General features: G+C 38.2%; 1 protein-coding gene and 1 long non-coding RNA gene across 2 annotated transcripts; one reads left to right on the forward strand and one right to left on the reverse strand.

Annotated features, from left to right (window-relative positions):
• Positions 1–14,771: 14,771 nt before the first annotated feature.
• Positions 14,772–36,565, reverse strand: LOC114925123 (uncharacterized). The gene is made up of 4 exons (XM_072215796.1): positions 36,269–36,565; positions 16,264–16,643; positions 15,018–15,121; positions 14,772–14,901 (listed from the first exon to the last, which is right to left on the reverse strand). Exons 1-3 carry the CDS (start codon positions 36,563–36,565, stop codon positions 15,037–15,039), a joined length of 762 nt encoding a protein of 253 aa, XP_072071897.1. The 3' UTR covers positions 14,772–14,901; positions 15,018–15,036.
• Positions 36,566–57,947: 21,382 nt separating this feature from the next.
• Positions 57,948–58,878, forward strand: LOC112740398 (uncharacterized). Its single transcript, XR_011871801.1, has 2 exons — positions 57,948–57,991; positions 58,408–58,878. It is a non-coding gene; the product is annotated as an uncharacterized lncRNA (long non-coding RNA).
• Positions 58,879–72,089: the final 13,211 nt, after the last annotated feature.

The following is a 72,089-nucleotide window of genomic DNA, read 5'->3' on the forward strand; positions in this document are numbered from 1 at the left end:
AATAATTTGAGTCTTGAGTTGAACAGCAGAACCTTTTGGCCTGGTTCAAAGACTCTGGAAGCTATCTTCCTGTCATGCCACCTTTTTGCTTTTTCTTTATAGATCTTTGCATTTTCAAATGCAGCTAAGTGGAATTCGTCAAACTTATTCAATTGGAGTAGCCATTTTTCTCCTGCTGCTTTAGCATCAAGGTTGAGGAATCTGGTTGCCCAATAGGTCGTGTGTTCCAGTTCCACTGGCAGATGACAGGATTTTCCATATACCAATTGATATGGAGATGTTCCTATAGGGGTCTTGAAGGCTGTTCTGTATGCCCATAGAGCATCATCAAGTTTTCTAGCTCAATCCTTTCTATAGGTGCTTACTGTCCTCTCTAGGATTCGTTTTAGTTCTCTATTTGAGACTTTAGCCTGCCTATTTGTCTGAGGATGGTATGGTGTTGCCACTTTATGGTGAACTCTGTAACGGCTCAGAACAGAGTCAAGCTATTTGTTGCAGAAATAAGTACCTCCATCACTAATCAATGTGTAAGGGACACCAAACCTGCTGAAGATATTTTTCTGGAGGAACTTCATTACTTCTCTAGTGTCATTAGTGGGTGATGTTATTGCTTCAACCCATTTAGACACATAATCTACTACCACCACGATGTAGGTGTTTGAGTACGAAGGTGGGAAGGGTCCCATGAAGTCTATACCCCATACATCAAACAACTCAATCTCTAGGATTCCTTGCTGAGGTATGTCGTGACCATGAGGGAGATTGCCAGCCCTTTGGCAACTGTCACAGTTACGGATAAACTCTCTAGAGTCCTTAAAAAGTGTGGGCCAGTAGAACCTACTTTGGAGAACCTTTGTGGCTGTTCGCTCACCTCCAAAGTGTCCTTCACAGTCTGAGCCATGGCAATGCCTATAGTATTTTTTGTGCTTCTTCTTCAGACACACAGCGTCGGATGATCCCATCCGAGTATCTCTTAAAGAGATATGGTTCATCCCACAAGTAGTACTTTGCATCATGCATGAGTTTTCGAGCTTGCCGCCTATTGTACTCTTTAGGAATGAATCTTATAGCTTTGTAATTTGCAATGTCTGCAAACCATGGTGCTATCTGAATGGCAAAATGTTGCTCATCTGGAAAAGTTTCGGATATGTCAGTGGAGGGAAGAAAATCCCCTACTACTGGTTCAATCCGAGATAAGTAGTTAGCCACTTGATTTTCTATCCCCTTTCTGTCTCTAATCTCTATATCAAACTCTTGCAGGAGTAACACCCATCTTATAAGTCTGGGTTTAGAATCCTGCTTGGTGAGAAGATATTTTAGACCAGCATGGTCAGTATAGATAATCACTTTAGATCCTACTAAATAGGATCTGAACTTGTCAATGGCATAAATCACTGCATGTAATTCCTTTTCTGTGGTGGTATAGTTCTTCTACGCATTATTTAGAACACGACTGGCATAATAAATGACATGCAGAAGCTTGTCATGCCTTTGCCCTAGAACTGCGCCAATGGCGTGGTCACTAGCGTCACACATTAGCTTGAATGGCAAGTCCTAGTTGGGTGTAGAGATTACAAGCACAGTGATAAGCTTAGCTTTTAGAGTCTCAAAGGTCTGCAGACACTCTTGGTCAAAGACAAATGGAGTGTCAGTGGTGAGTAAGTTACACAAGGGTTTTGAGATTTTAGAAAAATCCTTTATAAACCTCCTGTAGAATCCTGCATGTCCCATGAAGCTTCTGATTCCTTTGACATTAGTGGGTGGTGGTAATCGCTCAATTACCTCCACTTTAGCTTGATCCACTTCTATCCCTTTATTTGAAATTCGATGTCCAAGAACAATTCCTTCAGTTACCATAAAATGACATTTTTTCCAGTTTAAAACCAAATTTGTCTCTTGGCATCGTTTGAGAACTAAGGCTAGATGGTTAAGGCAGGATTCAAATGAATCTCCAAAGACAAAGAAGTCATCCATGAATACTTCAAGGAACTTCTCTACCATATTAGAGAATATGGAGAGCATACACCTCTGAAAGGTGGCAGGTGCATTGCATAGACCAAAGGCATACACCTATAAGCAAACACGCCATATAGGCATGTAAATGTTGTCTTTTCTTGATCCTGTGGATCTACTGCGATTTGATTGTATCCGGAATAGCCATCTAGGAAACAATAAAAAGTATGTCCTGCTAGTCTCTCTAGCATTTGATCTATGAATGGTAAACAAAAATGATCCTTCTTGGTTTCGTTGTTGAGCCTTCAATAGTCAACGCACATGTGCCACCCTATAACTGTCCTTATAAGAATCAGTTCATTACTTTCATTATGAACTACTGTCATGCCTCCCTTTTTGGGGATAACTTGAACAGGGCTCACCCAAGGGCAGTCAAAAATGGGATAAACAATCCCAGCCTCCCATAATTTAGTGACTTCCTTCTGCACCACTTCCTTCATGGCTGGATTCAGTCACTTTTGTGGTTGTACCACTAGTTTTCCGTCATCTTCCAACAAGATTTTGTGCATGCAACGGTTTGGGGTAATGCCCTTAAGGTCACTTATAGTCCACTCAAGAGCTGTCTTGTGTGTTCCTAATACTTGAATTAGTGCTTCCTATTCCTGTGGCTCTAAGGTAGAGCTTATAATCACAGGATAGGTGTCCTCATGATAAACCACAATTTTGTGGTTTATCTTGTGATTAATTTGTGGGATTTTATCAACTTTTCTTACATTTATTCAATGAAATAGCATGGTTTTGTAATTCTCCCTAAATTTGAGCTTAAGAGTGAAAACATAGTTTTTAGGCCTTAAAAAAGCTAAATTTAATTCACTTTAATTCCATTCGATGCCTTGATATGTTTGTTGAGTGATTTCAGATTCAAAAGGCAAAGATTGGATGGAAGAAGTGAAGAGAAAAGCATGCAAAGTGGAGAAAATGAGAAAACATCAGACGACGCGTATGTGTGATCTATGCGTACGCATCACATCAGGCACGTGACCTCATTAAAGTGAATTTACTGAGGGCATTTTCTAAGCTTCCCAGGCCCAAATCCAACTCGTTTCTGGGACTATTTCATGCAGAATTGAAGATTGGACAATGGGGAGCAATTAGATTAGCTTAGGACCATGCTTTAGTTAGTTTCCAGAGAGAGAATCTCCCTCTTCTCTCTAGAATTAGGTTAGGATTAGGTTAAATTCTCTTGGATCTAGGTTTAATTTCTTGTTTCCAACTTGTTTCCTTTACAATTTCTTGTTTCTATACTTTTGTCCTCTTAGTTATGTTGTTAATTTTCCCTTTATGCTTCTTTTTATGTTGATAAACTCTTGTTGGATTTAGATTTCCTTTTTATGCAATTGATGTTTTATATTCCTTTATTATTTAATTGAGTTGTTGTTATTGTTTCCTTGTAATTGGGTAGAAGTAGATTTTATTATTCTTGCAAATTTAACATGCTTTCCTTTTATGCCCACCAAGTGTTTGACAAAATGCTTGGTTGGATGTTAGAGTAGCTTTTTGAGCATTCTCCGCTTGGAAAGAGAAATTGGGCAATTTTGAGTCATTAATACCCAATTTAGATTGGTGATCTAGAGTTGTTAGTTAATATTGTTTCCATTGACTCTGATCTCTTGCTAATTCAATTAGTAAGTTGATTAGGACTTTTGGATTGAGATTAACTAGTCTTATTTGACTTTCTCTCATGTGAAGATAACATTGCACCTTTTTCCATTGTTGGAGATAACTAAATAGGATTAGCTCTTGTTAATTATTGTATTATGATTGATGACTAGGATAGAAAGCCTATATTCTCAACCCTTGCCATGAATGTCTCTCTTTATTACTTACTTTATTTAGTTGTTTGTTCTATTTCCTTGCCATTTATTTTCTTGCACCTTTACCAACCGACCCCTTGGATACCATAACCAATAGCACGCATACCTCAATGCAATTCCTTTGAGGGACAACCCGAGGTTTAAATACTTTGGTTACTTTTATTGGATTGGACTTGTGACAACAAAAAAAATCTAAACTTTGATTTGAAGATCGATTACCGGTTTGGGCTATGCTCACAACGAAATTAATTGGTTAAATTCCGAACCGGAATAAGTCTTTCCATCATCAAGTTTTTGGTGCCGTTGCCGGGGATTTGCAATGTGTGCTTGTTATTGGTTATTGTACATATGTTAATATTGTAAATAGTTTGCTCTTTTGTTGGTTTGCTTGTTTGAGTTAGTAGTTAGATTTTATCTTTTTGTTTTTGTGCTTTTGGTTTTTGTTTCTCTACTATGAATTCTCACCCCTTTGGCTATGAGTTTGGTTCAAATTAATGTTGTAGGAAATGGGAACCACATTGACAACATGCATCAAGGATGGAACAATCAAAGATGGGAGGAGCCTCAAGGAATTGATCACTCTTCTTGGCAACAACCTCCTCTGGTTTCTTCTTGTAACATCCCTTCCAGGAAAATACCTTGCTTAAGTCATGGTATTTCTACTAGAATGAACATTACGTAACCTTTTCTAATATTAACTACTTAATTACTGAGCCTTTGTGTTGATTTTGCATTTCTATTTTAAAAAAATACCAGAAACTTTTGTTTTTATTCATTAAAGTCATGTTTCAAAGATTTCCAACAAATAATAATCACACAAATATTATTAATAATAATTCTTATACAAAAGAAATCAAATGAAACTCCAATACAGTATACCAAACCTACCCCTCTATGTAAAATAAAATCTCAAGGGACAACAATGAGGGGACTCTATGAAAGCAATTAAAACCATAAAGAAAACCTACTAATCACTCGCAGCTTCAAATTGCATCTTCAAACTTGTGTCATTGAAAGGGTGAAAAATTTGGGGTGAGAACCAAACCACACGTTCTCAGTAGAGGTAGAGAATGCCGTGAAAGTAGAGAATTAAGCGCAAATAGTTAATTTCATTCAGAGATATTTAAAAGAAAATTGTTTTCATTTGCAGTAATCATCACTCGCCTTGTGAATCCTTTTGAAAAGCAACGGTTTAACATTTAAAATCCAAAACCTTCTTTAAAAGCATTAGTTAATTATCCAGAATACTAAAGTCATATTTTGCTTTATAAAACCCTTAAAAGTTTTTCTAGACAGTATGAATGACTAATTTGTTCCGAGCATAGGTTCATTAAGTCTATGCCGAACCAGCTTAATCTTTCATAATTTACTAAACCTCAAACATAAACCAGTCACGGCCTCAGGCCCAAGCAATTCAATCAACATCCAAACAATCAATTACAAACACAAGTAATGAGATTCAAACACAATCAAGAGCAATTATATCAAGTATAGCAATTAGTAGTTAAACAGAATTATTTACATAAGCAAACTAATTACAATATACACACCCAAACAATGTCACATAGATGCATATGATGAATGTTTAGTCCTAGTACAGGCCATGAGCTCATGTGTTGGTTGACTGCCCGCAATCCCGACATTTATCCGGTCACAAGTAATCCACGATTTTCCGGATACAATTTTTCGTTTCCTAATTAAATGCGCATATAATAATAGTCGCTCATTTGAGACAGCCTCTGCTTTCTTCAGGAAAATATATATACTCTGCTCTGCTCTGGGAAAACGAAAAATGGTTGTAGGTAACTTAGTTTTCCTAAAGAAACTCTAGCTTCGGGAATAGAAGCAAAACCGTGACTACTCTGCAGTGTCTTAAAAACCAGAAAACAGCAGCAGCGTACAACATTCAAAATTTCATATAAAATTCAAATTAAATCCAACCACCTTCAAAATTAATACAGTTAAACTTAATTATCTAAATTTCTTTCTCAATTGGTTTCAGGTCAATATCATTTTTAATAAAGAAGTTACATAATTTGAAAGTTAGGTAAAAATGAGTCAAAATCTGTTTTAGAAACCAACAAGCTTAGTATCTTTCAACTTGTATAACTTTTACTACAAAACTTCAAATAGGCTAAAGTTTGGTTTGTCGACTCCTAACTTATCTAGAAACAAGTGTGTTTTGGTTGCAACCCAATTGCTATTCAATTCTAAGAGTTACAAACATTGGAAGTTGATGCATAACTTGCTGAAAACTGATTCTCTCCAACTTTAACCATTAACATTCAAAAATTTACAACTTCCAATCCTTAACTCCTAAAATTCTGAAGTTTTAGAAAAATGAACTAAGTTAATAAAAGTTTAAAACAAAATTGGTTTCTCCCCAAAGCTCAGCTCGTAGAAGTTGCAGCAAAACAAACAATTTGCTGCCCTGTTTGTACTTTTCTGCTGCAGGACAGATTTATCGACCTAAGTTTAAAAATTCTCCATAAATTGTATATTTAACAAAAAGGCTTCAAAATTTTCAGTCCAGCTATATACATTCCCAAGTTTAATCCAGACTTTGTCCCACCCAATTCTGATCATCACAGAATTAGTTATAACTTTTTAAAGTTTTTTGCTTCGTTTAAAAGTAATGCAGAAAATCAAATTTTACAATTTAACTTCGAAAAATCATAACTAATTCTCTAGTTAATTCAAACTTCTCAACATTGAATCCCAACAACAACTTTTATCATAGTTTACTCAGCCTTTGCTCTCATATCATTTCGATTATTGTTGAATAACTGATTCACTTCCAAAGTTATCTTTTAATTTCAAAAATCAACCTTTCAGCAATTGGTTCAACATTTCAAGATTCAGTCTTCCAATTATTCCTTAAAACCCCTACCTCGATTTAGTCCAACCCGTATAGATTAAACATGATAACTCCCTTCCATTTTTAATTCATGGCAGTAGCGGAATCACCGTGACCGAGACAGCGGCAGTAGCACCAATTTTAATTTTCAAACATAGCTTGGCAAAACTAAGCAGAGACATATGCTATCCTAATTAAAAGAAGATCATAGCAGAAAAATAAAATGGCAGCAGAGCAAGGATGGAGGAATTACATATTCAGAAATGCAGAATTGGAATTGAAACTGGAACAAGGGAAATGTCGACTCAAAGACAAGAACAGAGGAGGCTGTAGTAGGTGAATGGGACCGAAGTAGTGACTATGGTGGTTCAGTAGCAGCGGTGTTCATAACACTTCTCCAGCGGCAACCACGGTGACTCTGGCGGCAGTGATAGCTAGGGTTCGGCGGCGGTGGATCCTTCAATGGCGACGGTCTTTTCTAACACCTGAAATGATGATGGAAGCGGCCTCCCTCTGCTCCCCGGTTCGTGATTCCAGCGACGATGCGGGCTTAGACAGAATCAAAATCAGCAATGTCATCTCCTCCTCTTATGTGCAACAACGACGATGGAGCTTCTGTGATGGTGATAAGGCGCAACCTGCAACAGCAACAGGATGGAACCATGGCTCCCTCCCTTGATTCTTGCGACGCTCGTTCTGTGTGTGTCTCTCTCTCACTCTCACGGCGGCATAACGGCGGCGGCGGTGAGGTCCCGGCTGCGTCGCTCCTTTTCCCCTTTTCTCTTCTGTTTTCCTTTCTTTTCATTTTAGAGGATGTGGTATACGTTTGTTTTGTAAACAAGTGGTAAGGAATAAAGGAACATGGATCATTAGGGATAGGATGAGTGGCAGTATGCGTATGTGTGTGTGTGATTGGTTAGGGAGTACACGTATTAAATAATAACAGTACGTATAAAATAAGAAACATAAGACTAGTAAAAATATATACGAGTAATATAACAATTTTACAAAATATTCATGATAGAATAACAATTTAGAATTCAAATATAATGCTATAAAAATTACTTTTAAAACGCATAAGATTTTATCTATCAATCTATTAACGAGCTCAAACAATTATTTCTAATTTAAATTATAAAGTAAATATACTAATCACATTTTATAAAATACAGTGAAACTCGAAATATCAATTACCTAAATTAAATTATATGATCTTTCATTATTTTTCCATTATAACTTTAATTTCAATTTATATAAAATAACTAATTAAAATAAAAGTTGTACATAAATATTAGTTGACTTAAACCTAAAGTATTTACAAAAAATCCATTTAATCATTCTTAATAAATTAATCTCTAAGAACTCAATTTAATAAAATAAATCATAATTTATTCATAATAAAAATTACTTAAATTAAATTATATAATGCTTCCATTACTAAATTTTTACTTTCAAATCATATGAAATAACCAATTATAAAAATTACATAAGAGTATTAATTAACCTAACTCTAAATATTAATAAAACTAATTTAATTACTCTTAATTGATTAAGTTATAAAATAAAGAGTTCAAATTAATAATAAATCATAGCTTATTCATAATAGAAATCACTTAAATTAAACTATACAATTCTTTCTTATTTTTCAATTACTAAAATTATGCAAAATATTCCATTATGATAAAATTACTTAAGAATTTTATTTAATTTAAAATGAAGTTATCTCCGAATCTATTTAATTTTTTCTAATAAAATAATTTCTAAAAGTATAAAGTTTAAACTTAATAAAATAAAATCACAATCTATTCATATTTAGATTTTCAAAAATGCGGGATGTTACACTTATTGGTATAATCCAACCCCTAATGCATATCAATGCAATGGATGTGGTGATCCTCATTGTGGTAGTCAACAACTACCACCATACACCTATGAACCACCTCCTCAATATAATTTTGAACTACCATGCTCACAAGTCCCATACCACCAAACACCTCCATATAACCCTAATCCTTATCCGCCATACCAACCACCTTATGAGCACTATGAACCATACTTAGAATCATCACACTCCCAACACCAATACTCCCAAGAACCACTAATTTCATATACCCCACCTCAAGATTCTCACCAATATAAACCACCTTCCAATTATAAACCCTTTCTCCCAAACAATGAACCCTTTCTTCCACCACCGCCTCCAACGGATGAAGCTCTCCAAACCTTATTGCAAGAACAACAAAGATATATTAGCTCTTACATCCAAAGGCAAGAGGAGACGAAAAAGGAGTTTAAGAATCTAGAATTCATAATTGCTACCATGGCGGAAGCCGTCAACCACATGGTCTCCCACCGAAGCTCATGCATTCCAAGTACTCCCATTGACGAATGTGGAAAATTAACCAAAGAGCATAGTAAGGGAGTGAATTTGAAGCTTCAAGGTGAAGAAGAGGAGCTAAAGCAGGATTTGAATCAAGAGGAGGAAGTTGAGGTCATTGATGTTAAGGAAGTGGATAGAGTGTTGAGGGAAATTGATCAAGAAATAGATTCCATCATTAGTGATTTTTTGTCCACATTGATCAATCCTCTTGATGATCTTGTTGAGCCTTCTTCCATTGGACTAGAAAGCGATCTTAAGGAGGATGTGCAACCTCCAAGGCATATGCTAAGAAATGGAAGATTGGAGGAAGTTGAGCAAGTGACAAGTCTTGTTATCGAAGATAATTCTGCACCAACCAATGTGTTATTGGAGATTGTTGAATCGCCCTTATTGTGTTGTGAATTTGATGTCGCCGTTGTTGCTTAAGGCAAAGATTGGGTTGAAGGAATGAAGAAAAATCATGCAAAAATGGAGAATTCGTGAAGAAATGAGGATTTGCTGAACTCAAGGCCACGCGCACGCGTCACCCACGCGTACGCGTTAGAAGGAGATTCGCCAGCGACACACATGCGTCACCCACGCACACGCATGGAAGGAAAAGTTGCTAGCGACACGTACGCATGACCCATACGTACGTGTGACAAGCGGCACGTGACCTCACTAAAGGCAAAACGCTGGGGGCAATTTCTGAGCTCAAGGAGGCCCAAATCCAACTAATTTCTGATGCTTTTGAACCCAAGGATTGCAAGGGAATGGGGGGAGGAGTCATAGTATAGTTTGACATCATGTTTTAAGTTAGAATTCTAGAAAGAGAAGCTCTCCCTTCTCTCTAGAATTTAGGGTAGTTTAGGCTAAATTTTCTTAGATCCAACTTTTAATTCTTGTTTTTATTTCAATTCTCTTTATATTTTATTGTTCTATTGTCTCAATCTTTGTAGCTTGCCTTGTTAATTTCCTTAATTTGCCATTTTTACTTTCATGAACCCTTGTTGGATTTTATTCTCTTTTAATGCAATTTTATGTTTTCATGTCCTTTTTATGTTTATCTCAATTGCTATTGATGATTTCTTGTTTGTATTAGTTATGGGTTCTATTAATTCTTGCATTTTATGATGTTTACTTTTATTGCACTCTAGGTGTTTGATGAAATGTTTTCAATTGTTTTAGAGTAGTTTTCTTTACTCTTGGCCTAAGTTAAGGGAATTAACTAACCTTGAGTCATTGGGTCTCATTGAATTGGTGATTTAAGAATCCTTAATGGTCAATTTGATAACCATTAATGCTATCCTACTACTAAGTTAATTAGTAGGTAGGTTAGGACTTATGAATTGATGTTGATCAAGCCTATTTGACGTACCTAATGCATAGAAGTAAACTATTGATGTACTTCAAGCATAGAGGTAGACTTGATGGGTTGGTCCCTCATAATTGTCAATACATGGTTTGTAGACAAGGATAGCGATCTCAATTTCCAAGTCTTAGCCAAGAGTTATTTTCCTTTCTTTTTATTAGTTAATTTCTCGTTTACTTTCTTGTTATTTACTTTTCTTGCCAATTATCAAATCAAACGCCCTTGTTCCTTCATAGCCAATAATTGAGCACTTCATTGCAATTTCTTGTGAGACGACCCGAGGTTTAAATACTTCGATTTATTTTCATTGGTGTTTGTACTTGTGACAACTAATTATTAAAATTTAATGTGAGAATTATTAGTTAGTTTGGAACTATGCTTAAAATGAAATTCTTTTTCTATTTGTGTGATATTCTAGACCAACGATAATTCTCACCATTAGATTTTTGGCGCCGTTGCCTGGGAATTGCAATGACATTATATTATTGCCTATTGTTCATATGTGAATATTGTGAATATGTTTGCCTTTTTGCTTGTTTGTTAGTTTTTGTTAGGTTTAGAACTTTGTTGCTTATTTTTGTTAGCTTTTGTTTTTATTTGCCACTACAAATTCTCACCTTTTGGCTATGAGTGTGGTTACAACTATGTTGTAGGAGATGGAAACTACAATCAAAGATGGGAGGAGCCTCAAGGAATTGATCAACCTTCTTGGCAACAACCTTCCCAAATGTGCTATGAGCAAGAGCCATTCCATGATGCATACCAATCCAATGGCTATGGTGGACCTCCTTGTGATTATCAACAACCACCACCATATGCCTATGAACCCCCTCTTCAATATAGCCCTCACCCATCATACTCACAAGCCCCATACCACCAAACACCTCTATATGACCCTAACTCATATCCACTATACCAACCACCTTATGAGCCATATGAACCATACTTAGAACCACCACAATTCCAACCCCAATACCCTCAAGAACTACCACCTCTATACTATTACCAAAATGAACCACCTCCCATGTATGAGAACTTTCAACCACAAGATGAATTTTCCTTTCCACCATAACCCTCCATGGAAGAATATCCACATCTATTGATCCAAGAGCAACATGATACTACTTATGTCAGTCAAGTGGAACAAGAGCCAATGGATCACTTTAAGAAAATAATGGATTGGCTTCAAGCAATCATCCATCAAAAGGAGTAAGAGAAAGTCCAAAAGATGTACGAAGCTATCGAGGATAACCTTGCCAAAATTAAAGCCAACTTGGACTCATGGGATTCATACCGTAGACAAAGTATCTCCACTTATGAATGTGAGAAATCAACCGAAGAGTGGAGCATGAAGAAGATTTTAGAATCCCAACATGAGGACAAGGAGATGGGGTATGTCTTGTAACAAGTGGAAAGGGTAGATATTGTTGAAGAAGAAGAAGTGGTTGAAGACTTAGGCGAAGTTGAATAATAGGTGGAAGAAGTTGAGCAAGCAAGCTCCATCATTGAAGATGATACCACACCAACCAATATGTCTTTTGGAATTGATAATCCTCCCTCATTGTGTTATGGAATTGATGACAAAGAGGACCGTGCACAACCTCTGACACATGGCTTGAGCAATGAGGGATGTATAGAAGAAGTTGGTGAACAAGAAATTGACATTGAAGATGCTTGCTAAGAGGTGGAGGTAGTTGAAGAAGAGCACAAGGGAGTGGAACTTGCAAGATCATTGGGACCATCCCTTCCTAAGACACCATCCAACACAACATTCAAGTAGGTAAAATTCTTATCCCTAAGCTTTACTTTCCCACTTGAATATGGTTTGCTTGAGACAGATGGGCAACTTAGAGCTCTTTGTGGAGTTAAGAGCAAAAGAGAATTGGTTAATGGGTGGAAATGCCAATCAAGGATCCTTATGGTTGGAAACTCAAAGTCTAAGCGCAATAGTTGGTATAGTTCTCAATTGAATGGGTCTAGGAAGATGCTTTGGTGCTCACTTGAGAATTCGGATCACTTGCCACTCAAATGGAATTGTCTTGATCAACTTGAAGATGGGTGTAGAAACAAGATTTGGGATCCAGGGATATGTGAAGATCAACTTTGGGAGCCCTTAGCTTGTGTGGAACTTCATCAAAGCTTGGTGCCATTGATTTTGAAATTTGGAGCTTACTTGAAGTTCAAGCATTGGTGGAAGTTTCGAGATGAGTTCAAGCATAAGCCGCCATGATAAGGAGCCTCCCAATTGTCTAACTTAAGGACTTAAACTAAAAGTGCTAGGTGGGAGACACCCTACCATGGTAAACTCTTTCCATTCTCTTGTAGATATAATCAATGAATGAATTGAGTTGCCATTGTTAGGTAGTTTTCTTCCTTGTATATTCTTGTTTTAGTATTTTGGTTGCTAGTCTGTTTAATTAGATTTATGCCTTAAGTTGTAGGTTAGTTTTTTTTTTAATTGCATTTTGCTTGAAGTACAAGTTTTGTTTGTTTTATCTTTGAAAATTTTTCAAAAACCAAAAGATTTGTTGTTAAATTTGAATTTTGGTTGCTTTAGAATGCTTATAGATTAGGAGAGTGCCTTGTTCCTGTTTTCATGTTCTAAAAAAAAGGGGCATTCCATGCATAAGCGTGGACGAGGCGTATGCGCCATTGGCCTTTTTCGCACACCCACGCGTGAGCGTGGGAAACGTGTATGCGTCGAAAGCTGAACTTGGAACTCCTGGTACAAAAACCAGAGAGTTGCGCTGGTACTGTGCTACCTTTGTGCCAGGAGCATGATAAAACCCAATTTTGTGGTTTATCTTGTGCTTATTTTAGGGGTTTTTATCACCCTTTTCCCACATTTATTCAATGAAATAGCATGGTTTTGTAATTCTTCCTCAATTTGTGATTAAATATGAAAACATGCTTTTTAAGCCCTTAAATTGGTGATTTTAACTCACCTTAATTCCATTTGATGCCTTAATGTGTTTGTTAGTGATTTCAGGTTCATAAGGCAAGTATTAGATGGAAGAAGTGAAAAGAAAAGCATACAAAGTGGAGAATGCATAAGGAAACAAGGATTTGGAATACATTAATGGACGCGCACGCGTAGCAGGCGTGCGCGCGTGGATAGGAAAGTTGCCAAGTGACGTGTACGCGTGACCCACGCGTACGCGTCGATGCTCGCACGTGACTCATTTAAAGGCAAAACGCTAGGGGCGATTTCTGAGCTACCCAGGCCCAAATCCAACTGATTCCTGAAGCTATTTCATGCAGAATTCAAGCTTGAGCAAAGGGGAAGCACTTAGTTAGTCATGATGAACCTTTAGTTAGTTTTTCTAGAGTTGTTGGATCTTGATTTCTTTTAATGTAATTTCATGTTTCCATGTCTCTTTTATGTTTATTTTCATTGCTATTGTTGATTTCTTGCTTATGTTAGTTATGGGTTTCATTAATTCTTGCATTTTGTGATGTTTGATTTTCTTGCACTCTACACTACAAGAAAACACGTCTTTTGCCACGCTTTTAAAGCGTGGCGAAAAGCTGAAAAAAGCGTGGCGATAGCTTTTTGCCACGCTTTTTGAGCTATCGCCACGCTTTCGAAAGGGTGACCTATCAAAGGGTGGCGGTTGCTCTATCGCCACGCTTTTTGCAATCTATTGCCACGCTTTTTGTTTGCCACGCTTTTTTACAAACAGCCACTTGGAAAAGCGTGGCTGTAGGTGGGAAATACGGCCACGCTTTAAAAGCGTGGTGATAGATAGAGATATGGCCACGCTTTTGAAGCGTGGCAATAGGGAGAGATACGGCCACGCTTTAAAAGCGTGGCGATAGGGAGACATACAGCCACGCTTTAAAAGCGTGGCGAAAGGCTTGTTAAATTAAAAAAAAAATTTCTTTTCCTTACTTGATCTTAATTACTACAATATAAATTTTCAATCTTTTTTTATTACCAAACCTATAAATATAGTATGCAATTTTTATTGCAAGACAAATCAAACAGTAATTAGTGACAATTTTTGCTTTAATTATTTTATACATTAATAAACTAATATTCAAATACAAAAATAAATTTCGAGTTCAAATTCCAAAACTAAAAACGGTAGAAAAATACAGAAACAATATAATTTAAACACTAAGTCCTTTGTTGTTCTTTGTTGTTCTTTCTTCCTCTAGCCCTCTCAAACTTCCTTCCCTTAGATCGTACATAAGGCTTGGTATGGTTGTGAGGAACACTAGGACCAGGACCAAAATGTTTCACAGCTTCTCTGAAATAGCAAAATCAACAAGGGAACAAAAAACATGTTTAAGTTACAAAAGATAAAGTAAGACATAAGACAAGAAGAAGCAAGAGTGTAATACTCCAAAATCCCCAATTTTCGGCTGAATTAGGACATAGCAAAGCCGAACTTACAATCTGACTGGGCAGAACAAGTCTTTTTCCATCAACACATCATTTCTGATTATAGTAATCCATTGACTCCTCAGCAATTGGAGAGAACTGCAGCACATTTAACTTACCAAATATAAATAAAACTGAGCAGCATAAAAAGAAAGATGGAGTAAATGTAAAGCAGGTTCATTAAATTTAGAAGAAAACGTTTAGATACTACTCACCTTCAAGAATAATAGAAGACTAGAAATCATCAACCTTGTTCGTTCCAGCCTTACAGTGGACAACCACAACATTCTCAATATCTAACTTCAACCACGAGTATGCACTATGACAGAAAGAGATAACCAGTTGAAGTGGTGGGCAATTATGATCATCAAATGGAAAGCTAGCCACCTGAAGAGGGAATTTGATATTGCAGATGAAAGCAGCAGTTGGTTTGTAAAACAAATCTAAGTGCTGAAAAAACCTAAAACTCAAGTGAAACAGAAAGCTGAGAAACCACGTTAACAATATGGGCTATGATATGTAACAATAGACAATATAATAATAGTGCATGATTGAGAAATGCAAATACAAATTCAAATGGCTGTTCAGAATTTCAGATTATATTAGATAATGGCAGCACAATGCAAGCATCAGAAACCACATCAAAGTAGGGACACAATGTTTTCTATCACAAACAAATGAATAACCTCAATCTCTCAGAATTAGCAGAAATCCTTCTCATTGAAAACATCAATTTAATTTCTATTTACTTTCAGATATCCAATGTTTTAGGCCACAGTCCCATGTGCTTTTGTACAATGTGAAATTAATTTAATTATTTACTTAATAGTGAAAAGAAAATGAAAAATAAGATCCATGAATAATTGTTGCAAAAGAATCCAAGTGCAATTGCATGATCACACAACAATTTCCCAATGCCAAGCAAATTTAGGCAAACACCCCCCCAAAAGAATCCAAGAATGAACATCATATATGCATGCATAGAAAGTGAGCAGAAGAGGAAATGCAAATTGAGAAATCAACAGCAGCCAATGATTAAGGATGTAATGAGCATGAATGCATAATAAGCACAAAGAATCGCAACAAGAAAACGAGTTGCTAACACATGGCACGAAGCAGCAACACTTATTAAATAGCAGCAGTAAATAGCATGTTTCCCAGGTTCAAGCAAGCAGCAAACATAATTCATATGACTTAACCAGTTCCACAAACTGAAATCATTGCAGTTCATATAATATGGACCAAGCAACAAGCAGAGCAGAACTCAGCAACAACCAACCAAGAAAAATTAATGAAACAGTAACACTTCCACAGCATCTATTTTGGACAATGAAAAAAAATACAACAAACAGCAATCACAAGTCCAGAATTCAACACCAAAACAGCACAATAAACAAGTTCATCCAGGGCAACTTTCAGAGGAAAGACAAATTCATTCCAGAGTAAGGACTGAGGAGTTACATATTCAGAAATAGCAGAATTGGGATTGAAACTGGAAAAGGGCAGTACTGATTCGAAGACAAGAACAGAGGAGGCTGTGGTGGATCCTTCTGATGGCAGCTTGGACGGCGGCAAAGAGACTCACGGTGACCGTATAACCTGGCACAGACAACCTCAGCGACAACTCTCACGATAAAGGTGAACTTAACGGATAAAGAAGCTGGAGCAGGGTTAGGGCTTACCAACAGACACAGGCTTGAAAGGCGGTTTCCGGGGCCAGCAGCGGCGGCGAGGAGCTCCGGCAACGCAGCAACTGCGCGGGCAGAACGACGGCGAGCCCAGCACGCGGCGACGACGGAAGCTCCGCGACGATTTCCCTTGCGAGCGATCTCTGTTCGCGACTCCAACGGCGGCGATTTGAAGACGATAACACGCGGTGGTTGCAGCGGCGTTCAAGCTTCAGCTACGGCGTGGATGGACCCTCGACGGCCATGGTTTCCCCTGCGCGAAACTGACAGTGCGAACGGCTGTGATGCATGGCACAGTGGCGACGCGAGACAGGGCTGAGCGCGGTGGCGCGGTTGGACGAGTTCGACGGTGACGCGGCTTAACGGCGGGGTCTCCCTCCAAGGCTCGGCAAGGTTGCGACGGCGGCGGCAACACCCAGCAACGCCGGCGCGTCTCCTTCACCTCTTCTCTTCTCCCCCGTCGCGGCCCTCTCTCCCCCTCCTTTCTCCCTTCTGTTCCTTCGTTCCCCCTCTCTTTTCTTTTCTTTTCTTTCCTTCTTTCTTTAGTTTTTGCCAAAGCTGATAGGTGTTAGTGCTGTTAGGAAGGGAATGGCGGTGGAAAAAAGGGTGAGTGACGGTGAGGTGGTGGAAATTAGGGTTTGTGGGGTTTAATTTAGAAATTAGGGTTTAATTTGGGATAAAAATAAAATTAGGAATTTTGAGTAAATTGAAATTTAATAAATTTTAATAAAATTAGAGTATATTATATAAAATTCTTATTATTTTACATTTGCTAAACTTTATAATTTGAAATATAGAAAATAATTCGATAATTATAAAATCAGATAAAATCTTAAATTACTTTAAACTCAATTAGTCAAAATTTGTTTTAAGTATCTTCAATAAAATAATTTCAAAGATTAAAATACTTAGTGATAAATAAATCTAAATTAGCTATTAATAAAATCTTCTAAAATTTCTAAGTTTTACAGGGGGCCTCTCGCCACGCTTTTAAAACGTTATTGTTGCTCTCTACGGCCACGCTTTTGAAGCGTGGCAGAAAAGAAACTTTTGGCCACGCTTTTAAAGCGTGGCAAAAGTGTACCAGCATATAGCCACGTTTTGTAAGCGTGGCCGCAATGAAACCCTGTCGCCACGCTTTTAAAACGTCCTTGTTTCTCTCTATGGCCACGCTTTTGAAGCGTGGCAGAAAAAAAATGTGGCCTTTTCTCTAATCAATTGCCACCCTTACAAAAGCGTGGCCGTTGATCTTTTTTGCCACGCTTTTGAAGCGTGGCAAAAAAAAAAGTGGCCAAATCTCTAATCTATCGCCACCCTCATAAAAGCGTGGCCATTGACCATTTTTGGCCACGCTTTTGAAGCGTGGCAAGAAAAAAGCGTGGCCATAGGCCTTTTTTCTTGTAGTGCTAGTTGTTTGATAGAATGTTTCCTTTAGTTTTTGAGTAGTTTTCCTTACTCTTGGCCTAGGCTAAGGAAATTGAGTGACCTTGAGTCATTGGGTCTCAATGAATTGGTGATTTGAGAACCCTTGGTGATCAATTTGATACCCATTGATACTAACCCACTACTAATCTAATTAGTAGATAGGTTGGGACTTATGGGTTGATGTTGATCAAGCCATTTGACGTACCTCAAGCTTAAGAGTAGATATTACGTACTTAAAGCTCTTGGAGGTAGACTTAATGAGCTTGGTTCCTCATAATTGTCAATATATGGTTTGTAGACAAGGATGGTGATCTCAATTACCTATGTCTAGTCAAGAGTATTTTTCCTTTCTTTTTTTTGTTAATTGTTCATTTACTTTCCTTGCCCTTACCAATCAAACCCCCTTGCATCTTCATAGCCAATAATCATTCACTTCATTGCAATTCCTCATGAGATGACCCGGAGTTTAAATACTTCGGTTAATTCTTATTTGGGGTTTGTTACTTGTGACAACCAAATTTTTTATTGGGAGGATTGTTTGTTGGTTTAGAACTATACTTGCAATGAGAACTCATTCATTTGAGGAAATTCTAGACCATCAAAGAATTCACAAATCAGAGCACAATGCAACCCACGCGTGCGCGTGGGCGATGCGTACGCGCCCTATCCATTTCTTGCTTTCAACGCGCAGGCATAGATGACGTGCACGCGTCACATGCCGTTCCCTGCTTTCACACGTACGCGTGGATAAAGCGAGCGCATCGCCTCCGCACCCTGTTTCTCCTGTTTCTGCCTTGTTTTCTTTTCCCTTCTTCTCTTCTTTTCTTTTTTCTGTCTTCTTTCCTTTTTCTTTCTTTCCACCTCTCTTCTTCTCTCTTCTTCCTTCCTTACTTTTTCCTTCTACCTCTCTTCAAAATTTCACTTCACATTTTTCTTATTTTTCATTTTCTTGTGTATGTTGCATTTGCTTATTTTCATTCATTACATTTTAATTTTGTTTTTATAGCTTTCTCTTATTGTCTTTTCTAAGTTCTTATTTTAATAATGGTGTTAAATTTTCTTACTCAATTGTTGAGAGATTCTCTTGGATCATTTTGATGTTGTGTGACTTGTTTAGTATTAATTGTAATATTTATTCCACACACAAGATTAGTGCTTTAGTCCTTCCTAACTCATTATTCTTTGTTTTTGTGCCTCATTATCATTGAGTTAGGATGGAACCAATTGCTCTCATGCTTATCACTAATCTTTGTTGTGTCAATTCTTGTTTGAACTTGATGCTCTCGAGTATTCTTTTCATTTACTTATGCTTTAACTTAGTTCTTGCATCAAGTGTTAATTGATATGCCATTTACTTACATTATTTTTTTACTTACATGTTGTAGCTACCATGTAGTTGAGAATCCTACACTTATTTGGCATTAGCCCTTGCCTATGATCTATTTGCTTTGATATCTTTGTTATGGGCTTAATTTTCTTTCTTTTTCACTCCATTTAGGTTGGCCACCTAGAAGGAAAAGGAAAAAGCTTTTGAACAGGGCTTCTAAACAAGTCCATCCGTACAACCTTTCGAAGGAGCTCAACAGTTGTAGCAACCCATCCACGTTGCTCATCTTTGGATGCACCGAGGACGGTGCAATCTTTAAGTGTGGGGAGGATTGGTCGGGGACCGACCTCCGTGGGTAATCACTTTCTTTTCCAACACCAATTCTTAATTTTATTTGTTAGATAGTTGTTGCATTCCATGATAGGTGTAGTTAGTTAGAATTTGTATATATTCCGATACTTCTTTTTATGTTAGGACTACTTGGTTAGAGTGATGATTTCTTTTCTAAGAAACTGTTTTTAGGGCACCCTACCAATTTGAAAAAAAAAATTTGTTGAACTTGCTTGAAGGAATTAATTTTGGAAAATGGTTTTTGAGCTAAGAATACATAAGCATGTGAGTTTTGAGCCCAATTGCATGGTTACATTATATAACCCTTATTTCCATTTTTGTGTGTATTATTCTCTTTCTATGATTGTAATATTTGATTTGTTTGATTCTATATGTCCATTATTCCATGTATACATGTATTTATATGATTGAGGCCATCATTTCATTTAGCTCACTTACCCAAATAGACTACCTTTCATCAAACATTGTTAGCCAATTTTGAGCCTATTTAATCCCTTTTGTTCTTAATTTTAGCACATCACTACCCCTAAGTGAAAAACAATAAATGTCCCTTAATTTGGATCTTTGATTAGTTTAGGCTAGTGAGGGTGTGTATCATTTGGGTATGGGAAACTTGGGACATTGGTTAAGGTAAAAGTGTATTTTGTATTTTTGTTGAAAATCATCGGATTGGGTACATATTCATGCACTAAATATGTCAAAACCATATGCATTGAGACGTTTGTATATACTTAAAAAAAATATGATAAAGAAAAAGAAAAATAAAAATAAAAAAATAGAAAAAGAAAAAAAAGAGAAAAAGAAAAGCAATAGAAAGGAGACAAAAATGCCCCAAAGCAAAGTAATAATAACAATGCATATGGAATGTGAAGTAAAGAGAATGCATGAGTATGTGAGAAAAAAAGGTGGGAATCATGGGTAGCTAGGTATTGTATTAGAATTTTATAGGTGTCATATGTGTTTGGTGAGAGCTTAGGTTAATCAAAGATGTAAATTTCAAGCTCACTTAACCATATGCATCCTTACCTTTACTCTAGACCCATTACAAACTATGAATAAGTCTTCATGATAAATGTATGCATGCATTGAATAATTGTTGATTGTTAGATAGAAAATAATTCTTGAAAAGCATGATTAGAAGAGAATTGAGTGAATCAACCCTATACACTAGAGCGACTAGAGCGGATACACTTCGGGTGAGGGTTCAATGCTCAATTCCTTGTTCCCTGCTTTCACGAGCTTTCTTCTTTTTGAATTTCATTTTGATATTTGAATTGGTGGAATTCATGAATCATCATATGATGTTAGCCCTACATGTTCATATACGTTCTTAGGGATTGATTTACTTTCAACCAAGTAGGTAGAATCATCTTGCATTTAGTTACATGCATGTAGATAGGTTTATATAGTTTATTTTCATTGAATAAATGTTCATACCCCATTTCTAGTCTTTCTTGGTTTAGCGTGAGGACATGCTTAATTTAAGTGTGGGGAGGTTTGATAAACCCCAATTTTGCGGTTTATCTTGTGTAGAATTTGGGGGGTTTTATCAATATCTTCCGCACTTATTCATATAAATTGCATGGTTTTGTGTTCCCTTCCTAATTTTGCTTCATGGTTTAAAACATGCTTCTTTGACCTTAAAAATGCTATATTTTAATCCTCTTCTATCATTCGATGTCATGATGTGTTTGTTAAGTGGATTTAGGATCTATAGGGCAAGGATGGCCTAGAAGATGGAAAGAAAGCATGCACAAGTGAAAGGAACATGAAGAATGGAGCTTTGGAGAATTGGTGGCGACGCGCACGTGTGGCCGACGCACACACGTGGATGCATGCAGCTGAGACTCGTGCACAAGAGCTAGCGCATTCGCATGGTGATGCAAAATCCCATCGGCGCGTACGCATGGACGATGCATACGCGTGAGCTGAGGAGCTCATATGACGCGCACGCGTGGCCGACGCGCATGCGTGATGCTCAGCACGTGACCTCATTAATGAAATTGTGGCTGGCGATTTCTGAGAGGCTCCAGGCCGAAATCTAACTTGATTCTACATGGAAAAGACCCAGGAACTAATGGAGGAAAGGGGGGATCAATCATACACACAATACACATAGTTTTAGCTAGTTTTTGGTTCTTTTATTCTAGAGAAAAAAACTCTTACTTCTCTCTAGATCTAGTTTGTTTTGATCTTTCTTTGTTGAATTTCTGAATTGGGTCTTGTTAATTTTAGTTTCAATTACTTAATTTGAATTCTCTCGTTATAATCTTGCTTAGATCTTGTGTTGAATTTATGTTTTCTTGTCATTTTCCTCTTTTCTTCTCATTGTATGAACTTTGTGGATCTTGAATTTCTATTGGTACATTGATGTCTTCCATGATTGATAGTGTTATTTTAGTTGTTATTTATTGATAATTTTTAGTGGGTACTTGTAATTTCCAATTAATTTGCAATTTGAATATGTCTTTAGTTACTGTACACCATGTGTTTGATGAAATGTTTCCTTTGATTATGGAGTATTTTTCTTTACTCTTGGCCTAGACTAAGGAAATTGGGTAAACTTGAGTCATTGGGTCTAATTGATTTGGTGATTTAAGAACCCTTAGTGGTCAAGTTGATACCCATTGACACTAATCCACTACTAAGCCAATTAGTAGTTGGAATAGGACTTATGAGTTGAAATTGACCAAGCCATTTCACGTACTTCATTTGTAGAAGTAGACTTAATGAGCTTGGTTCCTCATAATTATCAATATATGGTTATTAGACAAGGATGGTCACCCCAATTCCTATACCTAGTCAAGAGTTCCTTTTAGTATTCATATTTGAAACCCAAAAATCCCAATTGCTTGATTCTTGTTATAGTAGTTACTTGCTTAGTCTTAGAATATAAGTAGCTTCATATGTTATCTTGTTGGATTGCATTCACTTATACTTGGCTTAGTTGCTTTGATTTAGTCCTTGCACTTTAAGATTCCTTGCATGTTAAGTTTAGTAGTTTAAATTCTTGTTTATGACTCTGGTGCACGAAATCATAATTACACTTTTGCAATTCCATACAACTAACTAGCTAGTGCACTGGGTCATCCAAGTAATACCTTACGCGAGTAAGGATCGATCCTACAGAGATTGTCAGCTTGAAGCAACTATGGTTATTTTGTAAATCTTAGTCAGGAGATTAATGATAAGAGTGGTTATATTTATGAAAAATAAATAACATAAATTAAACAGTACTTGTGATTCAGTAATGAGAAACAGGTTGAGGTTTTGGAGATGCTCTGTCTTCTGAATTTCTGCTTTCCTACTATCTTCTTCTTCACACACGCAGGTCTCTTTCCATGGCAAGCTGTAAGTTGGTGGATCACCGTTGTCAATGGCTACCAGCCGTCCTCTCAGTAAAAAGGGTCCATATACATGGCTAATCATCTGTTGGTTCTCACTCATGTTGGAATAGGATCCATTGATCCTTTTGCGTCTGTCACTACGCCCAACACTCGCGAGTTTGAAGTTCGTCACAGTCATCCCTTCCCAGATCCTACTCAGAATACCACAGACAAGATTTAGACCTTCCGGATCTCAAGAATGCTGCCCATTGATTCTAGCTTATACCACGAAGACTCTGATCTCATAGATTTGAATGCTCTGTTGTCAGGAGAGGCAATCAAACCCATGAACCAGGAACCAAAGAGATACACACTCAATCTAAGATAGAACGGAAGTGGTTGTCAGGCACGCGTTCATAGGTTGAGAATGGTGATGAGTGTCACGGATCATCACATTCATCATGTTGAAGTGCGAGTGAATATCTTAGAATAGAAACAAGCGTGATTGAATGAAAAACAGTAATAATTGCATTAATTCATCGAGACACAGTAGAGCTCCTCACCCCCAACCATGGAGTTTAGAGACTCATGTTGTAGAAGATACAAAATTCATAGGTGAAATGTCATGAGGTACATAGTAAGTCTCTAAAAGTAGTTTTTATACTAAACTAGTGACCTTGGTTTACAGAAAATGAGTAAACTAAGATAGATAGTGCAGAAATCCACTTCCGGAGCCCACTTGGTGTGTGTTTGGGCTGAGCATTGAAGCTTACACGTGCATAGGCTGCTCCTGGCATTTAACTCCAGCTTTTGTGCCACTTTGGGCATTTAACTCCAACTTTTATGCCATTTCTGGCGTTTAACGCCAGAATAGGGTAGAAACTTGGCGTTAAATACCAGTTTGCGTGATCTCAGCTCGAGCAAAGTATGGACTATTAAATATTGCTGGAAAGCCCAGGATGTATACTTTCCAACGTAATTGAGAGCGCGCCAATTGGGCTTTTGTAGCTCCAGAAAATCTATTTCGAGTGTAGGGAGGTCAGAATCCAACAGCATCTGCAGTCTTTTTTCAGCCTCTGAATCAGATTTTTGCTCAAGTCCCTCAATTTCAGCCAGAAAATACCTGAAATTACAGAAAAATACACAAACTCATAGTAAAGTCTAGAAATGTGAATTTTGCTTAAAAACTAATAGAAGTATACTAGAAAGTAGGTAGAGCCTACTAAAAACTACCTAAAAATAATGCCAAAAAGCGTATAAATTATCCGCTCAACACACCAAACTTAAATTGTTGCTTGTCCCCAAGAAACTGAAAATCAAATAGGATAAAAAGAAGAGAATATACTATAAATTGCAAAATATCAATGAAACTTAGTTCCAATTAGACGAGCGGGACTAGTAGCTTTTTGCTTCTGAACAGTTTTGGCATCTCACTTTATCCTTTGAAGCTCAGAATGATTGGCAGCTATAGGAACTCAGAATTTAGATAATGCTATTGATTTTCTTAGTTAAGTATGTTGATTCTTGAACACAGTTACTTTATGAGTCTTGGCCGTGACCCTAAGCACTTTGTTTTCCAGTATTACCACCGGATACATAAATGCCACAGACACATAACTGGGTGAACCTTTTCAGATTGTGACTTAGCTTTGCTACAGTCCCCAGTTAGAGGTATCCAGAGCTCTTAAGCACACTCTTTTTGCTTTAGACCACGACTTTAATCGCTCAGTCTCAAGTTTTTCACTTGACACCTTCACGCCACAAGCACATGGTTAGGGACAGCTTGGTTTAGCCGCTTAGGCCAAGATTTTATTCCTATGGGCCCTCCTATCCATTAATGCTCAAAGCCTTGGATCCTCTTTACCCTTGCCTTTTGGTTTTAAAGGGCTATTGGCTTTTTCTGCTTTTTTTTTAATTCACTGCTTTTTCTTGCTTCAAGAATCAATTTTATGATTTTTCAGATTATCAATAACATTTCTCCTTTTTCATTATTCTTTCAAGAGCCAACAATTTTTAACATTCATAAACAACAAATTCAAAAATATGCACTGTTCAAGCATTCATTCAAAAAACAAAAGGTATTGTCACCACATCAAAATAATTGAACTAATTTCAAGATATAGTTTGAAATCATGTACTTCTTGTTCTTTTGTAATTAAAACCGTGTTTTCATTTAAGTAGGGTGAAGGATTCATAGGACGTTCATAGCTTTAAGGCATAGACTCTAAATTTTTATTAATCATGAAATAAAAATAAGACTTAAAATAAACATAAAAGCAGACCAATAAAAATAGAAGACAGAAAATTAAAAACATAAAAATAAATGACTCTTAAAATAGATATCTAATGACAAAAGTTATCACAGAGTTAGGACTCAACAACCTTGATTTTGAGAAGTGGATGCTCCTTCAATCTGTGGGGTGTCTGGTCCTTCAAGAGACAACTTCTGGTGCTTCATCTCCTGTAGTTCACGCCCTTGCTTCTCTTGTTCCTTCAGCAATTTGCAAAGCATGCTATTTTGAATTTGATGTTCTTCTTTCAGTTGATCCATAGCTTCTTAAAGCTTGGTGATAGATGCTTCTAGGCGTGTCCAGTAGTCAATCTGAGGGATTTCTGGGAGGAACTCCTGTGCTCTCCTTTTGATGGAGTTATCTTGCACTTGTTGTTCTTCCATTGACTTTTTGGTGATTGGGTGCTCAACTGAGATATACTCATCCACTCCCATCTTTACCCCAGCATCTTTACATAGCAGAGAGATTAGGCTTGGGTAAGCCAATTTGGCATCAGTGGAGTTCTTGTTTGCAATTGTGTAAAGCTCACAAGAAATCATATGATGAATCTCCACTTCGTTTCCCAGCATAATGCAGTGGATCATCACTGCTCTTTTGACAGTGACTTCAGAGCGGTTGCTGGTGAGCAGTATAGAACGCCCAATGAAGTCTAGCCAGCCCCTAGCAATTGGTTTGAGATCTCCTCTCTTGAGTTGATTTGGGACACCCTTTGTGTTGGTTATCCACTTGGTTCCAGGGATGCATATGTCCTCTAGAACATGGTTCAAGCGCTTATCCAATCTCACTATTCTCCTATTAAAGGATTCTGGATCATCTTGCAGTTGAGGCATCTTGAAGACCTCTCTTATTTTGTCCAGGTGGAAGTAAATAATCTTCCCTCTGACCATGGTTTGAAAGGTACAGAAGGCGGTTCCAGTTATTCTCTGCTTATCTGTTTGCCACAGATTTGAGTAGAATTCCTGAACCATGTTTCTACCTACCTTTGTCTCATGGATAGCTAGAATTTCCCAACCCCTGTTTCGAATCTGCTCTTGGATCTCCGGATATTCGTCTTCTTTCAGATTGAATTTAACTTCCGGGATCACTGACCTTAGACCCATTATTTTGTGGTAGTGGTCTGCATGTTCTTTAGTTAAGAACCTCTCCTGAGTCCAAAGTGGTTTTGGAGTGTTCTCTTTCTTGCCTCTTGAAGTGGTTTGTTTTCCCTTAGGAGCCATGATCTTAGTAAATCTTAGCTCAGTGATCACGAAAAACACACCAAACTTAGAGGTTTGCTTGTCTTCAAGCAAAAGAAAGGAAAGGAGAGGAATAGAAGGAGAGGCAAATTCGAGTTATGGAGGAGAAGGGGAGGCCGAATGTGAATTTAAAAGGGAGAGGGTGGGTTCGAAAATTTTGAAAAAGATATGATAGAAGATATGATTTGTAAAAGATAAATATGATATGAAAAAGATGAAATTTTAAAATTGAAAAGATATAAGAGATTTAAAAAAGAAAAATCTGAATTTGAAAAGATAGTATGATGGGTTGAAAAAGATTTGAGAAGAAATTAAAAAGATAGATGAGTTTTGAAAAAGATTTGAAAAGAAATTTAAGAAGATTTGAGAAAGATTTTTAGGATTAAAGAAAAATTTATTTTTAATTTGTTTTGTTTTGTTTTGTTTTGTTTTTTTTTTTTTTGAAATTGAAATTGAAAGATGATAATTTGTAACATGTTTATGCAAGAAATTTTGGATGGAACCATGAAAATTTGAAAAAAAATTGAGTTGGAAACAAAACTTCCTCCCCTCCACATTTCTGGTGTTAAACGCCCAGAATGGCACCCATTCTGGCGTTTAATGCCCATTTGTTGCTTCTTTTGGTGGTTTAACGCCCAGCCTGGCGTTAAATGACAGAAAGCCTTTATCACTGAGCATTTTTCTAAACGCCCAAGATGCTGCAATTCTGGCGTTAAACACCTAGAATGGTACCCATTCTGGCGTTTAACGCCCAGAAAGGTATCTTTACTGGCGTTAAACGCCCAGAATGGTGCCCATTCTGGCGTTTAACGCCCAAAATACCCCTTACTGGCATTTTTGTGCCAGTGAGCTCCTTTTCTCTACTTTATGCTCTGAATCCTTTTGTATCTCTGTGAACTCCTGCAATTGATGATTAACCTTGAAGATAATTTATATCAAACTCCTATAATTATTATTTGAATAACAAATAAACTTTGCTAATGGCTAGGTTGCCTCCCAGAAAGTGCTTCTTTATTGTCTTTAGCTGGACCTTACTGAGCTTTAACCTAGTCTCAGCTTTGAGCATTCTTGCTCAGCATTGCCTTCAAGATAATGCTTGACTCTCTGTCCATTAACAATAAACCTCTTATTAGAATCAATATCTTGAAGCTCCACATAGCCATATGGTGACACACTTGTAATCACATATGGTCCCTTCCACCGTGATTTTAGTTTCCCGGGGAATAATCTGAGCCTAGAGTTGAATAGCAGAACCTTCTGTCTTGGCTCAAAGACTCTGGATGACAGTTTCTTGTCATGCCACCTTTTTGCTTTTTCCTTGTAAATTTGTGCATTTTCAAAAGCATTGAGTCTGAATTTCTCTAGCTCATTTAACTAGAGCAATCTTTTCTCTCCAGCTAACTTAGCATCAAGATTCAGGAATCTAGTTGCCCAGTAAGCCTTGTGTTCCAGTTCCACTGGCAAATGGCACGCTTTTCCATACACAAGTTGGTATAGAGAGGTCCCTATGGGATTCTTGAATGCTGTTCTGTATGTCCACAGAGCATCATCCAGACTTCTTGCCCAATCCCTTCTGTGGTTACTCACAGTCCATTCCAGGATTCTTTTAAGTTCTCTATTTGAGACTTCAGCCTGCCCATTTGTCTGGGGATGATACGGAGTCGCCACTTTGTGGTTAATTCAATATCGGACCAGAGTGGAGTCAAGCTGTTTATTACAGAAATGAGTGCCCATATCACTGATCAGTATCCTAAGGACATCGAACCTACTGAAGATAGGCTTCTGGAGGAACTTCATCACTGTCTTAGTATCATTGGTGGGTGTTGCAATTGCCTCCACCTACTTGGATACATAATCTACTACCACCCGTATATAAGTGTTTGAGTATGATGGTGGGAAAGGCCCCATGAAGTCAATACCCCATACATCAAACAACTCAATCTCTAAGATCCCTTGTTGAGGCATGGTATAACCGTGAGGCAGATTGCCAGCTCTTTGGCAACTGTCACTGTTACATACAAACTCTCGGGAGTCTCTGTAAATGGTGGACCAGTAGAAGCCACATTGAAGGACTCTTGTGGACGTTCGCTCACTTCCAAAATGGCCTCCATATTATGATCCATGGCAATGCCATAAGATCTTCTGTGCCTCTTCCTTGGACACACATCTACGGATTATTCCGTCTGCACATCTCTTAAAGAGATATGGTTCATCCCATAAGTAGTACTTTGCATCAGAAATTAATTTCTTTATTTGCTGCCTGTTGTACTCTTTCGGTATGAATCTTACAGCCTTATAGTTTGCAATGTCTACAAACCATGGTGTTTCCTGAATGGCAAATAATTGCTCATGCAAAAAAGTTTCAGAGATCTTAATAGAGGGGAATGATGCCCCTTCTACTGGTTCTATCTGGGACAGATGATCAGCCACTTGGTTTTCTGTCCCTTTTCTGTCTCTTATTTCTATATTACACTCTTGCAGAAGCAACACCCATCTTATGAGCCTAGGTTTTGAATCCTGCTTTGTAAGTAGATATTTAAGAGCAACATGGTCAGTGTACACAATCACTTTTGATCCTACTAAGTATGATCTAAACTTGTTAATGGCATAAACCACTGCAAGCAGCTCTTTTTCTGTGGTTGTGTAATTTTTCTGTGCATCATTTAAAACACGGTTAGTATAATAAATGACATGCAGAAGCTTGTTATGCCTCTGTCCCAATACTGCACCAATGGCATGGTCACTAGCATCACACATTATTTCGAATGGTAATGTCCAGTCTGGTGCAGAAATAACTGGTGCTGTGACCAGCTTAGCTTTCAGAGTTTCAAACGCCTACAGACACTCTGTGTCAAACACAAATGGCGTGTCAGCAGCTAGCAGATTGCTTAGAGGTTTTGCAATTTTTGAAAAATCATTTATAAACCTCCTATAGAATCCTGCATGCCCCAGAAAGCTTCTGATTGCCTTAACATTGGCAGGTGGTGGTAATTTTTCAATTACCTCTATTTTAGTTTGATCCGCCTCAATTCCCTTGTTTAAAATTTTTTCCCAAGGACAATTCTTTCAGTCACCAGAAAGTGACATTTTTCCCAGTTTAAAACTAGGTTGGTCTCTTGACACCTTTTCAGAACAAGTGCTAGATGGTCAAGGCAGGAGCTGAATGAGTCTCCGAATACTGAGAAGTCATCCATGAAGACTTTCAGAAATTTTTCTACCATATCAGAGAAGATAGAGAGCATGCACCTATGAAAGGTTGCAGGTGCATTGCACAGACCAAAAGGCATCCTTCTGTAGGCAAGCACTCCAGAAGGACATGTGAATGCTGTTTTCTCTTGGTCCTGAGGATCTACTGCAATTTGGTTGTAACATGAATAACCATCCAAAAAGCAGTAATATTCATGACCTGCTAGTCTCTCTAGCATCTGGTCTATGAATGGTAAAGGAAAGTGATCCTTCCTGGTGGCTGTATTGAGCCTTCTGTAATCAATACACAAACGCCACCCTGTAATTGTTCTTATAGGAACCAGTTCATTCTTTTCATTATGAACCACTGTCATGCCTCCCTTCTTGGGGACAACTTGGACAGGGCTCACCCAGGGGCTATCAGAAATAGGATAAATAATCCCAGCCTCCAGTAATTTGGTGACCTCTTTCTGCACCACCTCCTTCATGGCTGGATTTAGCCACCTCTATGGTTGAACCACTGGCTTAGCATCGTCCTCCAATAGGATCTTGTGCATGCATCTTGCTGGGCTGATGCCCTTAAGATCACTTATGGACCACCCAAGAGCTGTTTTGTGTGTCCTTAGCACTTGAAGTAGTGCTTTTTCTTCATGTGGATTTAAAGCAGAGCTTATGATCACCGAAAAAATGTCACCTTCTCCCAGAAATGCATATTTCAGGGATGGTGGTAGTGGTTTGAGCTCGGGTTTAAGAGATTTCTCCTCTTCCTGAGGAATTTTCAGAGGTTCTTTTATTTCCTCTGGTTCCTCCGAATCAGGTTGAACATCTTTAAAGATGTCTTCTAGCTTTGATTCGAGACTCTCAGCCATGTTGATCTCCTCTACCAGGGAGTCAATAATATCAACACTCATGCAGTCTTTTGATGTGTCTGGATGCTTCATTGCCTCAATAGTATTCAGCCTAAACTCATCCTCATTGACTCTCAAGGTCACTTCCCCTTTTTGGACATCAATGAGGGTTCGTCCAGTTGCTAGAAAAGGTCTTCCTAGAATGAGAGTTGCACTCTTGTGCTCCTCCATTTCCAGCACTACAAAGTCAGTGGGAAAGGCAAATGGCCCAACTGTAACAATCATATCCCCAATTATGCCTGATGGGTATTTAATGGAGCCATCAACAAGTTGAAGACAGATCCAGGTTGGTTTGACCTCTTCAGTCAAGCCAAGCTTTCTGATAGTGGATGCAAGGATTAGGTTGATACTTGCCCCAAGATCACATAGAGGTGTCTTGGTACAAGTACCCTCTAATGTACATGGTATCATGAAGCTCCCAAGATCCTTAATCTTTTCTGGTAAGCTCTTTAAAATGACTGCACTGCATTCTTCAGTGAGGAAGACTTTTTCAGTTTCCCTCCAATCCTTCTTATGATTTAAGATCTCTTTCATGAACTTAGCATAAGAGGGTATTTTCTCAAGTGCCTCTGCAAACGGAATCTTGATTTCAAGAGTCCTGAGATAGTTTGCAAAATGGGCAAATTGTTTATCCTGTTCTGCTTGGCAGAGTTTTTGAGGATAAGGCATCTTGGCTTTGTATTTTTCAACCTTAGTTGCTGTAGGTTTATTCCCTACAGAGGTGGTTGGAGAAGCCTTCTTAAAGAGGTTACCATTAGCACTTGCAGGTGTCTGATCCCTCATTGGCATTTGAATGCCAGGCTTGGGGGCTGGATGGGCGTTCAACGCCAGATTCCCTCCCCTTTCTGGCGTTTGAACGCCAGAACTGGACATGGTCTGGGCGTTTAACGCTAGTTTTTCATCTTTTTCTGGCGTTTGAACGCCAGAGTTATTCCTCCCTGGGCTCTTACTGTCCTTTGAGGGATTTTGGATAGCAGGTTGCTCATCCTCTGTCAACTGTTCTTTTCTTGGCTTTCTGCTGCTTTGAGTTGAGGTATTTAATGTTTTTCCACTTCTTAATTGAACTGCTTGGCACTCTTCTGTTATCTGTTTTGATAACTGCTGTTTTGTCTGATTCAATTGTGATTCCATATCCTTATTAGCATTTTTGGTTTCTTGTAGCATCTCCTTAAATTCTGCTAACTGCCTTGTTATAGAAGTTAGTTTCTGATTGAGTTCAGCAACTTGTTTCTGAGGACTAAAGTCAGTTGATACTGCCTTAGCTTCTTCTTTCATGGAGGACTCACTACTTATGTACAGATGTTGATTTCTAGCAACTGTATCGATAAGCTCTTGAGCCTCTTCAATAGTCTTTCTCATGTGTATAGATCCACCAGCTGAGTGGTCTAGAGATATCTGAGCTTTTTCTGTAAGCTCGTAGTAGAAGATGTCTAACTGCACCCACTCTGAAAATATTTCAGAGGGGCATTTCCTTAGCATCCCTCTGTACCTCTCCTAGGCATTATAAAGGGATTCATCATCCTCTTGTTTAAAGCCTTGGATGTCCAGCCTTAGCTGTGTCATCCTTTTTGGCGGGAAATATTGATTCAGGAATTTGTCTGATAACTGTTTTCATGTTCTTATGCTTGTTGTGGGTTGGTTATTTAACCACCTCTTAGCTTGATCTTTTATAGCAAACAGAAATAGCAACAGCCTGTATACGTCCTGATCTACCTCCTTGTCACGCACTGTGTCAGCAATTTGCAAGAACTGCGCCAGAAACTCAGTAGGTTCTTCCTGTGGAAGACCGGAATACTAGCAACTTTGCTGCACCATGACAATAAGCTGAGGATTTAGCTCAAAACCGCTTGCTTTGATGGGAGGTATACAGATACTACTCTCGTATGCAGTGGTAATGGGGTTAGCATATGACCCTAGAGTCCTTCTGAACTGTTCATTTTCACTTATGTCCATGATGGAGAAAAGGGAATTGATATGACTTGCAAATAAATTATATTTTTATTTATTTTATTTTATTTAATTTAAAGCAACTGAATAAAATAAAATAAAATAAAATAAAATGAACGGGAAATAAAATAGAAGTTTCGAAAACTAGAATAATTGATTAATTAAGAAAATTCGAAAAACCTTGGATATGATTTTTGAAAAAGATTTGAATTTTGAAATTCCAAAACTAAGATAAGATAAAATAAGAAGTTTTAAAATAAAAATCTGAATTTTTAAAGGTAGAATTCGAAATTCAATTAAAATAAAGTAAAAAGATATTTTTGAATTTAATGAAGAAAAAGAAAAACAAGAAAAAGGACACCAAACTTAAAGTTTTTAGAACAAAACAAAGAAAACAAACAAGGAAGCTTTGAATATAAAAAATGAACACTAAGAGTAACTTTTGAAAATTTTTAAGAAAACAGAGACATAAAGGACACCAAACTTAGAATATGAAACTAAACTCAAACAAAAGACTAAATTATGAAGTTATTGGTTAAAAAAATTTTCAAAAATAATTTAGAAAATTAAAATAAGAATTTTAAAATTTTAACTAAAAACAATAGTAGAAGACTCTAAACGAAAAAGAAAAAATTTTCCTAATCTAAACAACAAAATAAACCGTCAGTTGTCCAAACTCAAACAGTTCCCGGCAACGGCGCCAAAAACTTGTTGCACGATATCACAATCACACTTTTGCAATTTCGCACAACTAACCAGCAAGTGCACTAGGTCATCCAAGTAATACCTTACGCGAATATGGGTCGATCCCACAGAGATTGTCGGCTTGAAGCAACTATGGTTATTTTGTAAATCTTAGTCAGGAGATTAATGATAAGAGTGGTTATATTTATGAAAAATAAATAACATAAATTAAACAGTACTTGTGATTCAGTAATGAGAAACAGGTTGAGGTTTTGGAGATGCTTTGTCTTCTGAATTTATGCTTTCCTACTGTCTTCTTCTTCACGCACGCAGGTCTCTTTCCATGGCAAGCTGTATGTTGGTGGATCACCATTGTCAATGGCTACCAGCCGTCCTCTCAGTGAAAACGGTCCATATACATGGCTAATCATCTGTCGATTCTCACTCATGTTGGAATAGGATCCATTGATCCTTTTGCGTCTGTCACTACGCCCAACGCTCACGAGTTTGAAGTTCGTCACAGTCATCACTTCCCGGATCCTACTCAGAATGCCACAGATAAGATTTAGACCTTGTCGATCTCAAGAATGCTGCCTATTGATTCTAGCTTATACCACGAAGACTATGATCTCACAGATTTGAATGCTCTGTTGTCAGGAGAGGCAATCAAACCCATGAACCAGGAATCAAAGAGACAAACACTCAATCTAAGATAGAATGGAAGTGGTTGTCAAGCACGTGTTCATAGGTTGAGAATGGTGATGAGTGTCACGGATCATCACATTCATCATGTTGAAGTGCGAGTGAATATCTTAGAATAGAAACAAGCGTGATTGAATGGAAAATAGTAATAATTGCATTAATTCATTGAGACACAGCAGAGCTCCTCACCCCCAACCATGGAGTTTAGAGACTCATGCCATAGAAGATACAAAATTCAGATGTGAAATGTCATGAGGTACATAGTAAGTCTCTAAAAGTAGTTTTTATATTAAACTAGTGACCTATGTTTACAGAAAATGAGTAAACTAAGATAGATAATGCAGAAATCTACTTCCGAGGCCCACTTGGTGTGTGTTTGGGCTGAGCATTGAACCTTACACGTGCATAGGCTGCTCCTGGCATTTAACTCCAGCTTTTGTGCCAGTTTGGGCGTTTAACTCCAACTTTTATGCCAGTTCTGGCGTTTAACGCCAGAATAGGGTAGAAACTTGGCGTTAAACGCCAATTTGCGTGATCTCAACTCAGGCAAAGTATGGACTATTACATATTGTTGGAAATTCCAGGATGTCTACTTTCTAACGCTATTGAGAGCGCGCCAATTGGGCTTCTGTAACTCCAGAAAATCTATTTCGAGTGCAGGGAGGTCAGAATCCAACAGCATCTACAGTCCTTTTTCAGCCTCTAAATCAGATTTTTGCTCAGGTCCCTCAATTTCAGCCAGAAAATACCTGAAATTATAGAAAAACACAAAAACTCATAGTAAAGTCTAGAAATGTGAATTTTGCTTAAAAACTAATAGAAGTATACTAGAAAGTAGCTAGATCCTACTAAAAACTACCTAAAAACAATGCCAAAAAGCGTATAAATTATCCGCTCATCAGACTCCCAACCCCGGAATTCTAACCAATATTGATGTACATGTCTGCCCATTCTCTTGAAGACGACCCGAGACCGATACTCTCGGTTACTTTACATTGGGGTTGACTTTGTGACAACCAAATCAAAATTTAATAAAGAGGATTATTTGTCAGTCTAGGACTATACTATAAAAATGATTTGATCTTCTTATTGACGAAAATTCTAGACCGTCGGTAATCTTTCCATCAAATTTTTGGTGCCGTTGCAATGAGGAATTCACAAAATATGACTTAAGAATGAGGAATGTGTAGAAGAAGTTGGTGAACGAGGAATTGAAATTGAAGATGCTTGTCAAGAGGTGGAGAAATTTAAAGAAGAGCACAAGGGAGTGGACCTTGCATTGTCAAAGTGTAGGGAAGTCCCCCTTCCTAAGTCTCCATCATCCTTCACACTATTCAAGTGGGTAAATATCTTATCTCTAAACTTTCTAATTCCATTTGAATATGGGTTGCTTGAAACGGATGGTCAACTTAGAGCTTTTTGTGGATTGAGGAGTAAGGGAAGGTTGTGTAGTGGTTGGAAAAATGATGTTAGGCTCATTAAGGTTGAACCCCCAAGGCTTAGGCCCCAAGGTTGGAGGATTCCTAAATTGAATGGGTCTAGGAAGATGATTTGGTGTTTACTTGAGAATTCGGATCACTTACCACCCTAATGGAATTGTCTTGATCAACTTGAAGATGGGTGTAGAAATAAGATTTGGGATCCAGGAATATGTGAAGATCAACTTTGGGAGCCCTTAGCTTGTGTGGAACTTTATCAAAGCTTGGTGCTATTGATTGTGAATTTTGGAGCCTATTGGAAATCCAAGCATTGGTGGAAGTTCGAGGATAAATTCAAGCACAAGCCACCTTAACAAGGAGCCTCCCAATTGTCCAACTTAAGGACAATAAATAAAAGTGCTAGATGGGAGACACCCCACCATGGTAAACTCTTTCCATTTCTATTGTAGATATAATCAATGAATGAATTGAGTTGCCATCATTGGGTAGTTCTTCTCTTTTATTCTTTTGAATATTTGTTTTGGTTGCTAGGTTGTTTGTGGGTTTTATGCTTCGAATAAGGATGATTCTTTGAATTTGAGTTTTTGCTTAAGTTGCAAGTTTTCTCAAATATTGTGAAAAATCCTCAAAAACTCAAAAATATTGTTAATTTGCAAATTCCAGAGAGTTGCGTGAAAGTGGTGCTGAATTTGTGCGTTTAGCACAATTTCGCCCCACGCGTACGCGTGCTTCACGAGTACGCGTCAGCTTCATTTCTCTCCCTTCACGCATTCGCGTGGACGACGCATACACGTCGATGCCTGTTATGTCTCATCCACGCTTACGCATGAGTCACGCCTACGTGTCATTCCCTCTTTTATCCACCCACGCGCACGCGTCATCGACGCGTTGACGCGTATGCGTGGATTTGAATTCATTAACACCCCTGACGTGTGAATCTTAGCCATTTTGCGTCACTATTCTGTTTCTTCTTCCCTCCAACGTCCCTTTCTCTTCCTCTGCAAACTCAGAGAACCACCACCACCCATCATCGCCGGCGACCCCATTACCCCGAACCGCCGCCGACCACCCTCTATCTTCCTTTTTCTTCTTTTCCTTCTTCTTTCCTCTCTTCCCCCTTTCACAGTCGCTTCTCCTCACTGCCACCAAGCACCGCCACGGCACCACTGTAACTGCTGGCGTCCCCTCAACCTTCACCACTCCTTCCACCCAATCTCCATATACCACCATCCCATTACTCTCTTTACCCTCCATTGCCTTTGGGAAGAATAGGGCATCCCCCCTATTTCTCAGCCCTATACCACCGCACCATCTAGCCACCGCTTCTGCTCCGGCTGCCGTTCCGAACAACCATATTTCTTTCTCTTTCACTGCTCACCAACATCTAAATCCCCTTCTGCTTTCCAGGTTTACATATTTTCCTTCCGTTTATTCTGTTTCGCTTTTACAGGAGTTAATTAATTTCCAGTAGGATGTTAGTTCATTTTAGTTAGATTAGGTTAGCTTAGATTGCATGTGGTTAGGTAGTTTTCGGATTTTGGTTAGTGGACTTAGGTCTGATTTTTGCTATTCATGCTGTTTGAATTGGTGTGTGTTTCAATGCTTTGTGAATATGATGATGATGGTCATTTCTGTTGATTGTATGCATATTTTGGTTGGTGTTTATGGGCTGAGTATTCTGTTTCATTGCTTTAGTATATGAATTCTTATGTTCTTATTAATGGTGGGATGATTTTGAATCCATATGAACTGAGTTTATTGCTATTTGTTTAATCCGGGAACGCTCAATTTACTGTCAGATTGCTGCCAAAATTTTCTGGAAATTGTCCTGTTTTTAACTCACAACTTATGAATTGAATTTGGTACTTTTTGATTTGAAACTCATTTGGCTTATACCAAACTCAATTCATGGGTTGTTTGGCTCGCATTTCCACATTTGTTTTGGTTCCCTTTCATGTGTATTTGTGATTGATAGAATCAAGGAACTATTTGACTGATTTCTGTGTCAAATAGGACGTTGATTAACCAGATCAATGCGAATCTCTTTTGTGCTTTCAATATTTCAAGTTTAAGTCAAAACCTTTTTAGCTTCTTGGTTCAAGTTCAATTTTTACCTTCTTTAACCAATGAAGCTATTTCCGTAATTTTACCATTTGACTTGAACTTGTCTCCTTTTAATTGAGGTTCTTATATTTGTAATAATTGGTGCTTTTCACTGGTATAAACCTTTTAAAATGAAAATTATTTTCAACCCTCTTTTGGTTACACCAAGTGCATATTTCAATTCTTTTACGCCAATTTTTACAAATTTAGTGACCAACCTCATTGATGATGACTTGCATTTCTCTTTTATGCTTTTGTGCATTTCATATTTCATCATCAATGACTTGCATCGTCTTCATGAAGGTGAGCATGCTTGTTTTGAAAATTTTTGATCCTGCTTTGGTTAAGTTCAATAATTATCATGCCATTGATTTTTAACCCACTTTTCTAACTTTTGACTTAATTGACTTTCTAACTTTTCTTTTAGTTTTTCAAACTAACTCTTTTATATTCTTTTGGACATGATAATTGTTGTTTCTTAACAAATAAGCATCTTTACTATCATTGCATGAATTCTTGGATTGTGTTTCTGATTGATGTCTGAATTCTATTTTCTTCTTGCATTCCAAGAATTCATTTCTTTAGCTCACTTCATGAATGTACCTCAATACCCTTTTCCTTCCTGTCATCTGTCTGGTTGATTATATCATACTTGCTTTTTATACCTCTGCTTTGCTTAATATTCTGTATCCTGTAATTTCTATTTTCAGGATGTCTGACAGAGGCAAAGGAAAAGCCAAGGCCACCTCCAGCAAAAGGAAGAGGTCTCAGTCATCTACTGAACCAGTGACCTCCGGTCTATCTGAGATGCCTCTCTTTGAGAAGGAGAAGGCAGATCAAGCCATGCCTCCTACCAACTCAGAGAAGTTTACCAATCTATATTGTGAGCTCCGATTTCTGCGCTTTCAGGAGTGGAAGCTCATTCTGGAGAAGAAGCTAGTTATCTCCTCCGATCTAGGGCAGTATACTGAGCATCAGATTGAGGAGAGGGGTTGGGCCTTCTTAGACAGAGAGCTAGCAAGAGTGAATGAGTCTTGGGTCCGAGAATTTTATTGTAATTTCTTCAGAGCGACCCTTGACTCAATTCACCTCAGAGACAGGCAGGTCAGGGTCACAGAGGCAGATATTAAGGAGATCCTCCACTGTCAGCCTAAAATCAGTGATAAAGATGCTTTCCAAAGGACTGAGGAGGAGTTGCATAGCATGACCTTTGATTATGATGCACTGTACAGTGTGGTTGCCCAGCCGGATGCACCTTGGGAGACGGATTCCTCTAAAGTGAAACCCAAGGGCATGAGGTTTGATTATTTGACGAAGGAGGCTAGGATATAGCAGCAGATACTAGTCCATTATGTCATGCCTAGCACCCACTTTACAGAGATTCCGATTGATATGCTTGTCCTGATCTGGTGCGTCCTTGAGGGGAAGGAGCTGTACCTTCCCTGACTTATCCGACGATTTATGTGGCGGGCCCATATCAGGAGCAACCTTCCATTCCCATGTTTGGTCACGCAGCTCGCTCACTAGACTGGGGTACCTTGGCTACCAGATGATAAGTCACCGCCAGCAGTCCAAGACAAGGAGAAAGTTATTTCGTGGGGGACTTGGATTGGTGACCGACTGATGACAAGTCATCTTAGCCTAGTTTCACTAATCTTTTTCTTTTGTTTTCACTTGAATTGTGCACTTTCTTGAGCTACAAGTAAGCTAATTTGGGTAGATTTTAATGCTTCCTTTGATTGAATCAACCATGTATGAATTCATGCTATTTCATGAGGTTTTATGCTATAATTGTCACATATTATGATAAAATGAATATCTCATGATTTTAAGCATAGCTTTGATGTGTTTGGTTGATTAATGATAGGTGAAGAAAGCTTGGAGAAAGGTTGAAGCAAGAAGGAATGGCTAGGAGTAAAGAGAGGACAATGGAATAAGTGAAAATGAACCAGGAAGCAAAAAGTTGGACCAAAAGTTAGCCTCAAACTTTTGCACAAACTTTTGGGTGAAAAGTTAGCCCCAACGTTAGCCCCTAACTTTTGGGCTAACGTTGGCACATGAAAGTTACTCCCTGGGCACCAAAAGTTTGCGCCAACGTTAGCCCCTAACTTTGTGGCTAACGCTGGCATGAGAAAAACACTCCCTGGCCACCAAAAGTTTGCGCCAACGTTAGCCTCTAACTTCTGGGCTAACGTTGGCGCCATAAGTACACATAAGGAAGCCAACGTTGGAGCAAAAGTTAGACCCCTAACTTTTGCCCCAACGTGGATAGCAGCAAAGCATGGAGGCTGATAGTAAAAGTTAAAGTAAAAGTTAGCCTCAAACTTTTACTCAAACTTTTACTCAAACTTTTGCAAAACTCCAACCCGGTTCAATTGGTTCACTTTGGTTCCTCTCCAAACTCCAAGAGCAATCAACCAAGGCCTCTCTCAACCCAATTCCACCAAGAGCAAAGGCCCAACTCAAGGCTTGAAGATCATTTGAAGAAAGTGTATAAATAGGATAGAATTTAAGTTTTTCGGGGAGCTTCCCTTTTAGTTTTTTAGAATAGCTTTTTTTTTCGGTTTTGCTGAGAGCTTTCCCTTTGAATTTTCATAATAGTTTTCGGAGAGCTTTGGATATTGAGTGATCTTTAATTTCTTAGTCTTGGGGAAGGAGAATTCACTTCTCTTCCTCTTAGTTTTATTGCTTTCAATTTCAATTACAATTGTCTTGGATCTTGGGTTAGAGAATTGAAGAAATTCTGTTTCAATCTCATCCTTAGATCTCTCTGCTTTATTTACTGCTTGAGTGAATTTAATTTTTGTTAATTGCTCTTCATCTACTTTCCTTGCAATTTACAATTCCCTTGCAATTGTTCTTGTTGGATCTAGGAAGGCATTGAGATCTAGACTTGGTTTTCTAGTCTCTGGGTCTTGAGATCTGATTTCCCAATTTTACATTCTCTGTTTACTGTTTTCAATGTTCATTTACTTTTCTGCTCTGAGATCCGATTTGATCCAAATCCTCTTTTACTCTTCTGTTTGATGCAATTTACTTTTCCTTGTTTAAATTCTGCAAATCCAATCCCCAATCCCCTTTACATTTCCAGCCATTTACATTTCTTGCACTTTAAGATTCTGCAATTTACATTTCTTGCAATCTAAGTTTCTGTAATTTATGTTACTTGCACTTTAAGATTCGGCAATTTAATTCTTGTTTTCTTTAATTTCATGCCAATCACCCGTTCCCTTTACTTTCCTTGCAATTTAAATTCTGCAATTCGCCAATCAATCAACCAAATCTTGATTCGCTTGACTAAATCAACCACTAAACTAAAATTGCTCAATCCTTCAATCCCTGTGGGATCGACCTCACTCCCGTGTGTTTTTATTACTTGATGCGACCCGGTGCACTTGCTGGTTAGTTTTGGGTGTTTTGGAGAAATTCGTTTCTCCGCGAAAATATCCCATCACCGACCAGCAACCCATCATAGAGACCGAGCTGCCACAGCAGCGACAACTGAGCCAGCTTCTTTTTCAGTAGCAGTAGGACCCTCGATAGCACCGTCAGCATCTACCAGGCCAGGACTACTATCATCAGCATCCCAACCGACCTACCGCCTTGTGCAGCGCTTCCTCGAGCGCATGGATCAGATGGAACGTCGCAACAAGCAACATTATGAGCACCTGAGACGGATGATAGCAGCATTAGGTGTCGACATGCCCTTCGAGCCCGATACTACTTCTGACTAGTCTGAGGCAGAGGAAGAGGCTCAGGAGGAGGAGGCTCAGCAGGCAGAGGCCCATACACAGACCCAAGCTCCTACAGAGATGCAGCAGACTTCTATGGAGCCACAGCCATAGCCAGATCCACAGCCTCAGCCAACTGCAGACGTTGGCCCTCTCACCCAGCCTGAGTTGTAGCATCGAGGACGATGCTTTCTTTTAAGTGTGGGGAGGCCACCGTCATCGGCGGATTCCATTTGGTGACCCATTTCAGACTCCTGTTTTATTCTGCTTGACTTTATTTTATTTTCAGTACTTGCATTTTTTTTACCTTATTGCACTTTTGGATTCTTGTATATATTAGTTATTTTGGATACTTTTGAGTTTTTTGCATTTTGCACTTTGGCTTGTATACACTCTAGATTTTTAGTTGGATTTGCATCTTTTAGATTAGTAATATATATATATTGTGATTTGGAAAAATGTGGATTATTGAGCTTAGTTTACCCTTTTACGTATGAGAATTTGGTTTGGTTGAAAATAGGGAATAAACTAAGAAATTTTAACCTTTCTCAATCATAACATTTCAATTAGGGTATATCTAATAAGCTTAGTCAAAATAATGAAATTTTCCAAGGAATTTATTTATAGGGCACCCCAATTAATTTGAAAAAAAAAATTAGAACTTGCTTGAACTATATATATTGTGGATCATGTTTTTGAGCTAAGAACACATAAGCATGTGAGATTTTGAGCCTAATTGTGTGGTTACATCATATAACAACTTATTCCCATTCTTGTGTGTATTATTCTCTTTCTATGATTGTAATCTGTGATTTGTTTGATTCTATATGTCCATTATTTTGTGTATATATGCATTTATATGATTGAGGCCATTGTTTCAATTAGCTCACTTATCCAAAATAGCCTTACCTTTTATCTTCCATTGTTAGCCAATTTTGAGCCTATGATAAACCCATTGTCCTTAATTTTTGCACATTACAAGTCTTAAAGTGAAAAACAATAAATGTCCCTTGTTTGGATGTTTGATTAGCTTAGGCTAGTGAGAGTGTTTATCATTTAATTGTGGGAGAGTTGGGAACATTGGGTGAGATAAAAGTGTATTTTTATATTTTTATTGGAAATTTTGGGAATTGGGTACATATTTATATATTGAATGTTAAACCATAAGCTTTGATGCTCTTGTATATATTTTAGTTTGAAAAAAATGCAATAAAAAGGGGACAAAATGCCCCAAAGTGAAGTTCAATAATAATCAATGCATATGAGTTGTGATAAAAAAAAAAGAGAATGCATGAGTATGTGGGAAAGCAAAAAATGGGTAGTTAGGTTAGCTTTGAAATTGTATAGGTTGTCATAGGTTAGGTAGGAAGTTTAAGTTAATCAAAGATTCAAATTTCAAGCTCACTTGACCAAATACAATCTTACCTTGACCCTAACCCCATTACAACCTATGAAAAAGTCCTCATGATATTTGTATGCATGCATTAAATAATTGTTGATTATAAGATGAAAAATAAATCTTAAAAAGCATGATTAGGGAAGAATTGAGAGAATCAACCCTATACACTTGAGTGACTAGAGCGGATACACATCCGGTGAGGGTTCGATTGCTCAATTACTTGTTTTCACCTATGATCACCTTATCTCTTCCAAGTTGTTAAAATCTTTTCAATAACTCAATTCAGTTGTGGATTTGATCTCATTGAGATACCTTTATCCCTCATGAGCATATATGCTTTCTTGGAAGTTGATTTATTTTGACCAAGTAGTTGCATTCATTTAGATAGATTGCATATAGATGGTTTACTTGCATTGAATAAATCTTGATACCCTTTCTTTCTTTCTTGAGTTTAGCATGAGGACATGCTTAGTTTAAGTGTGAGGAGGTTTGATAAACCCCAATTTTTTCGTTTATCTTGTGCTTAATTTGGGAAATTTTATCAACTTTTCTCACATTTATTCAGTGAAATATCATGGTTTCGTAATTTTCCCTAAATTTGAGCTTAAGAGTTAAAACATGATTTTTAGGCCTTAAAATAGCTAAATTTAATTCACTTTAATTCCATTCGATACCTTGATATGTTTTTTGAGTGATTTCAGATTCAAAAGGCAAAGATTAGATGGAAGAAGTGAAGAGAAAGGCATGCAAAGTCGAGAATTCATGAAGAAACAAGGATTTGGAGCATTTAGAGCGACGCGCACGTCTGGTATGACGCGCACGCGTGAAAATGAGAAAACGTCAGACGACGCGTATGCGTGACATGACGCGTACGCCTGACCAGAAAACGTCAGACGATGCATACGTGTGACCCATGCATACGCATCACATCATGCACATGACCTCATTAAAGTGAATTCGCTGGGGCAATTTCTGAGCTTCTAGGCCCAAATCCAACTCATTTCTGGGACTATTTCATGCAGAATTGAAGATTGGACAGGGGGAGCAATTAGATTAGCTTAGGACCATGCTTTAGTTAGTTTCTAGAAAGAAAAGCTACCCTATTCTCTCTAGAATTAGGTTAGGATTAGGTTAAATTCTCTTGGATCTAGGTTTAATTTCTTGTTTCCAACTTGTTTCCTTTACAATTTCTTGTTTCTATACTTTTGTCCTATTAGTTATGTTGTTGATTTTCCCTTTATGCTTCTTTTTATGTTGATAAACTCTTGTTGGATTTGGATTTCTTTTTTATGCAATTGATGTTTTATGTTCCTTTATTGTTTAATTGAGTTATTTTTATTGTTTCCTAGCAATCAGGTAGAAGTAGATTTTATTATTCTTGCAAATTTAACATGCTTTCCTTTTATGCCTGATGCATTCGCATATTTGCTATATCAGCTAGTTAGTTTAGTTAGTTCTAGCTTAGTTTCTTTCATTATCATTAAAATAAATAAGCATTTGTGTGAGTTTTAATGCTGAGAGGCTAAAGGAGAGGATGATAAGCTCAGGAATATGGAAAAGAGAAGAGGAAGACTCAACAACAAAACAACAAGAAGTAAGAAAGAAGAAGAAAGAAGATCCAAAGGGCAAAGGAAAGCAAGGAGAATCAAGCAAAGGAAAGGGACATAAAGACTAAAGGTGGTGAAGTTCTTTTTTTTTTAGAACTTTATTAAATAAAGAAGATTTATGTCTGAAACATGGTATACCTTCTAGGTTGTTTTCTTTTATGCATTTTCATTTATGTTGCTTATTCCATGTATCACTCATATGCTTGGAATGTTTACTTGTCTTAAGTGCTTTTACTTGCCAATGGAATAAAAGATGTAGTTTGAACAAGAACAGAGAGAAATCTAGCTTAGAAAGAATAAGGTTGTCCTGTAAAATGTGCTAGTATATATGCTTTCAATGTGAACGAATCAGGGCTCAAGAAATTAAAAGGAGTTAAGATGCTTGCTTATACAAGACTAGTTAGTTAAGGGTTACAAGACTCAAGAAGCTAGAAGCACAAAAATCCTTGACAATAAAAAAAATGAAGAACAGAAAAAGAGAAATAAAGAAAACAAAGAACAAAGAATGAAAAGCTAGGCATCAATGACAAAATTTGGATATGTGTCTGTGGTGATTGATGTTAGGAGACATACTTGGGCTAGTAAATCTGAGGGGTGCTTCATCACCTGGTAACTTGAGTTAACTAACTTAGGATTATCGATTGAAAACTCACATTCAAGAGTAGCTCTATAACAGAACATTTAGCAACCCAAAGAGGTGTTGGACACCACTATCCAAATAAGATCCCAATGTTATATGCCTGTGATTGAATGTGTTAAGGAGAGAGGCTTGAGTTAGTAAATCTTTAAGAGTACTTCAACACTTAACAACTTAAACTAACTGGTTTGGGATTGTTGATTGAAAGCTTATGCTAAAAAGCCGCCTTAAGACAAGATTTTTAGCTCAATTGAAACAAAGGAAACTTGAAAAAAAAAGAGAAAAGAGAAGCAGAGAAAAGAATAGTTTAAGGATTATGTGCTAAAGTATAAAAAAAGAGTCTAGAAAAGTTAACCAACCTAGTATTGAAGCAAGCATTTTAACTAGAGAATTTGGATTAGCCTTGATCAGTTGCACTAAACAAGTGACTACACAAATAAGGATGACACGTTCCATGAAAGAAATGTCTCTCTGTTAAGACATTCAATTCTTGCATCTTAAATTCTTTTGTCAATTTCTTCTATCTTTTGCTTGAGGACAAGCAATATTTTAAGTTTGGTGTTGTGATGCATTCGCATATTTGCTATATTAGCTAGTTAGTTTAGTTAGTTCTAGCTTAGTTTCCTTTATTATCATCAAAATAAATAAGCATTTGTGTGAGTTTTTTCTCCATGCATTCATGAACCAAGAACTAGGTGAAATTTAGCATAATCCATGCAAATGACTCAAGAAGTTTACAAATGAATTAGTATAAATGAATCTCTTGAAATTTATTGCATAAGATGGCAAGACTTTGAGGAAGTTTCTTTGGTTAATGACAGGTGATGGAGTAGCAAGGTCAAGCCAGCAAGAATTGGAGCAAGAAAGCTTGGAGAAACATCAAGCTTGGCAAGGAAGCAGAGGATCGCACGTTGCCAACTTGGGCTACCACTGGCGTGTTTGATGATAACGCCAGCAGCCCTGGAGAGTGATCCTAGAGGAGTTTGCACGTTGCCAACTTGCACTACTACTTGAGTGCTTGGCAATAACGTCAAGAGGCAAGACTTGGCAAGAGGGGAGAGGGCTCGAGCACGTTCCCAACGCCACCAACATGGGCGTATTTGGTGACAACGCCAACAGCAAGAAGGCTTGGATAGGAATGATGTGGAGCACGTTGCCAACGCCAAGTTCTGAAGGCGTGTTCGTTGGCAACGCACCAAGCAACCTTGGAGGGCAACTTCTAACCTCGAGCACGTTGCCAGCCAAGAGATGCAGGGGCGTGTTTGATGGCAACGCAGGCAAGCAACGTAGCAAGAAAGCTTGCCCAGGAAAGGGAAAAGCACGTTGCCAATGCCAGTCTATATGGGTGTGTTTGATGGAAACGCAGCAACAAGATTTTGGGCCAACTAAGAGCTCGAGCACGTTGCCAACGCCAGCTTCCATTGGTGTGTTTCAAGGCCATACTGGGCACTCACTCAAGGCAACCCTGGCTTCCACTCGAGCATGTTGCCAACGCCAGCTTCCATTGGCATGTTTCAAGGCAACGCTGGGCACTCACTCAAGGCAACCCTGGCTTCCACTCGAGCACGCTGCCAACGCCAGCTTCCATTGGCGTGTTTCAAGGCAACACTAAGCTAGAAGAGTTGGTCTAGGAAGGGGCACGTTGCCAACGCCAAGTTCTATGGGTGTTTTCCAAGGCAACGTAGCAAGCGAAGTTCGACACCATAAGGAAAAATCGAGCACGTTGTTGACATTGGGTGAGCAAAGGCGTGTTTGAGACTAACGCCAACAAACAACGCCAAGCAAGAAAGCCTGACCATGCAAGAAGCTAGCGTTGCCAATGCTGGCAACATGGGCGTGCTTGCTAGCAACGCCAAACAAGCAAGGCAAGAAAATCTTGAAGAGTTGGAAGGTATCCCTAGAAGGCAAGATCACAAGCATCAAGCACGTTGCCAACGTGCTAGCAAGGAGGCGTGTTCATCAACAACGCCAAGGGGCCAAGAATTTGGGCCAAGGAAGGGCACTAGCAAGTTGCCAACTTGGAATGAACTGGCGTGTTTGATAAAAACGCCCACAACTAAGGCAACTTGACCTTGCCTTCTTCAATAGAGCATAACTTGAGCTAGGAAGATCCAATTGAGATGAGCCCAAGTGCATTAGAAGAAGACATTCTAAACTTTCCAATGATGTATGATAGTCCATATTGAAGTAGAGGATTGAAGCTCAAATTATAAGCAACATTAGGCATGAAAAGTGGAGCTAAGAAGAAGAAAAGCCAAGTTGTTAGCAACAACTTGGGCTAACAACGCCCAACACAAAGCTCCCAGCCCAGGAAACCCATGAGCACATTGCCAACGTGTGTTTACACTGGCATGTTTTCCAGTAACGCCCATTTACTGGGCCAGAATTGATGATAATTGGCTCTGCTTCCTCTATTTCTGATAAAGGCCAGCAACTCCTCTCCAAGGGGCAGCGAATTCAACAAGGATAAAGCCCACATTATTAACCCAATTGAGGATCTCTCTAAGGGCCCTTAGGACTAGTATAAATAGAGAAGGAGTTTGTAATTTAGGGGGACTTTTGACACGGAGACATTTTTTCTATTACACTAGCATTTTTTTCTTTTTACTTTTTCTCACCGGTCTTCTATTTTGTTTTGCTTGCAACTTTGAATTTCAGTTTTAAGAGCTTCTTCTTCTTCTTCATTCTTCCCTACACTTAGTTTAACTTTTGATCTTTGCAATTGTTGTTGAAACTGGAGCTATGATTCACTAAACCCCATTTTCATTAGGGGGAGGAGCTCTGTTTATTTGAATGGGTTGATAACTCTTCTTTTCCTTCTCACTTCAAGTGGTTCATCCATGAGGAAACTCTTGTTCTTCAAAGATTCAATCACCATCGAGAGAGGGGTTGAATCTATATGAATTGTGTGGTGAACTTGAGAAATGAGCCATATATTTCAGTTTAGAGTTCATCCTTTTATAATTTCCTTGATCAATACACTTTGGGTTGGTATGTGAGATGTAACCACCCTTGGTTGAGATCCTGGGAATTGTGTGGCTTGAAGGATTAGTTAATGAGCTTCATCTCTTCTCATGAACAATTAGATCACGAGAGTGGCAATTGGTTGTGTTGAGAAAAATTGAGTTACCAAGAGATTGGAACTCAATTACCTACAATCTGCCATGGATCTATACCCATGATTGAGAAGGAATTGATCAACATCAATTCATGAGAATTTGCATCTCTGATCCCTAATGATCTCTTCCATCATTAATTCTCATTTCTTTTGTTCTCTAGTTATTTGATTGCCCACTACCCAATTCCCTTTTATATCAAAGTAATTTATCATTCTGCCATTTACATTCTGCTCTAAATTACTTGCAATTTAATTTCTGCACTTTATATTCCTGCACTTTACTCCCTTGCAATTTATCTTTAATGTCATTTAAGTTTCTTGCAATCTAAGTTTGCGTCATTTACTTTTAATCATTTAATTTTCCGTCATTACTTTAGTTCTTTAAATTTCTTGTTATTTAATTCTTTGCAATTTCTTTCAAGTGTTCAAATCTCATGAATCAAAACCATGTTTGCTCAACTAGAATACCAATTAACTAAAGTTGCTTAATCTACCAATCTCCATGGGATCAACCTCACTCTAAGTGAGTTTTACTACATGATACGATCCGGTATACTTGCCGGTACTCATACGTGAATTTCTAAATTTTTGCGTATCAAGTTTTTGGCGCCGTTGCCGGGGATTGGCAAAGATTAACAATGATTAAGTGAATGGTAGTTTAGATTAAGAATTTTTTTTTCTTTGTTAAGACCCACTAACTGTTTGATAATTTGTTTCATTAACTTTAACTTCACTCTAGCAATAGAGTATTTTACTTGTGTTGTTGGTTTGGTTGTATGTCAGAAGCAAGGAGAGAGGTCTCCACCTTTTGTGAGAGTGACGAGAGAACTCTCCGAAGATTGAGAAGAGAAGCAAGAGGGAAAGGAGTAATCGGTGAAGAAGACTCAGAAGGAGAAGATCAAGCCATGGAGGGCAATCTGCATTACCATCCTGAGGGAGTTGCCAGCAATAACGGCCCACCACAAAGGAGAGTTCTAGCTTCTTACACTTTTCCCAATCCCAGAAACTGTGGGAGCAGCATACTCACTCCCAATGTTCACGCAAATAACTTTGAATTGAAACCTCAGATTATCACTTTCGTGCAAAATAATTGTTCCTATGGAGGAGGTCCCCTTGAGGATCCAAATCAACACCTATCTGTCTTCCTAAGAATATGTAAAACTGTCAAGACAAATGGTGTGCATCCAGATATTTACAAGCTGCTGTTATTCCCATTTTCTTTGAGGGACAAGACATCTCAATGGCTTGAGACATTCTCCAAAGAAAGCATCAATACTTAGGATGATTCGGTGAATAAATTCCTATCTAAGTTCTATCCACCTCAGAGGATCATCAGATTGAAGACGGAGGTGCAAACATTCACTCAAATGGATGGGGAATCATTGTATGATGCATGGGAAAGATACAAAGCTCTGATTAGGAAATGTCCACCTGAGATGTTCAGTGAATGGGATAGACTTCAAAATTTCTATGAGGGGTTAACCCTAAAAGCTCAAGAGTCCTTGGATCACTCTGTGGGGGGGCTCGCTACAATTGATGAAGACAGCCGAGGAAGCCCAGAATCTCATAGATATGGTAGCAAACAACCAATATTTCTATGCTCATCAGAGGCAACGTCAACCCGTTCAAAAGAAGGGTGTGTTGGAATTAGAAGGAGTGGACACCATCTTGGCACAGAACAAGTTGATGCACCAATAAATCCAACAACAAATGGAAATGATGGCTAAAAGAATAGATGGCCTCCAACTAGCTTCAGTGAGCACAACAAATCCACCTTCAATTGAATGGGGCCAAGGTGAAGTAGGCAATGTTGAGCAGCGACAAGAACAAGTTCAATACATGCAAAACACTTCAAATTCTTCTCAGAATGAATTCCATGGTGACACATACAACTCATCTTGGAGGAATCACCCCAACCTGAGATGGGGTGATAATCAAAACCATTGGCAGAAGAACAACAATTCCAACCATTCCCGCAACACAAACAGCCAAAATCATTCATCTAACAACACTAACCAATACAAGAAACCACAAAACACATACCAATCACCTCACAACAACTCACAAACTCACCAAAATACCTTCCCCGCACCAACATCCAACTCACAAAGCTATCACCCCATCTCCCTAAATAACTTCTAGCAACAACAATCACACCCTATCATACCACCAATTGACCATCATGAAACTAGGATCTCAAGTCTTGAAGCAGCATTACAAAACCTTGCCCAAAGCACACAATCAATTGCTCAGACCACTCAAACTTTGCTCAAAGGACAAGAGACATATGAATCCACCATGAGGAACTTTGAGTGACAAGTGGGACAATTAGCCAAACAAGTTGAACGGCCAACCAATGTACTTCCAAGTAATACAATCCCTAACCCAAGGGAAGAATGTAAAGCTGTGCAGTTGAGAAGTGGCAAGGTAGTTGGAAGAGAAGTCAACAAAGAAGCAACAGGGCATGAAGTGGAAGATACAATAGACAAGAAGGAGGATGAAAATGCATCAACATCCAAAAAGAGCAAAGAACTTATGGAGCCACTAAGCAAGTTGCCAACCCAAAACAACAATGCCAACAACAAGGAAATTGTGAAGCCACAGCAAGAGGAAAGAAATGAAGGGGTAAAATCTTATGCACCCAAACTCCCTTACCCAACAAGGTTACACAAAGGAATACGAGACCAACAATTCCCAAAATTCTTGAAAATCTTTAAGAAACTTGAGATCAACATTCCATTGGCGGAAGCTTTAGAGCAAATGCCACTATATGCAAAGTTTCTTAAAGAATTGATCACCAAGAAGAGAAGCTGGCAGGAGAAAGAAACCGTGCTCTTTACTCAAGAGTGTAGTGCTATCATTCAAAACGGACTTCCACCAAAACTCAAGGATCCAGGCAGCTTCCTCATACCATGCACAATTAGGAATATGGCCATTGATAAATCACTTTGTGACTTGGGAGCAAGCATTAACTTAATGCCTCTTGCCATGATGAAGAAGCTGATGATAGAAGAGGTTAAACCTACAAGGATGTCACTACAACTTGCTGACAGATCCCTCAAAATACCAAATGGAGTAGTGGAGAATCTCTTGATAAAAGTGGGAAATTTTATATTCCCAGCCGACTTTGTAGTGTTGGACATGAATGAAGAGGGAAGTAACTCAGTCATTCTTGGTAGACCTTTTCTGGCCACTGCTAGAACAATCATTGATGTGGAAAAGGGGGAGATGATCTTCAGAGTACATGATGAGCAAATGACCATAAATGTCTTCAAGGCAATGCAATATCCAGCTGAGAAAGAGGGTTGCATGAGGGATGTGATGGATTCTTTAGTTGAGAAAATATTTGAAGCAAGCCATGAAGTGAATCAGGAGGAAACCCATGACATACAAGAGCAAAAAGTAGAAGAGGTACAAACATCAGAGGAACCAACTGAAGTCAAGAAAGAAAGTGCACCACAACAAGAGCTTAAACCTCTACCCCCTAATCTTAAATATGCATTCCTTGGTGAAAAGGATAACTTCCCAGTAATCATCAACTCAACCTTGAGCGAAGAAAAAGAAGAGAAGCTGCTTGTTATACTAAGAGCTTATAAAGCTGCACTGGGATGGACCATTGATGACTTGAAGGGTATAAGCCCTGCCATATGTATGCACAAAATTCTCTTGGAGGAAAATTCCAAACCAGTGGTACAACCTCAGAGAAGATTGAATCCCACAATGAAGGAGGTTGTCAAAAGGAAGTGATGAAGCTATGTAAAGCTGGGATCATTTATCCCATCTCTGATAGCCCATGGGTGAGCCCAGTTCAAGTGGTACCCAAGAAAGGTGGCATGACTATCATTGTTAATGAGAAGAATGAAATCATTTCCACGAGAACACTGACAGGGTGGAGAATGTGCATTGACTATAGAAGGCTGAATGATGCCACACGGAAGGATCAATTTCCTCTCCCTTTCATTAACCAAATGCTTGAAAGGCTGGCTGGCCATACTTATTATTGCTTTCTTGATGGATATTCTGGCTATAATCAAATAGTAGTTGACCCCATGGATCAAGAGAAGACCTCCTTCACCTTCCCCTTTGGAGTTTTTGCCTACAGGAGAATGCCATTCGGGTTGTGTAATGCTCTGGCTACCTTTCAGAGGTGTATGCTATCAATCTTCTCAGACATGGTAGAAAAATTCATTGAAGTTTTTATGCATGATTTCTCCGTTTTTGGTGATTCTTTCAATGCTTGCTTGCACCATCTTACCCTAGTCTTGAAAAGGTGCCAAGAAACTAATTTGGTTTTGAACTGGGAGAAATGCCATTTTATGGTACCCGAAGGAATTGTTCTTGGTCACAAAATTTCAAGAAAGGGTATAGAGGTGGACAAGGCAAAAGTAGAGATTATAAAAAAACTTCCACTGCCAACAAATGTAAAAGTTGTTAGAAGTTTCTTGGGCCATGCTGGATTCTATAGACGATTCATCAAAGATTTCTCCAAAATAGCAAAACCACTAAGCAATTTGCTTGTGGTGAGCAACCCTTTCTCCTTTGATGATGAATGTAAACAGGCCTTTGAGACTCTAAAAGCTAAGCTCACCACAGCACCAATTATCACACCCCCAAGTTGGGGATTACCTTTTGAACTTATGTGTGATGCAAGTGACCTTGCAATTGGTGCTATGCTGGGACAGAGGAAGGACAAGAAGTACCATGTCATCTACTATGCAAGCAAAGTATTAAATGAAGCTCAAAGAAATTATACCACAACGGAGAAAGAACTACTAGCTGTGGTGTATGCTTTTGATAAATTTAGGCAATATTTGATTAGATCCAAAATCTTAGTTTACACTGATCATGCTGCTCTCAAGTATCTAATGTCGAAACAGGATGCCAAACTTGATGTGTGGAAAATGATCCAACACAAAACTCACCGACAAGTGTACCGGGTCGCATCAAGTAATAATAACTCACGTGAGTGAGGTCGATCCCACAGGGATTGAAGGATTGAGCAATTTTAGTTTAGTGGTTGATTTAGTCAAGCGAATCAAGTATTGGTTGGGTGATTTGTGATTGCAGAAACTAAATTGCTTGAAATGTAAAGGGAGAGGGGTAGATTGCAGAAAATTAAAGAGCAAAGAAAGTAAATAAGCTGAATCTTAAAGAACAAGTAATGTAAATTGCAGAAACTTAGATTGCAAGAAATGTAAATGGATGAATCTTAAAGTGCAAGAAATGTAAATTACTTGAATTATAAAGGGAATTGGGAAGTGGATTTGCAGAAATTAAACAAGGAAAAGTAAAATTCAACAAACAGAAATGTAAAAGATGGATTCAACTAAACCGGATCTCAAATGACAATGAAAATAAGCTTGGTGTAGCAACGAAACAAGGAAATTGAAATTGAAAGATGTAGATCTCAGGACTCAAGAGACTAGGTAACCAAGTCTAGATCTCAATGCCTTCCTAGATCCAAATTGAGAATTCAATTGCAAGAAAAGTAAAGATCCAGCAGTAAAAGAAAAGAAGTGAAATCGCAAATTCTCAAAGATGCAGTAAATCAAAACAGAAAGAGATCTCAAGGTGAGATTGAGACAGAATTTCCTCAGTTCTTCAACCCAAGATTCAAGACAAGTGTAAATGAAATTGAAAACAAGAAAACTACGAGGAAGAGAATTCAATTCCCCTTCCCCAAGACTCAGAATCTCCAAATAAATTCTAACCAAAAGCTCTCCCAAAATCACTCAGCAAAACTAAAACGGAAAAAGCTCCTCAAAAACTTAAAATCTAAGCTATTTATACACTCTCTTCAAATGATCTTCAAGCCTTGAATTGGGCCTTTGCTCTTGATGGAATTGGGTTGACAAAAGCCTCTGTTGATTGCTCTTGGAGTTAGAGAGAAACCCACTTGTGAACCTGGGTGTGTTTGTTGTGGCGCCAACGTTTGCGTAAAAGCTTGAGGTCAAACGTTGGCGCAAGCTTTTGCTCCCTGGGTGTGTTTGTTGTGGCGCCAACGTTTGCCTAAAAGCTTGAGGTCAAACGTTGGCGCAAGCTTTTGCTCCCTGGGTGTGTTTGTTGTGGCGCCAACGTTTGCCTAAAAGCTTGAGGTCAAACGCTGGCGCAAGCTTTTGCTCCCTCCAAGGAGTAGTCAAGCTCCTCCTAAAGTTTGAGCTAAAGTTTGAGGCAAGCTTTGGCTCAAGCTTTTTGTTCTCTCTTGCTCTTTGCCATTCCTTCTTTCTTCAACCTTCTTCAAAGCTCTTTTCACCTATCATCAATCAATCAAAGACATCAAAGCTATGCTCAAAATCATGAGATTGTTATTCTTTCATAATATATGACAATTATAGCACAAAATCTCATGAAAATGCATCAATTTATCCATGGTTGATTGAATCAAAGGAAACATGAAATTCTACCCAATTGGCTTACTTATGGCTCAAGAAAGTGCATAAAATCAATTGAAAACAAAAGAAAAAGACTAGTGAAACTAGGCTAAGATGACTTGTCATCACAACACCAAACTTAAAGCTTGCTTGTCCCCAAGCAAGAAAGGAATTATTGAGAAGAAAGAATGAAATAGGAGAGGATGTTTATGCTAGCAGAGTATTATTGGTAGCTCATGGGGTTTTATGTAGATATGTAAATACTCACTTCTTATTGACATTTAGGCCTAGAAAGCCTCCTCCAAGCATCAAGCAACACACTGATATGACCTCTCATTATTCCTTTGTCATTGATTATTATTATTTTATTTTTTTTTATAAGCTCTAGTTCAGTGTCATGTGTAACAAGCTCTTTTCTTTCTTTATGCTTGACACATTATTCACTATAGACACTTGGCTCACATTCCTTCTTAGAACATTGATGCCCAGCACCTCTTTGGGTTACTAAATGCCTTGTAGTTAGGTTGCTCTTGATAGTGGACTTTCAGTTGATAATCCCGGGTTAGTTAACCCAAGTTACCAAGTGTTGATGCACTCCAAAGAACTTAATAATCCAAGCAGATCCTAGTACAAAGACACCACAGGCATATATTCTAAGGTTCAAGCTATTGGTGTCTAGCTTTATTTCTTTTTTTTTTTTTTTTTGTGTTCCGCTGCCACCTTTGGCTTTTTCTTTTCTCTTTTTGTTTTTCTTTTTAACCAAGGACTTTTATTTTGTTGAGATTCATAGACAGTGAGCTACTTTCTACTTAAAAGGAGACAGTCTAATTCTTTTATTCACTAAAAGTGAGCTATCATACAATCACACATACATACCACCACTTACTATTATTGTACTTCCAGCTAACAAAGAACTATCTTACTTCACATTCCAAACATTTCTTTTATTGAATTAAAGATGCAGGGGACAAAGCATGCATTTAGTTAAGTGAAAGTAAACACACAAGCACACACTTAGACTAGCTTACTTATTGCAAAAAGTGATTCTACTTGTACTAGATGAACACTTTAGCAAGACATAACTCAAAGCATTTCTCAACAGCAAGAGTTAAGTATAGATACAACCTATTGGTTTGCAGTTCTTTTGTCCTTCCTTCTGTTGTGCCCCTTTTGAGTTATGATGCATAATGTCTTCAAATGGTGGTTAGTTCCCTGCACAATTCTCAAAAGTTGCTTGCTTCTCAAGCCCTTAGGTAACTGGTTAGTATGCACGAATTGACTGTGGCTTTTGGATTTAATTTGGTGTGGGAACACCAAACTTAATTCCTTGCCACTGTCTTTAATGCAACAGGTTGTACATTTATAAATTCTTTTGGCCTTGCTAAAGGTTATGGAACCAAAACTAAAAAGCAATTAAATGGTTGAACAATTTGTCTGATTGCTTGGAGCTAGCATTATGCAGGAAGTGAGAGTATGCTTTTAAATGAGATTTTGGTGGAACACCAAACTTAGAATCCACTACAAGAAAATGGAACATTTGTAACAAAATTTTTTTATCAAATTTAAAATTGTTACAAAAAAATAGCATTTTGTAATAATAATATGTGATTGTTACAAAAGAATAATGTTTTGTAACAAAATTACAAGTTGTTGCAAAACATGATAATATTTTGTAACAACCTATTTTATTTTGTTACAAATTATGTTAGTTTTTGTAACGAGACGGTGTTTTGTTACAAAATATTGTAATATTTTGTAACAAAAAAAAACAAGTTGCAAAAATTCAAAATATTTTGTAACAAATTTTATTTTTTGTTTCAAAAACTCTAATTGTTTTGTAACAAAACAACTTTTTGTTTCAAAAACTCCAATTGTTTTGTAACAAAAAATTAATTTGTCACAAAATTTAATATTGTTTGTAACAAGTTAATTATTTGTCACAAAATATAAATATATTTTATAACAATTTTTTTTCAAAATGTTAAACACTTTAAGAGTAAAAAAAATTGTGTATATATTTTTTCAAAATAATTTTATTTTATAACATCCTGCATTTTTGAAAATCTAAATATAAATAAATTGTGATTTTATTTTATTAAATTTAAACTTTATAATTTTAGAAATTATTTTATTAGAAATAATTAAATAGGTTCGGAGATAATTTTATTATAAATCAATTAAGATTCTTAAGTAATTTTATTATAATTGAATATTTTGCATAATTTTAGTAATTGAAAAATAAGAAAGAATTATATAGCCTAATTTAAGTAACTTTTATCATAAAAATGTTATAACTTATTATTAATTTAAACTTCTTATTTTATAAACTAATCTATTAAGAGTAATTAAATTAGTTTTATTAATATTTGAAGTTAAATTAATTAATATTCTTGTGCAAATTTTATAATTGGTTATTTGAAATTAAAATTCAATAATAGAAGTATTATACAATTTGTAAGACCTAGAAATTTTAGAAGATTTTATTAAGAGCTAATTTAGATTTATTTATCATTAAGTATTTTAATCTCTGAAATTATTTTATTGAAGATAATTAAAATAAATTTTGATTAATTGAGTTTAAAGTAATTTAAGGTTTTATCTGATTTTATAATTATCGAATTATTTTCTATATTTAATTTATAAAGTTTAGCAAATAAAAAATAATAAAAAATTTTATATGATTTAGTTTAAATAATTGTGATTTCAGAATTTAATACAAATAATTTTATAAATAAAAAATTAATTATATTACCTTATAATTTTAATTAAAGTATTTGATTTCAAATTAATTAATATTTTAATATAATAAATAATATTTTAGAGTAATTTTAGAGATTCAATTAGATTCTAGATTAACCCAAAATCTCCAATTTCATACACACAAAAAACCCTATTTTACCCTAAATTAAATCCTAACCTCACAGCCACTCACCATCCACCGCCCCCAAGCCCTATACACCCACATACAGAAGAAATGAAGAAAGGGAAGAGAGAAGTGGGAAGAACCGAGTGGGGAGGAGGAAAGGGAAAGCATAGAGAGCAGAGGGAGGATAGAGAGAGGGAACGTGCTACTGCCGTCATCCAGTCGCCGCGCCACGGCCGCTGTTCATGCGCCGCCGTCGTTGACAAGGGGAGAGACAGAGCTCACAATGCAGGAGGAGAAGAGAAGCCATCGTCGTGCGTTGATTCCGGTTTCGCCGCGCCATCTCGCCGTGGGGTCGCAACCACTATCGCCGTCGAAGCCGTGCGTTCGTCCCTGGTCGCGCCGCCACTGTCGTTCAAGGAGCCGCCACCTCTGTTCGTCGACACCGTTCAGGGAAGAAGGAAGAGCCGCGCGAGCGTCAGTGGAGGAGAGAGCGTCTGCTGCGTCACCACCGCGCCTGGGTGCTACTGTCGAAGCCACTCCTGCCACCGCTGCTACTAGGGTTTGTCGTCGTCAAGCCCCGCGTTGCCGCCGTTGGAGGAGTTTCGTGCGTCGCTGCCGCCATCGCCGCCGGTGTGGTCGGAGCCACCGTTGCTAGTTTGGTCGGAGCCGTTGTCGTTGGTGAGAGAGAGAGGCTAGCCTGTTGCTCTGGCTCCGTTTTGAACCGTTAAACCGCTACTGTTTTGGTAAGCCCTACCTTGTTTCTGATTCTTCCTTGTGAAATTATTCGCCATCTTCCCTACAGTAAAATTATTCGCCATCTTCCCTATTTGCACAAATTTCACAAAGATGTAAGAAGCACATCAAATGGAACTATTTATTTATATATTTTTCTGATAGATCTCTGATAAGAACATGTTTGGATTGGTCTATAGGAGGAAAGGTAAGGAGTAGATAAACTGAATTTTCACTGCTTTCACTACTTAGTTCATAATTGTTGCTGGTTGGCTGCTGGTTAGCTCCTTTAAGCTAGTTTAGCAGGTTAGGAGCAGAAATTCTAGGCTTAACTGCTACATATAAATACTGGGGTTTAGTTGGTTTTAGTTAGATAATTTTTGTTCAGTTTGGTAGTTCAGGAGAATGGAACTTTCTCCAGAGTTGGTTAGATCCAACAGTGTACTTCAATAAGGGATTGTGAAAATCCCCTATTTTCTGATGGACCCTATCAATCTCAAATGCTAATCTGTCCTAAACCTGTGATGTGCAGTGTATTGATCCTTGGCTCCATAGGAAAACATCATGCCCGGTGTGCAAGTCATCTATCACCTAATTTACTGCTGGTTTCAGATGGATAATTTCTTATTCTACTACAGAATGTTGGCTGTCCCATTTTGGTCTGAGGTACAGCAATGGATGATAATATATTCCTGTTAGTTGATAAGTAATAGAAATGCTTCCTTTTTTTAGTATGCTGTTACTATCTGGCCTGTTAGATATATAAAAAGTGAATACAAAGGGTCTAGAACTTACAAGTTGGTGTTTTGTTTCTAAACTGCTCTGAGATATGATTCATTTTGCGGTATGCATATATAGGTAACTATTCTGATTCATGGTCTTGTAAGATGTAATTGATCACTTGCAGGTCCTAATGAAGTCTGCCAAACCAGTGGCAAGTCTGAAGGCCGCAGTTTTTTCCCCATGACAGATTAGTTACAAATATACCTGGTTGATGGGGCTACACAGGTATATACTGGGATTTAGACTTAGTAAATTCGTATCACACTATTAAGGGCCGGCTTGCTTTTCTACTTTTTGGAGGCATGCTACTGTTCGCATATAATATCTTGTGATGCCTAGTGCAGTTTCATGAAACTAGTCATTACATCACATTTATGATTTATCTCGCGTTACTTGATGAACAAACCCTTTAATTTATACCACTTACTTGTGATTGATATTTACTTGATTATGTGCTCTACACATACATGTGTATCACTTGTTTTGGCATTTTGAATTGTTGAGAAGTGAATACAAACTTGCTTGTTTTGAAAATTTAGAAACTTTTTGAACTTAAGGAACTTTTGACTATGCACCTAACTTTTTGTTTTGGTTTTTCTTATTTACAGGAGTGTTGAAATGGTGACCACATGCTACTTTGAGAGCTCAAGAATATTTTGATTCATAGTGACACTAATCTATGTTACAACTTTTAATTTTTGGTTGAACTTTTATGTTAGAACTTTTATGTTTTGGTTGAACTAATGAATATACTCACTAGCTAATGTTATTTTGTTTCAAGACAATTTTAGCTAAAAGGATCTTGTTTGACTTATGTATGTTTTTGCATATTATATACATGTAAACTTGCTTATTAAAATCGTTAATATATTAGTTAATTTAAAAAATAATTTAGTAAATTATGCATGTAATTTGTAATAAAAAAAAGTTGTTACAAAATAATTAATTTGCTTTCGTAACTAAAGAAAAAAATGTTACAAAATCATGTTACATTTTGTAACAAAATTTTTTGATAGGAAAAAAATTGACTGTCACAAAAAATACCTTCAAGATCAAAATTTGTTACCACTTTTGTAACGGCTTCTGGTTTTTTGTATCAGAAAAAATTGTTACAAAATATGGTATTGAATTGTAACATTTTCATTTTTTGTTACAAAAACTTTTTGTAACGGGACTTACTGCAATGGACCCTTTTTTTGTTACAAAAAACTTTTGTTTCAAAATTTTGACGTTTTGTAACAATATTTTTTGTTACAAATGCGCCTTTTTCTTGTAGTGATCCTTCATTCTCTCCTAAATTGTTTTGGTGTGCAACACCAAACTTAACTCCTTGCAATACATACTTAATTATTCAACATTTTTATTGAAAAAGCTATGAAAAGAAAACTACCTCAGGTTGGGTTGCCTCCCAACAAGCGCTTCTTTATTGTCACTAGCTTGACATCTTGTTCTTTGATCATGGAGGCTGAAAAGCATAGTGCCTTAGCTTTTCTCCTCTTACTGTGAACTTCCTTCCGGTCTCCTCTTTGATGATTTCTAGGTGTTCAAGTGAAAGGATCCGGTTCACAGTATAGTACTCAGATAATTGTGGACACACCTTCATTGGTTGGGTGTTCAACATCACTTTATCCCCTGGTGAGAAGCCTTCAGTGGGGATTTTCTTGTTTCTCCACCCTTTTGGCCTCTTCTTCTTCTCTTCTTTCTCAAGAGATAATTCATGCCTTGGTGGTTCTTTATCTGGAATGTTGAGGTTCTCATCTGGGGGTTTTGGATCTAGTTCCTCCTTGATTTCTTTGGTTTGTTGCAGCATCTCTACTTCTTTCAAGCATGGATGTAGAAGTCTTGGAGTTAACTCATTGAATGCCTCCTTCAAGCTTTGATCCTTGGCCTTATCCTTCATACAATCTTCTTCTTGAGTGGGCTCATGCAGGATTTTAAAAACATGGAATGCTAGGTGCTCATCATGCACTCTTAACAACAATTCTCCTTTTTCAACATCTATCAATGCTCTGCCCGTAGCCAGGAAAGGCCTCCCCAGGATGATGGGAGTGTTAGGGTCTTCATCCATATCCAGGATGACAAAATCAGCTGGGAGAAAGAATTTTCCCACTTTTACCAACATATTCTCCACAACTCCCAGTGCTTGCTTAATGGATTTGTTAGCCATTTAGAGAACTATTCGTGTGGACTTCAGCTCAGAAATTTGAAGTTTCCTCATTAGAGACAAAGGCATCAAGTTTATACCTGCACCGAGGTCACAGAATGACTTCTCAATTATTATGTTTCCTATGGTGCAAGGTATGTAAAAACTCCCAGGATCATCTTTCTTCTCTGGCAACTCTCTTTAGAGGATAGCACTACATTCCTTTGTCATCTCAACAATCCGTCCTTCCTTCAGGGATCTTTTCTTTGTGAGTACTTCTTTCATAAATTTGGCATATAATGGCATCTGTTCAAGTGCTTCTAAGAAAGGAATATTGATGCTGAGAGTCTTGAATGTATCCAGGAATTTTGAGTATTGCTTATCCTCGTTTTCTTTTTTGAACCTCTGAGGGTACGGAAGTTTGGGGACATCTGGCTTCACCCCTTCCTTCTTCTCTTGTAGCTGTGTTTCAAAGATGTCCTCATCTTTCTTTGAGCTTTTTGCATTCTTGGTCTTTCTCTCCTCTTCACTTCTCTTTTCCGTCTCTTCTTGTGGAACTTGTCTATTGTGTTCTTCCTGATTGATGGCTTCCTTCTCCCCAGTCTTCTCACTCCCCACTATGATTGCCTTGCACTCCTCCCACTTTGTAGCTTTTCCTTTGTCTCTTTCAGTGACATTGGGAAAAGTAATTGCTCTCTTCTCACCCATTTCTGAAATTTGCTTAGTCATTTGCTCCATATGCCTCTCAAGGTTTCTAATTGATGCTTCTTGGTTTTTGCTTGCCATCTCTTGATCTTTTCTTGCTGCTTCTTGATTTTTTATGAGTTTCTCCATCATCATCTCTAGACTAGAGATTCTTTGAGAGTCTGGATTTGGTTGTGGTTGTGTAAAGTGAGATGGTTGTGGCTGGAAGTTATTTGAACTATTTGTGGAGTTATTTTGTGGGTGGAATATGGATGTGGAAGGTGGATGATGGTTGTTTTGGGGTTTTTTGTATGGATTATGATTAGCGTTTTGCTGGTCGTGGTTTGAGTAAGTTGTGTTTCTTGAGTTGTTTTGGTTTGAGTTTTTCTGCCACGGTTGCTAGCTGTGGGTGTGGTTATCTCCCCATCTGAGATTTGGATGGTTCTTCCAGGATGGATTGTAGGTGTCACCATAAACTTCATTTTTGCCTGAGCCTTGGTTGTGCACATATTGAGGTTGTTCCTGCTGCTGATTTTCTTGGTTTTCTTCATTTTGCCCCCATGTGGTTGATGGTTGGCTTGTATTCACTGCTGCAACTTGCAAACTATCAATCTTTTTAGCCATCTGCTCAAATTGTTGTTGAATCTGCTGCTACATTATCTTATTTTGAGCTAGGATGGTGTCCACCCCTTCCATTTCTAACACTCCTTTCCTTAGGGATGGTTGGCGTTGTCTCTGATGGCCAAAGAAATATTGGTTGTTAGCCACCATGTCAATGAGGTTCTGAGCCTCTTCAGCTGTCTTCATGAGTTGCATTGAGCCTCCTGCTGAATAGTCAAGTGCCTCTTGAGCTTTCATTGTCAGTCCTTCATAGAAATTTTGGAGTTTATGCCATTCATTAAACATCTCAGGAGGGCACTTCCTGATTAGAGCCTTGTATCTCTCCCATGCCTCATAGAGAGGTTCAGCATCCATTTGTGTGAATGTTTGTACTTCGGTCTTCAATCTAATAATCCTCTGAGGCGGGTAAAAATTAGCAAGGAATTTGCTCACTAGATCTTCCCAATTGTTGATGCTATCTCTTGGAAATGACTCCAACCATTGAGTGGCTTTGTCTTTGAGGGAAAATGGAAATAGCAGCAATTTGTAACTGTTAGGATGCACACCATTGGTCTTCACTGTGTTACATATCCTCAGGAAGGTGGATATGTGCTGGTTTGGATCTTCCAAGGGGCCTCCTCCATAAGAACAGTTGTTCTGCACCAAGGTGATGAGTTGGGGCTTCAGTTCAAAGTTATTTGCATCGACATTTGGGGTAAGGATGCTACTCCCACAATGCCTTGGATTAGCAAATGTATATGAAGCCAATACTCTCCTTTGGGGCTGACCATTGTCGTTGGCCATTCCCACTTGTGGATTTGTTGGATTTTCCTCCATTTCTTGGTTCTCTTCTCAACCTCCAAAGTGTTTCAGGATCAAAAGGTGTGGATTCATCGCTTCTTCCTCCTGACATAAACACAGAACCAGGAACCAGAATTAAACACTCTATTGCTAATGTGAAGTTAGTTAACTTAAGCAAAAATTCAAACAGTTAGTATGCTTAGTAAAAAGAAAAAGAAAAAGTGCTTAATCTAGACCACCACCTCACTTAATCATTGTCAATCTATTTCAATCCCCGGCAACGGCGCCAAAAACTTGATGTGTGGAAAACGATCCAACACAAAACTCACCGACAAGTGTACCGGGTCGCATCAAGTAATAATAACTCACGTGAGTGAGGTCAATCCCACAGGGATTGAAGGATTGAGCAATTTTAGTTTAGTGGTTGATTTAGTCAAGCGAATCAAGTATTGGTTGGGTGATTTGTGATTGCAGAAACTAAATTGCTTGAAATATAAAGGGAGAGGGGTAGATTGCAGAAAATTGAAGAGCAAAGAAAGTAAATAAGCTGAATCTTAAAGAACAAGTAATGTAAATTGCAGAAACTTAGATTGCAAGAAATGTAAATGGCTGAATCTTAAAGTGCAAGAAATGAAAATTACTTGAATTATAAAGGGAATTGGGAAGTGGATTTGCAGAACTTAAACAAGGAAAAGTAAAATTCAACAAACAGAAATGTAAAAGATGGATTCAATTAAACCGGATCTCAAATGACAATGAAAATAAGCTTGGTGTAGCAACGAAACAAGGAAATTGAAATTGAAAGATCTAGATCTCAGGACTCAAGAGACTAGGTAACCAAGTCTAGATCTCAATGCCTTCCTAGATCCAAATTGAGAATTCAATTGCAAGAAAACTAAAGATCTAGCAGTAGAAAAAAAGAAGTGAAATCGCAAATTCTCAATGATGTAGTAAATCAAAACAGAAAGAGATCTCAAGGTGAGATTGAGACAGAATTTCCTCAGTTCTTCAACCCAAGATTCAAGACAAGTGTAAATGAAATTGAAAACAAGAAAACTAAGAGGAAGAGAATTCAATTCCCCTTCCCCAAGACTCAGAATCTCCAAATAAATCCTAACCAAAAGCTCTCCCAAAATCACTCAGCAAAACTAAAACGGAAAAAGCTCCTCAAAAACTTAAATTCTAAGCTATTTATACACTCTCTTCAAATGATCTTCAAGCCTTGAATTGGGCCTTTGCTCTTGATGGAATTGGGTTGACAAAAGCTTCTGTTGATTGCTCTTGGAGTTGGAGAGAAACCCACTTGTGAACCGGGCCATGAACCATTAAAGCTTGAGTCAAAGTTTGAGGCAAACTTTGACTCAAGCTTTTCATATCAACTTGCCTTCCGTGCTGTCATCCACGTTTGAGCCAAAGTTTGAGGTCAAACTTTGAGCCAAACGTGGATCCTCCCTTGCATGCCTCTTGGCCAATTGCCTAAAAGCTTGAGGCAAACGTTGGCGCAAGCTTTTGCTCCCTGGGTGTGTTTGTTGTGGCGCCAACGTTTGCCTAAAAGCTTAAGGTCAAACGTTGGCGCAAGCTTTTGCTCCCTGGGTGTGTTTGTTGTGGCGCTAACGTTTGCCTAAAAGCTTGAGGTCAAACGTTGGTGCAAGCTTTTGCTCCCTGGGTGTGTTTGTTGTGGCGCCAACGTTTGCCTAAAAGCTTGAGGTCAAACGTTGGCGCAAGCTTTTGCTCCCTCCAGGGTGTAGTCAAGCTCCTCCTAAAGTTTGAGCTAAAGTTTGAGGCAAGCTTTGGCTCAAGCTTTTTGTTCTCTCTTGCTCTTTGCCATTCCTTCTTTCTTCAACCTTCTTCAAAGCTCTTTTCACCTATCATCAATCAATCAAAGACATCAAATCTATGCTCAAAATCATGAGATTGTTATTCTTTCATAATATATGACAATTATAGCACAAAATCTCATGAAAATGCATCAATTTATCCATGGTTGATTGAATCAAAGGAAACATGAAATTCTACCCAATTGGCATACTTATGGCTCAAGAAAGTGCATAAAATCAATTGAAAACAAAAGAAAAAGACTAGTGAAACTAGGCTAAGATGACTTGTCATCACAAACCAAGGCTAATTAGATGGATATTGCTTCTACAAGAGTTTGACATTGAGATCAAGGACAGAAAGGGTAGTGAGAATCAAGTTGCTGACCATCTATCAAGGTTGCCACAAGAGACAAGTCAAGACACCTTTCAACCAGTGAATGAGAATTTCCCAGATGAGCACCTCTTACAAATTCAACAAACTCCTTGGTTTGCGGACATGGCCAACTACAAAGTTGGAAGGAGTATTCCACAAGAGTACACAAGGCAACAAGTTAAGAAGCTGCTACATGAGGCTAAGTTATTCTTGTGGGATGAGCCCTTCCTATTCAAAAGATGCCCAGATGGAATGATTAGAAGATGTGTGCCAGAGGTTGAAATGAAGGACATACTATGGCATTGTCACAATTCAAGCTATGGTGGTCATTTTGGAGCTGAAAGGACTGCTGCAAAGGTCCTCCAAAGTGGGTTCTATTGGCCTTCTATCTTCAAGGATGCCAGAGAATTTGTGAGTTATTGCAATGAATGCCAAAGAATAGGAGGCTTGACAAAGAAGAATGAGATGCCTCAGAAGTTCATTTTAGAAATGGAACTCTTTGACTTATGGGGAATAGACTTTATGGGGCCCTTCCCTCTATCTTACACATTCAAATACATCTTGGTGGCAGTGGAGTATGTGTCGAAATGGATAGAGGCAATAGCCACCACCACATGTGATGCTAATATGGCATTGTAATTTCTAAGGAGAAACATCTTCACTAGATTTGGGGTACCAAAAGGACTTATAAGCGATGGGGGAAGTCACTTCTGCAACAAACAATTGAACTCCCTCCTTCATAGATATGGAGTAACCCACAAGGTAGCCACACCCCATCACCCACAGACAAATGGACAAGCTGAACTTGCAAATAGAGAGCTAAAGAAAATTTTGGAGAAAACTGTAGGAGCAACAAGAAAGGATTTGGCAAGGAAGCTGGATGATGCACTCTAGGCATATAGGACAGCATTCAAAACCCCATAGGAAGATCTCCATTTCAGCTGGTGTATGGGAAAGCATGTCATTTACCTGTAGAGCTTGAACACAAAGATTTTTGGGCCACAAAACTTCTAAATCTTGATGCCCAAGCAGCAGGAGAGAAGAGACGGTTGCAACTCAATGAGTTAGAGGAATTCAGACTTGAAGCATATGAGAATGCCAGAATATACAAGGAAAGAGCAAAGAGGTGGCATGACAAGAAGATCTCTCCAAGGACATTTGAACCAGGCCAAAAAGTGTTGCTCTTCAACTCTAGGCTAAAAATTTTTCCTGGAAAGCTTAAATCCAAATGGACTGGTCCATACACCATCACAAGAGTTTTCCCTCATGGTTATGTGGAATTACTTGATGAAGCCTCAAAGGAGACATTCACAGTCAATGGTCATAGGGTGAAGCTCTATCTTGGTGGCCCCTGGAGCAAGGAAGAAAGTGTGCACTTGTTAACATAAGCAAGGGAGCTGCATTGTCAAGCTAAGGACAATAAACAAGTGCTTCATGGGAGGCAACCCATGCACAGGAGTCTTTTATTTTCATGCTTTAGTAATCAATAATAATAGGTTGAATCATATGCATCTAAGAGAATAAAGATTAAACTAGTACATAGTGTATGCAAGGTACTAAGTTTGGTGTGGCCAATCTTGAAGCAAATGCAAAAGTTATTTTTTACAACACTTAGTCACAAACTAAGTTTGGTGTCCACACATACACGAAATGCTAGATCATGGGGTAAACATGTAGTCGTTTCCCTTAAGCATATGAAAGCAACCATTAGATTTCAATTTTGTCTCTTTTGGCATCATAATTCCTTTGAAAATTATAGTATTCGTCCAAACATCACAAGGAATTCTAAAGTCTTTATATTCTTGATGCAGGGAAATGAAAGAAAGAAGTGATGGAGAATCTTGAAGGGGAATCACGAACACACATACAAGAAAAGAGAAGTCACATGTGCCTTGGGTTTTGTGCATTGGGAAGAACACCTTCACATGCATTAGCTAGAAGAGTTATGCTCCCCATGACTTGACCGAGCCATCAAGAATAACCTTCCATCATCAATGTTGCCATAACACTCCAACCATAATCATCAAACCTCACATTGTCCTCACTCCTATATATACCACTCTCCATCACCACACTTCATCAATTCACCTCAGCCGAAATCACGCTCACCCTTTAAGCATCCCTGCTTCACAGATTTTGGCCTTGATCTTAAGAATTGCTCAGCAAAATTCATGATGCACCATTTCCCCTAGCCTACCCGAACCACCCTACTCTTCATTCTCTTTCACAATCACTTTCAAGCTTGCATTTCTTACCTTGTGGCCATATCCATCTAAACATCCTTCATAAACATTTTTTTTATGCTTGAGGACAAGCATTCCTCTAAGTTTGGTGTTGGAAGATTTAACCCTTGCAATTGAATTTCATTGGCCTCATCATCAAGAGCTAGGAAGGAAAAGGACAAGCAACCGATAGAAGAAGGAGAACAAAACATATTTGATCGAAGAAGGTTCAAATCCAAACACAATGAGCGCGTCTTTAGTTGGATGATAGGCAAAGACGTTGTCCCAGAGTTACCTTTCAAGTTAAGAAAGGAGGAATATTCTGAGATACAAAAAATAATTAGAAAAAAGGGGATGGGAGCTTCTCTGTAATCAACCTCAAGAAGTGAGTATGGTTCTCATCCATGAGTTTTACACCAATATGATAAGAGAATTTGACGATGAAGAGCCATACAAGAGCTATGTAAGAGGGGTGACTGTTGACTTTAGTCCAAACACCATCAACAGGATGTTAAAGATCAAGCCAAAACAATTCAAACAAACTAGCTATAAGGAAAGGGTTGAAAATGAAGCAAGATGTGAGGATGTGCTAAGTGACTTGTGCAAAGTAGGCACAGACTGGGTGTTGGATTCACATGGGTTACCACTCAAACTTAGAAGAGGTGATCTCACACCTCAAGCAAAAGAATGGCATGAAATAGTGAGGAGATCACTAATTCGTATTTCAAACAACTCTGAGGTGACAGTGAACAGAGCAATAATGATCCACTGCATAATGAAAGGAGGGGAGATTAATGTGGGAGAAGTTATAGCAAATAACATCATTGACATAGCTGAAAAGGTCAAACAAGACAGTTGGCTAGGATATCCTAGTACTATTCTGCGCTTATGTGAAGAAGCTAGAGTGCCTCTCAAAGAATTTAAAGAGACTGACGTGGTGTCCATTGGAAAGCCTCTCACCAAGGAAAGATTGGAATTTGTCACCACGACCCAATTGGAGAGGCAGCCTCTAGCAAGAAGAAAGAAAAGGAAAGAAGCAAGACAAGAGGAAGAGCCCGAAGAAATGGAAGAACCAAGTGCCTTGAACATGAATCAACTCCAAGCCACTTTGGAAGGAATCTCTGGGAAATATTCACAAATTCAAAGAAGACAAGAGGAACAAGCTCAACAACAAAGGGACCTTTGGCAAGTAATGAATCAGCAAAGAGAAGTTCAAGTTCAATGGATGGGTCAGCAAAGTGAATATCAAACACACATAGTGGAACTACAACAAGAACAATATGCCAAGATGTATGAAGTCATCAACAACTCAGCTGCTGAACATGAAAGATCCATGGAGAAGGTAATACAAGAACAAGCTCAACTGAGGAAAGAGCAAGCTCAGCAAAGGGAGCTTCTTCGTAGGATGGATGGTAGACAAGACACATTTCACAGAGAATTCAATGAAAGCAGAATGTTCAAGGAGGCCAAACATAGAGACAGAATTGATTATGATATATGCACCTAAGAAAAACTCAGCTACATTTGTGGAACACTCCCAGTGCTCAACCCATAAATCCAAAAATTTAATGAAGCGCACAAGGTATTAGAAGAGCAGAAAATTGTAAGGGTGAAATTTAATCCTGAGAGGCTAAAGGAGAGGATGATAAGCTTAGGAATATGGAAAAGAGAAGAGGAGGACTCAACAACAAAACAACAAGGAGAAGTAAGAAAGAAGAAGAAAGAAGATCCAAAGGGCAAAGGAAAGCAAGGAGAATCAAGCAAAGGAAAGGGACATAAAGACTAAAGGTGGTGAAGTTCTTTTTTTTAGTGCTTTATTAAATAAAGAAGATGTATGTCTGAAAGATGGTATACCTTCTAGGTTGTTTTCTTTTATGCATTTTCATTTATGTTGCTTATTCCATGTATCACTCATATGCTTGGAATGTTTGCTTGTCTTAAGTGCTTTTACTTGCCAATGGAATAAAAGATGTAGTTTGAACAAGAACAGAGAGAAATCTAGCTTAGAAAGAATAAGGTTGTCCTGTAAAAAGTGCTAGTATATATGCTTTCATTGTGAAGGAATCAGGGCTCAAGAAATTAAAAGGAGTTAAGATGCTTGCTTATACAAGACTAGTTGGTTAAGGGTTACAAGACTGAAGAAGCTAGAAGCACAAAAATCCTTGACAATGAAAAAAAATGAAGAACAGAAAAAGAGAAATAAAGAAAACAAAGAACAAAGAATGAAAAGCTAGGCATCAATGACAAAATTTGGATATGTGTCTGTGGTGATTGATGTTAGGAGACATACTTGGACTAGTAAATCTGAGGGGTGCTTCATCCCCTGGTAACTTGAGTTAACTAACTCGGGATTATCGATTGAAAACTCACATTCAAGAGTAGCTCTATAACAGAACATTTAGCAACCCAAAGAGGTGCTGGACACCACTATCCAAATAAGATCCCAATGTTATATGCCTGTGATTGAATGTGTTAAGGAGAGAGGCTTGAGTTAGTAAATCTCTAAGAGTGCTTCAACACTTAACAACTTAAACCAACTAGTTTGGGATTGTTGATTGAAAGCTTATGCTAAAGAGCCGCCTTAAGACAAGATTTTTAGCTCAATTGAAACAAAGGAAACTTGAAAAAAAAAAGAGAAAAGAGAAGCAGAGAAAAGAATAGTTTAAGGATTATGTGCTAAGGTATAGAAAAAGAGTCTAGAAAAGTTAACCAACCTAGTATTGAAGCAAGCATTTTAACTAGAGAATTTGGATTAGCCTTGATCAGTTGCACTAAACAAGTGACTACACAAATAAGGATGACACGTTTCATGAAAGTAATGTCTCTCTGTTAAGACATTCAATTCTTGCATCTTAAATTCTTTTGTCAATTTCTTCTATCTTTTGCTTGAGGACAAGCAATATTTTAAGTTTGGTGTTGTGATGCATTCGCATATTTGCTATATTAGCTAGGTAGTTTAGTTAGTTCTAGCTTAGTTTCCTTCATTATCATTAAAATAAATAAGCATTTGTGTGAGTTTTCTCTCCATGCATTCATGAACCAAGAACTAGGTGAAATTTAGCATAATCCATGCAAATGACTCAAGAAGTTTACAAATGAATTAGTATGAATGAATCTCTTGAAATTTATTGCATAAGATGGCAAGACTTTGAGGAAGTTTCTTTGGTTAATGATAGGTGATTGAGTAGCAAGGTCAAGCCAGCAAGAATTGGAGCAAGAAGGCTTGGAGATACATCAAGCTTGGCAAGGAAGCAGAGGATCGCACATTGCCAACTTGGGCTACCACTGGCGTGTTTGATGATAACGCTAGCAGCCCTGGAGAGTGATCCTAGAAGAGTTTGCACGTTGCCAACTTGCACTACTACTTGAGTGCTTGGCAATAACGTCAAGAGGCCAGACTTGGCAAGAGGGGAGAGGGCTCGAGCACGTTCCCACGCCACCAACAAGGGCGTGTTTGGTGACAACGCCAGCAGCAAGAAGGCTTGGATAGGAATGATGTGGAGCACGTTGCCAACGCCAAGTTCTGAAGGCGTGTTCCTTGGCAACGCACCAAGCAACCTTGGAGGGCAACTTCTAACCTCGAGCACGCTGCCAGCCAAGAGATGAAGGGGCGTGTTTGATGGCAACGCAGGCAAGCAACGCAGCAAGAAAGATTGCCCAGGAAAGGGAAAAGCACGTTGCCAACGCCAGTCTATATGGGCGTGTTTGATGGAAACGCAGCAACAAGATTTTGGGCCAACTAAGAGCTCGAGCACGTTGCCAACGCCAGCTTCTATTGGCATGTTTCAAGGCAACGCTGGGCACTCACTTAAGGAAACCCTAGCTTCCACTCAAGCACGTTGCCAACGCCAGCTTCCATTGGCGTGTTTCAAGGCAACGCTGGGCACTCACTCAAGGCAACCCTGGCTTCCACTCGAGCACATTTCCAGTGCCAGCTTCCATTGGCGTGTTTCAAGGCAACGCTTAGCTAGAAGACTTGGTCCAGGAAGGGGCACGTTGCCAACGCTAAGTTCTATGGGCGTTTTTCAAGGCAACATAGCAAGCGAAGTTCGACACCATAAGGAAGAATCGAGCACGTTGTTGACATTGGGTGAGCAAAGGCGTGTTTGAGACTAACGCCAGCAAACAACGCCAAGCAAGAAAGCCTGACCATGCAAGAAGCTAGCGTTGCCAATGCTGGCAACATGGGCGTGCTTGCTAGCAACGCCAAACAAGCAAGGCAAGAAAATCTTGAAGAGTTGGAAGGTATCCCTGGAAGGAAAGATCACAAGCATCAAGCACGTTGCCAATGTCCTAGCAAGGAGGTGTGTTCATTAACAACACCAAGGGGCCAAGAATTTGGGCCAAGGAAGGGCACTAGCACGTTGCCAACTTGGAATGAACTGGCGTGTTTGATAAAAACGCCCACAACTAAGGCAACTTGACCTTGCCTTCTTCAATGGAGCATAACTTAAGCTAGGAAGATCCAATTGAGATGAGCCCAAGTGCATTAGAAAGAAGACATTATGAACTTTCCAATGATGTATGATAGTTCATATTGAAGCAGAGGATTGAAGCTCAAATTCTAGGCAACATTAGGCATTAAAAGTGGAGCCAAGAAGAAGAAAAGCCAAGTTGTTAGCAACAACTTGGGCTAACAACGCCCAGCACAAAGCTCCCAGCCCAGGAAACCCATGAGTACGTTGCCAACGTGCATTTACACTGGCGTGTTTGCCAGTAACGCCCATTCACTGGGCCAGAATTGATGATAATTGGCTCTGCTTCCTCTGTTTCTGATAAAGGCCAGCAACT

The sequence above is a fragment of the Arachis hypogaea genome, chromosome 14 (genome assembly GCF_003086295.3).
Source record: "Arachis hypogaea cultivar Tifrunner chromosome 14, arahy.Tifrunner.gnm2.J5K5, whole genome shotgun sequence".
NCBI lineage: Eukaryota > Viridiplantae > Streptophyta > Magnoliopsida > Fabales > Fabaceae > Arachis > Arachis hypogaea.

Coding starts and splice junctions, on each gene's coding strand:
- LOC114925123 (XM_072215796.1), bottom strand. CDS start 36,565: ATGGAGGGTAAAGAGAGTAATGGGATGGTGGTATATGGAGATTGGGTG. Junction 16,644..36,268: donor AGGGAAGAAGAAACAGAATA/GTGACGCAAAAT, acceptor CCGCCGTTGGAG/TCGCGAACAGAGATCGCTCG. Junction 15,122..16,263: donor ATTCTGCTATTTCTGAATAT/GTAACTCCTCAG, acceptor TTTCTGTCATAG/TGCATACTCGTGGTTGAAGT.